This window comes from Callospermophilus lateralis, chromosome 14, assembly GCF_048772815.1.
Source record: "Callospermophilus lateralis isolate mCalLat2 chromosome 14, mCalLat2.hap1, whole genome shotgun sequence".
Taxonomy (NCBI): Eukaryota; Metazoa; Chordata; class Mammalia; order Rodentia; family Sciuridae; genus Callospermophilus; species Callospermophilus lateralis.
Genome location: NC_135318.1, coordinates 29,792,469 through 29,853,608, shown reverse-complemented (window position 1 = coordinate 29,853,608; position 61,140 = coordinate 29,792,469). Strand labels below are relative to the sequence as shown.

The 61,140-nt window shown below is 36.0% G+C and overlaps 1 protein-coding gene across 1 annotated transcript; it reads right to left on the bottom strand.

Annotated features, from left to right (window-relative positions):
- Positions 1-19,984: 19,984 nt before the first annotated feature.
- Hnrnpll (heterogeneous nuclear ribonucleoprotein L like) lies at positions 19,985-55,598 on the bottom strand. The gene is made up of 13 exons (XM_076833126.1): positions 55,070-55,598; positions 45,427-45,545; positions 41,216-41,453; positions 39,097-39,177; positions 37,700-37,801; positions 37,541-37,613; positions 33,342-33,413; positions 28,975-29,192; positions 26,249-26,370; positions 25,368-25,569; positions 24,539-24,596; positions 24,352-24,450; positions 19,985-21,042 (listed from the first exon to the last, which is right to left on the bottom strand). The coding sequence occupies exons 1-13, from the start codon at positions 55,262-55,264 to the stop codon at positions 20,987-20,989; spliced, it is 1,635 nt and encodes a 544-aa protein (XP_076689241.1). The 5' UTR covers positions 55,265-55,598; the 3' UTR covers positions 19,985-20,986.
- Between the last annotated feature and the right edge of the window lie 5,542 nt (positions 55,599-61,140).

Sequence of the window (61,140 nt, the reverse complement as noted above, 5' to 3'; positions counted from 1 at the left end):
TAACTATCAAATGCCCACAGGGTGAAGGTTTTATTAGCTGCCTGGAGATTCTGAGTAATGAGTCTCTGCTCCTTGCCCTCAAGGACTTACAGCCTCTAAAGCAACAGCCAACTCTTCACACATAGGACTAGCATAGGACATTCAATCACACCAGAGTATATCCTTGCAAAGGTGATAGCTCATCTCCAGAATAATAACAGCTCACTTCCAAGCAAATTCATTCTCATTTCATACTGTACCATGGTCAAACCAAACTAGCAGAGAAAAGTGAGCACTAAGGAGATGTGTTAAGGGGAAGGACTAAGGGAGGCAGACAGAGCTAAACAGATCTAACTCATCACAGAAAGCCCCATTTGAGCCAGGATTCTCAAAAGTCTCAGATAATGTCCAGAGAGGTCAGATCTTGGTTCTACTGCTCATTCTGCTACCACTTCAATGGATAATCTAAAATAAGTACTTAATCTCGTCTGATACATGTGCAGTCTTTGGAGCTGGCTGCATGAGCCACAAATCAGGACACTATTAGACAAACATTTTAATGCTATTTGTACAAAACAAGAGGCCTTCTAGGAGGTGTGGAATGAACATAAGCCTCCTGGAGTTTCTGGGACATATAATTGTTCATAGACTCAGTCACTGACAAAATATTGAGAACAGAACTATCCCAGATAGCCTGGGGCAAGGGATTGTAGAAATGTGAAGGCTTCTACCTAGAATAAGCCTTCCCAGTGCACTGCCACATGTTCAGCAACACCTTCTTAAATATCTCCAGTGAGCTAGTTTTAAAATGAACATATTTATTTCTTTACAAACCCTTGTGTTGAGGGCTGATTTTCAATAGATCACAGCAAGGGAGCAGCTCTCTCTGAACAAAACCTCAACCCAGGAGCAGGGTTAGGACCAGGTTCCTCACAGAGGTGCATTTCGTGGTGGGTGAGAGGACAGCCCTTTTCCGGCCACACCCCATTTCCCGGGACCAAGGGCTCTGGGCACTGGTGGACATGAGGCAACCCACCCACCGGGGAGCTTCTTTTAATATTGAGGCAAACACCTGCTTCCTATCAACTTATTTGTCCATCTCAATTTCACTCTTTACTCCCATATAGGGTAAACAGTGTCTCTTCCACAAACATTGTAAATATTTAAAGGGAGTTTGGTCCTTGAAAATCTTCATTATTCTAAACCAAATGGTTCCTTCCATTGCTTCTTGGTTTCCAGGCCTGTGATCCAGGATGCCCTTTAACCATATTCTAGCAGATCATGCATCTATCTGTCATGGCACAGTGTAGCCACTAAGGGAACCTAAAGGCTCCCTTAATCCACCCTAGCTGAGAAGGCAGCAAATGCCTAGCCAAGGGTACAGAATTGGACATTCTCTGGCCTCTTCCACTCTTCTTCTTATCTATGCCTTGCAAGCATACACCTCTGGTCTTGTCAAAATATAACAGAAGCTGCCTCCTGAGTGCAGAAGGCACCTGAACTTTTAAGTAGGACCAAGATGAGGCCAAGCAAAAGAGATACTTTGGGAGGCGGGGGAATGGGAAGGTCAAAGGAGGCCAGCATGGCTTTTTGCCTGCCTTTGGCCTGGACTGACATTTAAGGAGAAAAGAAAACTGGAAGCTCTTCCAGCAAGGAAGACTGGTAACATTTAGCCACCTCCATCTCCTTCCAACAAACTAATAGCAACATCTAACAAAGAGTAAGCATAGTACAATGAGAATATTATAGCTCTTGGCCTGAGTGCTGTGCTTCTACTAAACCAAGCAAAACATTACATTTTCCTTTTGAGCCAGTGTTTCTATTGGCTCCTGGTGAAACTACGGATTACAAGAAAAAAAAATATTTCCTAAATTAAACGATACCTAGATTCTGCAAGGTTTAATATCAGGAGATGTCAAAAAAGGAAGGTCTGATGATTCAAAGAGCTCTGACTTAATCCCTAGCCTTTAGGTTCTCTCACTTCAGTTAGCAAATCCATACCACACCAATACCCAATGTTTTGAGTCAACTGTTCTGCTCTGAGACTAAAAGACCCAACCAAGCAACTGTAGAGGAGGAAACATTTGAGGGCTCACAGTTCCAGAGGTCTTAGTCCATAAAGACCAGCTCCATTCCTTGGGACTCAAGGTGAGGCTGAACATCATGGAGGAAGAGTGTGGTGGAGGGAAGCAGCTCACATGGTGATAAGGAATTAGAAAGAGAGAGACTACAGAATGGGGAAAAAAATCTTTACCACCCATACCTCAGATAGAGCACTAATCTCCAGATATATAAAGAACTCAAAAAATTTAACACCAGCCAAGTGCAGTGGTACACGCCTGTAATCCCAGTGGCTGGGGAGGCTGAGGCAGGAAGATCGCGAGTGCAAAGCCATCCTCAGTAAAAGTGAGGCACTAAACAAATATCAGTGAGACCCTGTCTCTAAATAAAATACAAATTAAGGCTGGGGATGTGGTTCAGTGGGTAAGCACCCCTGAGTTCAATCCCTAGGGCTCACCCCCCCCCCCCGCAAAAAAAAAAAAAAAAAACAACCCACAAATAACCCAATCAATATATGGGCTACGGAACTGAACAGACACTTCACAGAAGAAGAAATAAAATCACTCAACAAACATATGAAAAGATGTTCATCATCTCTAGCACTTAGAGAAATGAAAATCAAAACTACTCCAGTCAGAATGGCAATTATCAAGAATATAAGCAATATTAAGTGTTGGTGAGGATGTGGGGGAAAAGGTACACCCATACACTGCTGGTGGGACTGCAAACTGGTGCAACTACTATGCAAAGCAGTATGGGGATACCTCAGAAAACTTGGAATGGAACCACCTTTGACCCAGCTATCTTACTCCTCAGTTATACTCAAAGGTCTTAAAATAAGCATACTACAATGATGCAGCCATATCAATGTTTATAACAGTTCAATTCACATTAACTAAACTATGGAACCAACCTAGATGCCCTTCAAGAGATGAATGAATAAAGAAAATGTGGTATATTTATAAAATAGAATATTGTTCAGCCTTAAAGAAGAATGAAATTACAGGATTTGCAGGTAAATGGATGGAACTCGAGAATATCGTGCTAAGTGAAATAAGCAGATGCCTAAAACCCAAAAAACCAAATGTTTTCTCTGATAAGTAGATGCTGACCCATAGTGGGAGAGAGTGGGGAGGGAAGAATGAAGGAAATTTGTGCAGAGGGGAATGAGGGGAGGGGTGGGGGCTTTGGGGATAGGAAGGACAGTAGAATGAGACAGACATTATTACCGTACATATATGTATGATTACACTACGGGAGTGACTCTGCACCATATACAGCCAGAGGAATGAGAAATTGTGCTTCATTTGTATACAATGTGTCAAATGTATTCTACTGTCATGTATAACTAATTAGAACAAATTTAAATAAATAACTAATAAGAACAAATTTAAATAAATATACTTATTTTAAAATAAATTTAAATAAGTATATTTAAATATATATATATATATATATATATATATATATATATATATATATATATATATTTCCTATAGCTCTGGCCCCAATGAACCACTTCCTTCAGCCACACCCCACCTTCCTCCAGCTTCCACTCAGTTAATCCCATCAGGGAATCAATTCATGATTAGATTAAGGCTATAATCAAAATGTTTTTCCTTGCATTCTCTCACATGTGAGTGTTTGGGAGACACCACATCTAAACCACAATACACTATGATGTTAAAGTTGTAGTCATAGTCCATTCAGGTTGCCATAAAAAATCATAGAGAGCATGGCTTATAAACAGCATAAATTTATAATTTTCTCACATTTCTAGAGGATGAGAAGTCCAAGGTCAAGTACTGGAAATTTTCCTCATAGGCAGACATCTTCTCATGTAGCCTCACGTGCTGGAAGGAGACAAGCTAGCTCTCTGGAGTCTTTTTATAAGGGCATTGATCCCATTCATGAGGGCTCTATCCTCATGACCAATCACTTCTCAAAGGACCCCTCTCCATCTGATACCATACTACCATGGACTTGCCAGATCTTATCAAAAGCCACCGCCCCCCTTGTAATGCTATCACCTTAGGGGTTAGAATTTCAACATAGAATTGGGGGAGGGGACACAAACAGACCATGGGATAGTCTGGGTGTAACATTACTCCTTCTTTCACTCATTAGGTTTCTCTAGGCTCTGCTAAGTCTCAGTGGCTTTCCCAGCATGAAGCTTGGCTCCAAAATAACTAATTTGCCCCCACAGTTCACAGATCCTAACCCAACTCACTGACTACCTGAGAGAGCTACTCCCTTGCCCAAAAGATGTGGCATGAGTTTTTAGTACCCTCCTTGGCTTCCTCATTTCTACCTGGAGCGAAATATCTTCCATCCCAACCACCAACAATTCCCTCATTGGCAATCTTGGCATCCTCAACTTCCAGTCCTATGAGACCACTCATTCTCTGACTGTCCAAGTTTTCTTGCTCAGATCAAAGACATGAATTTGAGAAATGTACTTCCTCCTTGGTGGAGTAACAAAACAAATGACTTTACCCCTCAGATAGAACCTGGCTTCCTCGTGGAGAGATGTGCCCTTAAACACAATAACACAGTTTTTACAAAGTAAACCAGTTGGCCAGTGCAGTCCTTGGTCCTGGAATCCTCCTTGGACTTGGGTCCTTATTGCAGTATCATAAGACTGGTCTTTCCCTTGGAGGGGTGCCTTCTGTCCGTGACATCCAGGACCTGCCCCATATGACCGGGGGTGCTGGAACAGCACGTGACTTGTCGCCTGCATGCTGAAGAGGGCTCAGAGAAGAGCTTCCTTCAGGATGTGCTTAGTGGGATGGCAATGTAACCCACAGGAAAGGAAGGGAGCATTGCCATAGAGAGCTGCCTCGACCTCAGGTAGCCAATGAAATCCTGCAGGCTCACCTTGCACAAGTGGAAAGTTCCGCAGGCCTTACCCATCTTCTTGGCACTATGGGAGAAGGAAAGTTGGTACCTAGCCCCCTGCTCTGATGGGGGCTGCGCCTTCTGCACCATGAACACTGTGCCCCCTGGCAAAGCCCAGAGATTCTCTTCCACGTCTACATTTGTGTAGTCCTCCTCCAGCAGCAAGAGCAAGGCTTGTCTGCCAGCCTCGGGGTGTCCAGGCTTTGCGGAGGAGGCCTCAGACCCCGCCCGGGCTCGACCCCCTCTGGCTGGCCTTGCTCACTGACGACTTCTTAGCGCTGAGGCTCATCACACTTGCGTTCTTCACAGGCCCAGGATGGCTCATTGCAAGGGGGGCGTGACATTAAATAAAGTAATTACAGCTTTAATATGGTTTCCGGCAAAAAGGAAGGCTACAAAAAAAAAATACACATAGGCTTATGTACATAAATACACTGATTTTAAGTACTTGGAGATGTAGAAGCGCCCATTTTTGAAGTCCGTAGGAAAACGCCTCTTGTCAACCGAGTCCCCGCCTCATCGCAGATGGAGTTCTGGCTCCGCTACCAAGAAGGCAGGGGCGGAGGGAGTCTCATCGCGCTCCTGGCAATGCGCCCCCGGAGGCCTGCGACACGCGGAGAAGATGAAGGACGCGTCTGCCTCGGGCTTGTGACTGCCAGGCCTCGGGACAGCCCTGCTTCGTCCCCGGGGAAGACCAGGCCAGTGGGCTCAGCGACGCAGGAAGGCGCAAGAGTCACCTGGGTACCGCGGGGCCGCAACGCCGCCCGCCCGCGATCCTCACAGCCAGGGCGGCGACCCAGCCGCGGAGGTCTCCGAGCTCCTTGCGCGATCCGCCGACCACTAGGTGGCGGCAGAGGCCGCCAGCGCGCGACTTGTAGGGGGTCAGGGTTCTGAGGTTCAGAGGACCCAGGACCGAGAACTGCAGGAGGCTGGGTCACACCAGCTCGGTGCCCAAAATGCCCTGACCCGGGGCCAACGTGCACAGGCGCCTTCAGTAGTATTGTCAGGGAAAGTTGTTGGCCACAATAACACAGAACAGCACGGACACAGGTAGTAACAGAGGGGGTTGTTTAAGGAGGAGCATGAGTTCTGGAGTCTAAAGGGCTGAGTTGGAATCCTGCTTGATGATCTTGTGCACATTGTTTAACTTCCAATTAATACCACAGCCTCATCTGCAAATGCTGATAATTTATTTAAAACTTACGTCATGGGCTGATTGACAGATTCTAAATGAGTTGATATACTACTTTTGTGTGTGTATTGATATGTATATATAAATTATGTGTATAAATAATAGTTACATGTACATATAATTATATAAATATAAAGTATAGCTAACATTGATGTGCTAGGCATATACATAATTATATATATAATCATAACTTTCCCTGGCACTCAAAAAATAGAATGGCTGTGGGATGGTAATGTTTTTTGCTGAATTGCTAATTTAAAAAAAACATTTCATTCACAAAAGAAATTCGGTCACACTGTTGGGTTTTTTGAGATTAACATTTTATATGGAAATTTTTAATTGTTTATGAAAGTTGAGGGAACAGCATTATGAACTCCCCTAGGCCCATCACCCAGATTCAATCATTATCAACAGCTAGCCAATTCTATTTTGACTATACCTCAAACCCACCTCCACCAGCCCACTGGATTAATTTAAAGCAAATCCCAGATCTTGAATGATTTCATTTGTGAATATTTGACCATTTTGCAGTATTTTTTAAGCTCAGTGTTTATCTCAAATTGTCTCTATGTACAATCTATTTTATTCATCAGCCCATAAATTTCCTATGACACTGAAAACCTTGTCCACACCAGCTTTTGATACAGAAATTGAAACTGAACATTGAATCAGTTATGAAAATTTAGAACTGCAGTTTCTTTGCTGGAAAAGTATTTCCATTTCTTGTGGGATCAAGGAAAGGAATTTTGTAATTCATCTCTAGTTCACCCACAGTGAGATTATAGAGGGGGGTTTTGTATCCATGTTGACATGCGAGACTGAATTATTGCATGCAGGGAAGGAGATTTCTGCTAATTTGGTCAGATTTCTGAGCCCAGAGCAGGAATGATCTGTTTTAAGAATGAAACCACTTCTCCCGACTCTTGGAAGTTTTAGGATATACATCCAACACTTCAGGGATAATCCATTGTCTTCCTAACATGCTCCTTACATGGTGCCAATGTCACTTTCACACTGAAAATTCAACCAAATGTTTTTCCTTAAGTAATTTTGGAACCACATTAACATTTTAAATTATTGCACACACACAATCTGCCTCATATTCCTTACATTAAAGAGCCCTTTGGGACACGAAAAAGATTGAAAACAAATAATAAGATTCTCATTCAACTGCATGTTTTTGAAATCCAACACGGCCACTGTGTCCTTACACAATGACTGGTGGACGGCCAATGTGATTGGAGGCAGGACTAAGCTGGGGATATTTTTGAGCTTCTTTCCCAGTAAGATAACAGCAGTGTCAGATAATATTGATATTGCTGTAAATAGCACACTTTCACAAAAAAAGATGTACAGTATTTAATCCTCACAACCGTGAAGTTGATAGCATACTCATTTTACAAAGTACATGAGAACTAAAATGCAAAGCAGTCTAGAAATACACAAATGCATATACATTATATTCTAATTTGTAGTTTTTTTAAATTTGTTATATATGACAGCAGAATGCATTACAATTTATATTACACATATAGGGCACGTTTTTCATATCTCTGGTGGCACACAAAGTATCTAATTTGTAGTTTTTAATAGACTGTATTCTCTCACTGGTAGATGAACCTTGTTGCTGTTTTCTTATATTTATAACTAGGCATCTGTCTTCCTCTTATTCTCAAAGCAGGGAAAAAACCTGGCAATGTGATATCAAGCAAGAGACAGTCTAGGTCTATTACTTGATTCCCCATTTCTTCCATTCTCTCTTAGCAGCTTAAGAGTTATCAAGCACAATTATGCTTGTGACACTAGTGACCCCCTGATCAAACCCAGGGACTTGCACTTGTTAGGCAAGTGCTCTGCCACTCAACTATAACCCCAGCCCACTTTTAAAAATTTTTACTTTGAGTCAGGGTCTCGCTAAATTTCCCAGGCTGGCCTCAAACATGCTGTTCTAACAACCTGCCTCAGCCTCCTAATTAGACAGGATTAAGGGTGACCCCACCATGCCTGACTGGGTTAAGATTCTGATATTATTGCCACGGTCTTGATCTCTTCTACAACATCTGCAGTTAACCAACATGTTTGTTTTTTTGCCTTATTTACAAACTACCTGGGGTTTCATTTGCCTGTTGTTTTTTTTTTTCCATATAAATGCTCCAGGTACAAAGGCTTTTTTCAAAGTGAGACTCTGAAGACACAATGGGTACTATTAAATATAGAATTTAGGAACTATCTTAGGTAGAACTGGTGAAAAAGAGTGGTTGTAAAACAGCTCTTGACAACAATGTCACCATCGTCTCCTCCTTGGAGTCATTTGCCCACCAACTGACGAGGACTGCCCTGTGCTGCCTAGTAGCCTACAAGTAACATGGAGAAGAGAGCTCAGCATCATCCTTCCCATTTGAAGCCAGCCTCCTCTTGTGACTGCAAAGCACTGGCAACAATCCACAAGTGGAGATGTTAGGACGCCTGGATTCATGGGTTAGAAATGGGTATCCCTTTGCTGACTGCTGCACTCTAAGGAAGGTCTGTTTCTCTTTTGTCCAAACGAGCCCAAACTGCATATCTAGAAATGTCCAGAATTTTAGTATTTCTTTTTTATACCTTGTTGCATTAAGATTCATTGCATAGGACATGCTGCAGTAGCAAACCTGTAGCATTTACTCTTTGCCTGTGTCCAGCCAGAACAATTGTGTTGCTTATGAAGGTGTAGAATAATTTCTGTGTCAGTCAGCAAGAACCACAGGAGCTGTGGAGTCCCAGCACCTCCCAGGTCTGCCTAATTTCTTAGGTTCTCTTGCACTGCCATAGGGCTATCTTCCTAAAATGCCCATTCTCCTTGGGCCATTTCTCTCTCAGGAATCTACTATAGTTTTCTATTGCTTACTGGAAAAGAAAATATCAACTGTCCTATGTACCCGGGGGTGCTGGGTGATTTTACACTGTAGTCAAGCCTGTGAGCTAAGTGATATTATCTCCATTTCTCAAATGCAGATTCTGTAGTTCAGAGAGGTTAAGAAACTTGTTTCAAGTCATACTCCTAAGCAGAAGTGAAGATAGATCCTGAAGTCCATATTTTTCCTCACACCGACTGTGAATAGGATGGAATACAGATTGGTGAATCATCCTGGAATTCAAGCATTTCCTTATTTATCATCACCTCCTCAACATTCTCTGGCCCTCAAACACTTTCCAAAGAAATGCTCTACCACAGTCAGATCATTCCTGTAAGGTCCTTGTATACCTTGCTCCCTTGGGCAAAGAAGAAATCCATATTTACCATCAAGTTCAAAAGGTGCAAATATGTAAATGACTTTTTCACAAGTGGGAAGTAAACAGCAGGTGAAGTCTCTTGCCTTCAACCCCACTCCACCCATCCACCTCAGTTCCTGCCTCTTGTCAGTACCCTTCAGCCAGAATCCACCAGGAACACACCTGTAGTCTGACAAAGTTTGGATTATTAATGACCTTTTGCAATGACAGAGATGCAGGCACTCAGTAAAAGTGTGTTGAAAAGGGCTCTCCACACTTGTTAGCTTGTGTTAGCTGACTCTGGGGAAGGTTTAAGGAAGTAGGACTTTGCTCTGGATTGGATATTGTCAAGAAGCAGGTATGATTCTGATGGGTACCTTAATTCGTATCTAGAAGGCAGGAGGAAGGAAGGAAGCTCACTGCTTTTCCAATTATATGGAAAAGTAGTAGTCACTTCTGTTACCCAGGATAGGGAATTTGGGGGTCATTTTTGTGGTTAGGATAAAGTCTTTGTTTTGATTATGGTCCTACATGATCGTAGAGTGGCCTTGTTTCTGTCTTAATTCATGATGTCATGGAGTGGTTCTGTCTGGTGTTGATGTTGTGAAATTATATTTACCAAGAGTATATGACAAAAACATAACGATACTCTTGATATTATGGCTTATTTTCATTTGACAATATATCTTCAATACCTTTCCAAGTTAATACATATAATGTGTTCTATTTTATGGCTGAAAAAATATTCCATAGAATAGATGTACTTTATGAAATCAATCCAACATTAATCATGAGTTATGGTTTTATCTTATGGGCTTTGTTTTGCTAATTGTTTAATCTGGGCCACTCTTGTTTTTGGTATAATCTCCTAATAACAAAGACCATGTCTTAAATACTAATTTTCCCCTAAAACCTAACACATAACTGCCTATTCATGTCATGCATTTGACATGACATAAAAATTCTTTTAATTTTGGAAATGCTCATCATGTTTTCTGATTTGCTAAAAGGAAGACAGTTCGTAGGATGAGAGACTCATATTTGACACATTTATTGAACAGAAGGAGATAATCTTTTAAAATTTCCTAATCCCATATAGTCCAATTTTTCTCCTTGTACTCAATCTCCCTCCCAATCCATGCATCATATTATCCCACAACAATACCCTTATTGTATTACCACAATTGTATTACTACAACAATCATTTAAATTCTATCTCTGCAACTTAAAATAATTTTCAAATTAGTTTCAGAGCAAGGCTGCCTAATCCACACCGCCAGTTTAAAGATGACAAAGTGAGGTCTGGAGGGATTAATAACTTGGCCAAAGTCACATGGCTACTGAACAGGAGAGCAGGAGGTAGGACGAGAGCTACTACCTGGCACAGTTCCTCCAGGGAGTGGGAATGACTGGGGCACAGCACATTAGCAATGGTAATGTTTGTTTTTTAGGGTTTTTTTTTTTTTTTGGTACCAGGGATTGAACTCGGGGGCACTCAACCACTGAGCCACATCACCAGCCCTATTTTGTATTTTATTTTTTTAGAGACAGGGTCTCACTGAGTTGCTTAGCACCTTGCTTTTGCTGAGGCTGGCTTCAAACTTTTGATCCTCCTACCCCAGCCTTCCAAGTCACAGGAATGTGCCACCACGCCCAACTTGGAAATGATATTTTTATTTTAGAAGAGTTTAATTTCTTTTCAGTCTTTGTTGGATAACTGATTAGTGTCACTTGCTACTCACCAGTCTAATGACCTCCCAGACCACCTAATAGCACCACAGACTAGGGACTAAGCCTTCAATGTCCTTCAATCCTTTGAAGGACAATCAAGATCCAAACTAGGGCTGGGGATATAACTCAGTGGCACAGTGCTTGCCTAGCATGTGTAAGGCCCTGGGTTCAATCCTCAGCACCCTGACCCCAACACACACAATGCAAACTATAGCATCATCCAACTATCATAATTATATAACAAGCACATTTAGCAGGATATCTAACATGTAATTAAACTTAAATGAGGAAACCTTTTTTAAAATATTTACTTTTTTGTAGTTGTACACAATAACTTTTATTTATTATTTATTTTTTTATGGTACTGAGGATCAAACCCAGGACCTTGCATGTGCGAGGCAAGCGCTCTACTGCTGAGCCATAACCCCAGCATACCTCCCCCCCACAACTTTTCTTATCTCAGATTTCGTATTGCTATTTGCAATCCAGGGCTGCAGTCTGTTAAGATAGTGTTTAATCTTGATTCTGTGATCTTCAGTATTATAACTTCCTTTAGATTTGTGGTATCTTCCTCCTGATAAGCATGCTTGCTCTTTCATCTCAGTCATAAAGTTAGGCAAAGTTAAGCTGTGATTTCAATATCACTGGAAACAGCTCCCATCTGTGAAACCAACTTCATGGAAGAGACCCTGACTTATATGGGTGAGGTGCTGAGAATAAAGAGAAAAGAAATATGAAATTTCCTGCTCCTGTTGAGCTTTTAGGCTAATACCTATTTCACACATGAGAAAAAAAATAGGGTCACTGTGATGATCCCCAAGCCTACTCTAGGCCACTCATTTTGGGTTTAAATGGATAAACTAGATTAATAAGGGAGATATTAACATCCCCATTTTATGAACAAACAACTGATGTTCAGACCATTTTAAAGGACTTGCTCAGGTTCATATTTCTAACAAGAACAGAGTAAGGACACAAATGTAGGATTTCTGAGTCCAAGTCATATGCTCCTTCCTCCTCGGTAGTCTTTCTTCTAAGGATATGAAAACCAATATGGAAAACAACTTCCTATGCATATTCTAAAACTGGAGTGGGGTCTGCACTGACAGTTCTGCTCACCACATCTCAGACCCTAAAAAGCACCAGAGGGTAGGTGATTAAATGATGGAAGACATTCTGGGGCTTTGATGAAAGAGGATCAACTTAATTATAATAAACAAGGAAGAAGAAGAGGAGGAGTAAGAGAAAGAGGAGGAGAAGGGGGTAGAGGTGAGAATGAAGTGGGTAGTGGGAAGGAGGAGGAAGAGATGGAGGGGAGGAGAGGAAAGGAAATTGGGACTCTTCAGCCCAGAAATATTATAGTTGAGGAAAAAAAAAATCTAACAAACCCAGACTGACAGACAAAACTAAGATTAACAGGGATTATAACTTTTTAAACTTCTATTAAAGGACTTCTTCATAGAATAGAAAACACATTGATCAAATTCTACTTCCACAAAGTAGTGCTGGCCAAAAATATCCATGTAGGTAGTGAGTTCCTAGGAGAAAAAAATAATAAATTGATTCATTAGGAATTAAATTGTTTTACCATATGTAGTCTGCGAAAGGGTTATGACCAAGGGGTTATCATGTCAAATAAGCCATAGATGTGGCCTACATAATATTAAAATCCAACATTGTGACTGAAAAACTCTATATTCATTAAAAAAATCTCTCTATATTATATCCTGGTTTTATAAGGGATCTCCATTTACTACTGCCAAGACCTTCATGGCAGTTAATTCAGGAAACTGGAAGAAGGGTGATGGGGCATTAGAAAAGACAGACACACAAGGAGAGAAAAAGCTAGGGCTTTTGCACTTTGGTGGAGTGTAATGAACATGAGCCAGCTCAGACATTTATTATAAGTTTTATCATTAAAAATGTTATCGTGAGAAAGTTTCTTCAAAGCCAAGCGAACCAAGGTCATAAGTGAGCAATGCGATTATGATGATCAATCAGCTTGTGCCCATAACTTTCTACAGGCATCCCCAGCAGTTGGTGTCCAAACCTCAAGGTCAAGAACTAAATAGCTCTGTGCCTAGCACAGAACCTCCTGTTGGGTGTCACCATAGCAACTGGGTGGTCTCCACCTGTGCCTTTGCACCAAGAGTTCCCAGGAGAGGCATCACTTGTTACAGGACAGTTCAAGAACCATAAGTCAGTCACAGCTCCTGACATGCTACAAACTATGTATACAATTTTAATAAAAGTTCTATAATAAATTTCCCTTAAACCTACTAGTTAAAATGAGTATTAACTTTGCCTGCCTTTAAAATTTAAGAGAAAAAAGAAAAGAAAAAGAATTTAGGAGGACTTTTAGTGATTATATGAATGAGGCTGAAAGGCTTAAAAGAAACAAAAAATGGTCCAGGTAGGTTGTTAACAATTTGAATCTTCAACTTGTTTTTAGTCCCTAAGCTCTACTAGTTTTTAATCTATAAAATCCATGTGTATTGCTGAAAAAAATCTCATTTGACCATGGGTTTTCAATGGCAATGAATGGGTTCTGGCACCTGACATTTTCTTTCGAAATGTCAACCCCAAGGTAATATGGAGGGTCTCTGGAATGGAAGCTCCCTTAACCCTTCTGGAAATTTGTATTGAGCATCACCAAAAGTACTTTTCTATATAGTTTCACTATGAGATACATTAAGTATTATTATAGTTCTCATTTCATCAAAAGGAATCTAAGGCTTCAAACTTACCTTAACTTTTAAGTTAAGGTAGATGGGGGTAGGATGTAGATTGGGTTGCTTGCAAAGGGGAAGGCAATCATAGTGCTGGCACACTGGGCTAGCACAGTTCATTCATAGCAGAGCAAGCCAAGTCTTACAAGTCCTAATTACACAATGTTCTACTATCCAAGTTACTGGGAATTAATTTTTACTCATTCCAAATAAACTGAATATAATTCTGTCCTTTCTGCACATTATCTTGGGATACATATAACTGTGTGCTCTAACCCATTAAGTCCCAAGTTTTCAATTCTGTATTTGAATGAAATGGCACAGGTGCATTAAAATAGGCTAGAATTATAATAGTTTATATTAGTATATCAATTAATATCATTATACTAGGACATTGGGACAAGAGTGTGTCAACTGAAAAAGACCATTTTGTGATATATCTAGTCACCTGCGGGTGAGAATCTTCGGAAGCTGGCAAGATATGCACATGATCAAAATAGGAATTTGGGTTGCTATAGTATTATTTCATTATAGATAGTAGATAGTAAGCTATCTACTATTTAATGGAGTCATTTTTTTAAATGCCTATCTCATTTCTTATCATCACCTAATGGCCAATGTCAATGAAATTTTCTTGTGACCACTAATGCTCAATTGAGCTTTATCTCAAAGTCACATGACTGGGGGTCGAAGAGAGAATCAAAGTTCTAACTATTGTGGTTCTTTTTCCCCCCAAGTCTTGAGTTAGAATATAGAATACCTCTGACATTTCTTCAAGCTCTGAATGGCTAGTCCTTAAAGAGCACAGTTTTTAGGAAATCCAAACTCAACACCCCAGTGTGCCAGCACTATGGATGTTTCCCCCCTTGTAGCAATCCAACCTATAATCCTGTCCCCATCCACCTTACCCACAACTTGAATAAGAAGGTTGGTGTCATTTAGGAATTCTATGGGGAAAACCATTGCTGCTTAACAAACCTCAGCATGCTTCCCATATACTGGGTCGAAGTTCCCCTGTAGATTTACACTAGCTTTAAGGATCCTCACATGAGCACTTTACATGATGCAAGGTACTGGCAGGCAGTCTGATTCTTTATTTACTGTTACTACAAAAAGAAATTGACTAAATAATTATTAAATTGATCCATTTAAGAAACCTATCTAATTCATTAAGAATAAAAAGTTTACTCTGGAGTTTTTACCTATTTTATCTAAATAATTTCAATAGCCCCTTTCCATATAATAACTGCTGAACCAGATAAATAATATCGTCAAACAGAATTGAATTCTAGAACCAATCATTCCATCTAAGCTAAACCCTACATCATACAGATGGGGAACTAGACCTAGGAACTGAGCTGCCCATGACCAAATGGAATTGATGACAGAGATGACACAATCCAAGTACTGTCCCTCACAGTCTCTGCCCTTTCCCCTACATAGTCACATCTTCAGTGGGGAAGCATTGTGACCCATCACACACCTCTGGGTTACAGCTCCATCCAATGTGTCAAAACTGGTGACAAGTTTGAAGATGGAACTCCAAGATGTTTTCCCTATGCATTTTCAGTGTCTTGCTCTACAATTTATAAACCACATGGTATTCATTCACATATAATGGTAGTAATTCTTCCTCAGAAACATAAAAATAACCCGTTTTATTGATTCTGAGACTAGTGTTTGGAGCAGAAACTGTAGAGGACCAAAAGTAGTTATTACACAGGAGGTACAACAGGTATGGAATTACTTTAGTTTTTTTGGTCAATTGGTAGAAATTTTGGCCCAAATCAATGATCACATTAGGCCTTTGTAAAACAAGCTTGGATGTTTTGATAAAAGTTCTGTAAATGTTATTTTTATAATAGTCTAGCAAGAAAAGTTCTGCTAAGTTTGAGACCATAGATATTGGTTATCAATTCTCTCAAATATCTTCTAGTAGGCAGAAACCACCTCAGGCTTTATTGTATATATTATAGAGGCACATAAAAACAAAAATGCACTAGCCATCTCATTTTAGATTTTAAAAAGGCTTCTGAAGAATTTGTAATGTATTAACACACACTTTTTTTATGCACTGTTATCCATATAAACCAGTCTCTTATTGAATTCTTAAGATTTTTAATGCATGTATATTGGAATATGGCTCAAAGTCTACATGAACTGGGTAGTCTGGATAAAACAGTCCCTGTATTTTTCAAGAAATATCTTGTTCATGAATATGGTCTCCTACAGGCTGAGGCCCCATGCCTGACAGTAGCTCTGAAGTAGTCAGGAGTCCCAGCAGAACCTAAACTGCGCAGTCAGAGATTTTTTGTGGTTTAGGAATACATAGAAACTCTAGTTTCTACTTACAAATCATTCCCTCACCCTCTAATTTCTTTCCTAACTGTTCATTGTGCATAGACCCTGGTTGGCCCTCTTCCCTGGCTACAATTCTTTGGTTTCAGAGTCTGGGGTGACAGAAAGTAGTAATAGTCAGTCACCACAGCAATACAATCATAAACCAGACTTAGAATCACATCTGTAGGTATGGAAGTGAACTAATACAGATTCACCCTACACACCTTCCTCAATGTTACTCATCAACTACATTAAAGCTCTGAAGCACTGCATGGGTCCATTTAAATTAATGGATTCTTGGTTTAGGTTGTTATTTAAAAACTATTATTGTAGAAAAATTAACATAAAATTACCATTTTAAAGCATATAATTCAACAGCATTTAGTATACTCAGTGTGTACTAAACAAGTACAAAAACAAGGTGAGATTTAGGCAACTAGAATTAAAATATACTGATGATCAAACTAGTTTATGCTTAAGGTGGTTTCTACATGCTAAATCCTAATTCAGGGTCTCTTTAGTTCTACCCCGTGTATGTTCTTCACTGCAAGAGCAGTTCCTCAAGTTAGCAAAATGGCTATAGCAATCTCAGGTCTCACCTTACAGATCTCTACCTTAGGGAGAGCATCTTCTCATCCTGGGCTTATCATTTGTTTGTGTGGTGTGGAGGAAGGAACCCAGGGCAACCTGCATTCATCATGGACACACCCCTAGACCCACCCCAACCACTCTTCAACAAATGTCCTAGGCATCACTATTTGATCAACCTAGGTTACCAGTTCAACACACAGATTATCCTGTTTAAGGCAATGGTTCCCAGCCCAATCTGATATTTTTATGCTCAAATAATATTCCTAGAGAATTTAACTACAAACATAAATTTGAAGAAAAAACAAATACCTTAGTTGATAATATCAGGGAGAAATAAACTTGCATGGCTACAATAGAAGACAAAGAGATGTGAGAATTTTCATTTTCAAGTGAAAATTGACCCTGTTTATTGTAATAGCAACTCCAATACCACTTCAATGAAAGTTTTCCAAAATGGTGAACCTTGAAACATGTTCCAAACTAAACAATCCCTTTTTCCTTGATTTAAACAGTAGCTGTATTGCTAGAAAATTCGATGTACTACATGTTAAAATCATACAAAAGGACTGTGAGTACAGCTGTGGTACAGCACGTCTAGCATGCATGAGGTCTTGGGTTCAATCTTTCAAGCAACAAAAAATCCAGAAATATTTTGTTTATATATACAAAATAGGTTCTAGGATCAGATCATTAGGTTCTTACATGAGTATCTGATGGGATACTGGAAAGTCATGAAAGACAAGGGAAAATTTTTCTTCCTGGTCTTTGCCCATCAATGTTGAGTGTCTTCCTAACACTATAAAAGAAAGAAAATTCTTACAAACTATCAAAAAGCTTCCTCCACCTCCAGAGGCAGCACATCCATTAAGAGGTACTTGGCCAGAAGCAAGAGTCAATCAGGCTCCCTCAAATCTTGATTTCTTCTACAAAATGGAAGAATAGAATAGCTGCAATAGTTGAAGAGCTAACAATATCCACCACAATTAACTTCATTTGTAAATTAAAACAGAATTTCAAGTGTTCTTTCATACCTTTATGTTGAAGCCTATTTTGCTAGTTACGTACATTATATTTGTTCAAAACAATGTAATTTACACCTTTTTAAGAAGGTCACTTACAAAACATACTGGTTTGGTTTTTGTACTGGTTTAACACAGGGGTGCCTTACTAATGAACTACATCCCCATAAACACCCTCCCCCCACTTTCTGGAGACAGGTTCTTGTGAAATTGCTGAGGCTGGCCTCAAATTTGCAATCCTCCAGCTTTATCCTCCCTGATTGCTGGGATTATAGGTGTGCGCCACCATTCCTGGCAAAATTCATTATTCTAATCAATATTTGAATCTATTTGGTTTAAGGTTCCAGGAAGAAACAAGGATACTATGGATTCAATATCTACTAGACTTAAAATCCCAAATAACTTCTTTGGCTTAAACAGGAATCATGTTTGTACAATTCACTTACATTTTGGCTGACACAGGAAATGAGAGTAGAAACAAAAGCCCATGAATGTAATTTTTTTTCACCTAACAACTTGATTTATAAGGCTTCACTCTATGAATAGATCTGGAGTACTACGAATAATAATAAAAAACTACTTGTCATGTGGACCCTCAATAGACTAAAAGTCTCCTGAGCCAAACAGCCAAATAACAAAAACTAAGTGTCATCCCCCACCCCGCTTCTTAGTTCTGTTCTGGAAAACAGAACAGGAACAGATGACTAAATCATACTAGGATGCTGGAAAAATTCATGTCAGCTGGAGTTGCAAATGCATTTTATTTTGTGAGGTACCATCCTCATTAGCAGAGGCTTTTAAAGTGCAGCTCATATTCTAACTCATTATGGCAGATTTATTATCAGATATGTAATAATATTTGGATATGGAGATGGGATTTTAATATTAAAAAAATAAATTCCAAGCTAGCACTTTTTTTAAACAGCTCTAAAATCTGCTCTTTCACTTTCTTCTAAAAGCAGAAAGATAGCACAATGTTATCAACGCCAAAGACAAAGGGTGTGTTCACAAAACAAATTCCATTCACAGCAGAGATGAGCAAGTAAACTATCAAAGACATTAGGGGCAGCAGCAGTACAGGGCTTACACACCAGCACACATATCAGAGCAAGGTCCAACCTACCAACTATTAATTTGTAAGGAATTCACTTGTCATTTTGCTGGGAAGATCATATCTAAAAGTCAATGCCACTGAAAGCAAATCTAAATTAAATAAGCCCTGCCAATATCCACAGGTTTATTTCCTAGACTCCTAGGCACAAAAAAATCTCTTTTTAAAAAAAACTTATAACCTGTATTATATTTCAGAAGCAGGGAAGATAAGTCAGCTATTACACAGATCTCTACAATTTTAACCTTTTAAAATTAAGATATTTCAATTTTGCAACAAAGGCCAAAAAAAAAACAAAAACAAAAACAAAGCATTAGAAAAAACACTTGGTTTACTGTAAACTTAGGTATTACTGGCAATGAATGAGAAACACACATTATCTGGTATCATACATGTACAGTTCACACACAAGTACCTTTGGTCTAACTTACTGGTTCCATGATAAAGGCCAAAAATATTTCTAGATTGAATTTAAATTTTTTCTAGATCTTTAAAGGGTTAATTAAAAGGACACTGATCTATCAATTGTCACCAAAATCCAAGTGAGAAACAAATGATAATGTGTATTTAGTTTCCTAAACTTTCTATTTATTAGCTCTTAAAAAAAAAAATTCAGTTGTAGATGGACACATAATCTTTATTTTATTTATTTTTATGTGATGCTGAGGATTGAACCCAATGCCTAATGCATGAGAGGCAAGCACCCTACCACTGAGCTACAACCCCAGGCCTGGCTCTTAAATTTTTAAAAACTCTTGCCTCATTTTAAAAAAGACTTTAAGATTTTTTTATGTTAAAGTTAGAAACAAAAATTTTATATGAAGACCTAAATGGAACTTTTGTTTTCAAACTTGTCTCAAGATGATGACAAAACTGCTATTTCCAACTCTGGACTTCATAGTTGTTATAAATAACTGACATATTCTCCCTTCTTTAAAGATGAAAACAAAACGACTACATCGGTTTTCTATTATTAAAAAGTCATGAACTCAATAACAAGTGTGATATGGTCTTTTAATACCAAGTTTAGTCCTTAAATCTTACTTGCCTACATATGAGATTTGAAAAAAGAGAAAGAAACAGATTCAGTGGGAGAATGTTTAATAAATGGTGTTGAGACAAATAGCTATCTGTTTCAATTAAAAATAAAATTAGATCCTTAAATCTTGCACCATATATAAAAATACATATATTATGATGGATCAAAGAGTAAAAAATAAAAATGCAAATACCCCAAATTCTACACACAATTTTAGGGGGCTATAGTCTCTCTAAAGCCCACCCGTGGATCCTAGACTATTATATAGAAGAGGAATTGTTAACTAATTAACTTCTATTAAAATCTCAAACCAAACATTAGATGCATCTTCAAGATTAAATCACATGCAACAAATGAAGATTACACATTAACTCATTGTTATAACTTTATAAAATCTCCAAACTGGAACTAGAAACAGAAGCATGTCAATACAAATGAACAATGACTGAAAAAAAAAAAAAAATACACCAATTTAAATAAGTTTGAGTGCAGACTGTACAAGTGTATCCATGTCTATTATCTGTTAGCCTTTTAGAAATATAAAATCAGCTAAATCTGTAGTACTTAAAGGTCAACATGTGCAATGGTATTCTCAAACTTGATTAAAATAATAAATACAAGTCATGTTTAATATGAGTAACTGCAACATACTTAAACATCTAAACATATCATAGGAATTCTATATTAAAATGCAATACTTTCACCTGCATTAGTCTCATACACAATGGAAAAATACTTGCAGATAATTAGCATTAAGAATGCAAATATATTTTTACTGTGGAAGAAAAATTATAGTAATAAGGTTAGAAATCATATATTTGCATAATCTACAATGATGCTGTAGACAGTCTACATTATGATATTCTATCCTGAAATGAAAAACAATATTTCAGTTTACAACAAATTTACTCAAGGCAAAATATTTTATTACAGAACAAGATTTTAAAGTAAGCAAGGCAACATTAGATCAACCAGTTTTTTTTTAATGAAGTGTAGTTTTAAAACTGTAATAAAGATGAACATAAATTCTAACATGCTCTTCTCTTCTTATAAATGGGATGATGTAGAAAAACAAAGCTTCAAAGTATATGGATTGGATCCATCTGTAAAAATTTAAAAACCAAAGTTAATTCAATATCACATCTTGAATTAGCAGAGAAAATAAAGAAGGAAAATTTGTACTTGCTCATATTTACTAAAGCTCCATGAGGGACTGTACTTTGTTTATTGCTACATTCTTACTGTTCCAAGCATTAAGAAGGCACTGAATTCTTTTTTAGTAAATTAAAAGCTAAATATTCACAAGACACTTCAGAGGATAAAAAGATTAATAATTGTTACTGTTTCCAAGGAGTTAACAATCCATACAATATCTTGAATATCGCATGTAACTTTAAAACATTGTTAAAACTTTCTATCAAAAATTAAGCCTATTTAAAATTTTGTCACTAAATAAAAAATGATAGGAGGTATTTCTCTTATTTTTAACTTATTAAGGAAATTTTCAAATATACATGAAAATATATATTAGTTCCACAAATTTACCACGTAGCTTCAATAACTGTCAACATTTGGCAGTATTATTTCATCTACCTACCCCTCACTTGCACTTTTGGGGGCAGGCTATTTTTAAATACTACAAATATATATTTATTATTTATGTTTATAAAATATAAATATATATTTATATTTCAGTTTTTTACAGATCTTTATATAATTTATTTATATGCAGTGCTGTGAATCAAACCCAGTGCTTCACACATGCTAGGCAAGTGCTCTACTGCTAAGCCATAACCCCAGCCCCTTAAAAATATCTTAACATACATTATTCTACCCATAAACCCTTCAGTGTGTATTGTTTTTCATGTGTCTGTTGTTTTGTTTTGTGGTAGGGTCTCACTATACATATATATAGCCTAGGCTGGTCTCTTAACCCGTAAGTTCAAGTGATGCTCCCACTTCAAGCCTCACGATGGAATTACAGGTGTGTGCCACCATGCCCAGAAGCATGTAATGTTTTTCCTTAACTACCATTCATTACTATACCTAGTAATTTAATTTTCCCTGTTACTTTATTTTTTGATTTTATTATTTTTTTAAATACACAACTTTTATTTTTAAGAAGTGAAATTTTAATACCCTATTTAGACCCAGGATCAAAGTAAATTATACAGTACACAGTTTCAAAGTTAAATTTTTTTTTTTTTTTTTGTGATGCTAGGGATTGAACCCATGACCTTGTGCATGTGAGGCAAGCACTCTGCCAACTGAGCTACATTCCCAGCCCTTTAAATGTTCTTTACATAGCACCATTATGTTGACAATAAACAAAGAGAACAACAGTTTCACATGAAACAAATTAACACAATGGAATACCATTTTTTTCATCTATCATACTGATAAAATCCAATGGGTATTTTCACAGGCCACAGGTGTTAATGTACACAGGTACAGCCTTTCTAAAGAGCAACCTAGCAACATTTTATCAAAAATATAAACTTAAGGGGCTGGGGATGTAGCTTAGTGGTAGAGTGCTTGCCTAACATGTGCAAGGTCCTAGGCTCCATCCCAGTACTGCCAAAAAGTAATAATATTCCAAACTATCATTCATGGTTTATGTTTCACTATCATTCATATGTTTATGCTCTTATGAGGATTATAAAAATATAAATTTTAATGTCCCACATTAAAAAATTGTTCTATAAATACAAATTTAAAAGTGTCACTATAGCCAGGAGTGGTGGTGCACACCTGTAATCCTAGGGCTTGGGAAACTGAGGCAGGAGAATCACGAGTTCAAAGCCAGCCTCAGCAAAAGTGAGGTGCTAAGCAACTCAGTGAGACCCTGTCTCTGAACAAAAATACAAAATAGAGCTGGGGGGTGTGGCTCAGTGGTCAAGTGCGCCCCCACTGAGTTCAATCCCCACTGCAAAAAAAAAAAAAAAAAAAAAAAAAAAGTCACTGTAAGCATTCTTATTACCAACAGAAATAACTCTGCTTGTTTCACCAGAGTTTTTGTCAGTGGAGAGATGGGCAAAATAAAATGTGGTACATTGTCTATGAATAGCTATGCTGAAAATGTTTTTAAAAATTTAAAAAGCAGCATTGTATGTGCCAATAAAGAAGTAGCTCTAAGACATATTAAATGAAAACAGCAAAGCATAGAAAAGTTATATATAGAAGAACTATGTAAATTTTTTAAAAGTAAGATGTTATATGCTTAAGATGTTATATGCTGAAGAGGTAGAAGAAGGAGATCAATAAAACACTTTTATTTTGCACCTTTATGTACTGACTTTTCTAACATTACATTACTTTCCTTCAAAACAATCAACATGGATATGGAAGGCAGTCTCCCTGATGGCCCCAATGATCCCTACCTCATGGTATTCATACCCTTATATAGTCTCCTCCTAAATTGCACCATGGTCTGTGTGACCCAAAAGAATGCAAAATCAAATGATGGCAGGTCACTTTCAGCATGTAATTATTAAAAACAAAACCAAAAAACATCCAGAAAAACAAAACAAAAAACCCATACGTTTCCTCTTATCTCTCTTTCATCACTCACTCTGAGGGAGTTACCAAAAATGAGCTACCAAAAATAGGCCAATTATGGCTTCAATGGACCTGCAAACATGAATGAGCATAGAAGTGAATTTTTCAGCCCTTGTCAAGCCTTGAAATGACTGAAGACACTGACCTCCATTGTTGTCAATGTCATCTCCATTGACAACAATGGAGGTCAAGAGGATAGGAGCTATTCCCATATTTAACCATGAGACAAGTATCCAGGTGAAATAAAGCCAGATTATTAACCCTCAGAAAATTAAGATAATATGTCTGCTGTTTTAAGCTACTAAATTTTATGGTCATTTGTTGTACAGCAAGAAATAAATAAAACAGGGTTTAGTTGTGGGATTCTATGCCCCCGCCCCCTTTTACCTTATTTGTAGTTTCTCTGTTTTTAAGGGGGGAAAAAAACAAGCAAACAACATGGGATGGGGTAGTATGCATACATAATACCATATACAAGGTCTACTCCTTAGCACTGGGGAGCCAAAGGGCGCAGCAGATCAAACAACCCATTAAAAACATCTACTAAGTGTTACTTTAAAACTACTGGAGGGCTGGGGTTGTAGCTCAGTGGTAGAGCACTTGCCTCGCATGCGGGAGGCCCTGGGGTTTGGTCCCCAGTACTCCATAAAAATAAAGATTAAACAAACAAACAAACAAAAAAAACCTGGAGATATACCTCAGTTGGTAGAGTGCTTGTCTTGCAAACACAAGGCCCTGGGTTCAATCCCCAGCACCACAAAAAAATAAACAACAAAAAAAATACTGTCAATGTTTCTGAAGGTAATTCCCAATAAATAATTAGGATACACACACACATAAAGGAACGTACTTACTTGGGACTCTTATCTGGTAGTGATTAAGTGCAGTAAGGGCTTCCACTGCATCAGTTTTGCATTCCCATTCCAACAGCCCAGAAAGTGTTTTGGCAGAAGCTTAAATAAAAAAGGAACACAAATCCAGTTGTTATTTTCTTGTCATCAATTTATCCAGAAAACTTTAAAAGAAGGAATGTTCACTTACGTTTTGCATCAAACACTTTATATTTGATGAATGTAAGAACTTCATGGTCATTACACAACTGCCAAAGAAAGATAAAATTTCATTAAAAATACGGCCAGAATAATATCCCCCCCTTTTTTTGTGAGTTACTTAATTGCTCTGTAATTATTCTTTTCTTTCTTTTTTGTCTCTGAAGTCTTTATTCATTAATTCATCAGACTTTTATGACAACAATGGAGGTCAAGAGAATAGGAGCTACTCCAAGTTTGGGTAGGGAGCCCCTCCCCCCCTTTTAAAAAAATAATGAAATTCTATAAACTATGTAAATAACTTTTTTTGGTGGGGTATTGAGGGTTGAATTCAGGGGCACTCAACTACTGAGCCACATCCCCAGCCTTATTTTATATTTTATTCATGCTATACACTAAAACCACAGATTTGTTAATTGGAATATATATTATCCGAGTTGACTAGGATTTATCTAGTACCTAAGGTAGGGAAAAGAGTTACAGAAAATGTTTCCAAAGTATTTCTACAATAGGGAAGAAGTTAAGAATGTATAAAATGTTATGGGTGAGATTTAAGGTCATGATAAAATAACTTTCTGAATGCAGGAGTAAGAGTATCCCCTTTTAATTCTAACTTGCAAAAAGACTGAATCACAAATTAATAAAAGACTTAATCACAAATTCCTAATGGATCCCAGAAGAGTATAAAGGCCAAAGAATAAACTATATGTCAAATACCTCCCCAAAAAAGAAAAGAGACTTTAAAGTGAGGCTAAAATATGATATAAATTTAATGCCAGGAAATGGCAACATTCTACACACATTTGCATTTCAGTGCCTACCTTTGTGAAGGTCTCTTCTGTGACACACAATGGAACATTATAATAATGCAGCACACATGAGGGTGGTTGGATAATATTCTTAGAAGCTTGGCCAGCACTTGTAAAGCGGTTATTTTTGCTCATTGCAAAATCTTTGTAGCTACTTGTACCATCCTCCAGCTCAAATATCTGACTTGGAACAACTGAATGTTGTTTAGATACACTGAAGATTGGAAAGGAAAAAGATACATAATATACCTCGTTAGATAAAAAGCAACAGGTAGTATCAAAATGCTTGTATGTACAGCTATTTAAATATAGTACAGTCTTTGCTTGGTAGCCAGAAAATTGGTTCCAGAACCCCTCAAGGATAACAAAACCTGAGCATGCTCAAGTCCCCTATAAAAGATAGTGTAGTGTTTGCATATAACCTATGAACATTCTCCCATGTACTTTAAATCATCTCTAGATTACTAATACAGCATAAATAGTTGTTAGACTATATTTAGAGAAAACAATCTATATACATTCAGTGTAGACATAATTTTTTTCCCAGATATTTTCAATCTGTGATTGGCCAAATTAGTGGATACAAAATTGTATTAAAATCTCTCTTATAGTTTAGGCACCAATTTGGAAAGAAAATCTATTGATATACTTTCATATTAGGTAACTAACAAAAAAACTTGCCTATTTTAACATGTTCTTTCATGATCACAAAACTAAAAATTAGGATTGTAAACAGAATATGAATTATATAACCCTAAACTTGTCTAAAAGGATAATGTTACCACTGCTGCTAGTTTCATATGTGCTCTCTAAAATATTCTAAAGTTGAAATAAATGTCTCTAATAAAAGACAAGAATTTAAAAAAAATTTATCACTTAAGATAAATAATTACCAAACATTAAGTCTTTTCCCAAATAATTTGACATTATTAAGGTGTGTGACAGCTCTTTCTACAGCATACTCATCACCCATTTCTACCAGTGCTGTGCCAGGAATAGTCTTCATAAATTTTACCTGTAAATACAAAAATCCAAAAAGTGACCATTTAATTCCCTTTTACATAAGAGAATTTTAAAAAGATAGTATGATTTAATTGGTTAACCATTCAGCCATGAGACACCCTTAACTTTTATCAAAACCCAATAAAGTTGAAAACTGTAATTCTACTGTATAGCACAGTGAAGAGCACAGACTTATTTATTAATTCTGTGATTTGGGAACAATTCACTTAACTTGTCTGAACCACAAACTGTCCTATAAAATTAACATAATGGTAATATCTAGGACTCATTCTACACTCATCAATATTTATTCATTCAACAAATATCAACGTGTTCTTATAAGTACAGTGCTAGGTACTGGCAATTTAATGGTGAACACAATCTTCTTGAACCTAACAGTCTAGTAGGTAGATCAGAAATTTCAAAGCAAATAATAACTACGAACTATACGGAGTTCTGTTAAGGTAATAAACAAGATGCTATAAAATATAAAACGGCCTGAGATAGCATGGTCAATAGGATTTGCAACTTAAGAGCAGTTTAAAAAACAAACAGTATACTTGAGTTTTCATAACATCTTGGGCAGAGATCATACGTATGTCTCGGTATTCCAATTTTAGTATTTAATGTTGTAAAAACTGGGTGAAAGAAAATGTGATAAATATTTCAGCATAATGCCTAGTCCCTAAGAAGTCCCTAAATAATTAAGTACCACTAACATACATGATACCTTGAAAATACTTCTTTCTTACATGTCTACCTCAAGGGAATACCGAGAACCTATTTATAAGACATATTCAATTATCAGATTTATTTCCATTAGTTTATTAATGTTAATGTGACACAGTGTCTTTACACTACATCTGTACTTAGAAAAAATTTAGTAGCAATATTTTTCAGCTTATTTGAAATCATTCTTCTTGTGGACAAAATCCTCCCTTGATTTAATCCAATTATATATAAAAAAATCTAATAGTGACTAAGTGTATATACTTCTTACACTGGTAAATCTCCCCAAAAGAGTCAGGAAAAATTAACTATATCTAGGTCTTTAAAGGATTATGATACCTTGAGTATAATGTGTAATAATGTATCATTTTAATTTTAAAAATGTTTGAGGAGATGTGGAGTAAAAGATATTAGAATTGTCCAATAACTTGAGAAAAACTTAAATTTTATTCAAAAAAGCAATTTGGGTTTCTCAATCACAAAATTACTTCCCAACATAAAGACAAAGATCAATTAAAGATGTAGATTAAACTGCCTGAGTATGGTTGTCTACATAGCTGAAAAGCACAAACAGAAAAATAGTACTGTAATAAAATATAAAATACACATTAAGCCCATGGAAACATGCAGTTCCTAAACTTTAAAACAACCTGGTCTAAGAAAAATGTCTGTGAAAAAAAAAATCTAATCTATTCTTCCCAATGTTATTAAATCTACCCCATTATATAAGCAGTTATATAAGCAGAAATATCCAAAGTGCTGTCCCTCAGACCAAATGTGGAATTTTCTTTCTCTTCTATTTTTTAATATAATTAAATAATGAAGGAATCTGTTGTTTCAGAATTCAGAAGAGTTCCTTCCAGATCAAGGAGACTTGAGAATTAGTGAACTAAAAATAAAAACTAAGAGTACCAACTTTTCAAGTCATGCTCTCCTCCCACACACTTGTGACTCACACGCTTGTATTCTCTTTTCATTGTGAAAAGAACATTTAAAAAAAGAACAGACAGAAAACAGCATTACTACAGTATTAAAACATTCTATCAGAGTAGGTCAGTTTCCAATACTGATGGAGCACAATGTTCCCTGGAAGATACTCATACCATTGTTTAGGAAGTACATAAACCTTAGAATTCTCCCAAAATGCAAGACTTCTGCACAAGCTCTTTAGACATGTTTATATATACCTAGCTCTGTGAAAGTTAACTGCCCTTTTAAATTCTATAGTTCAACATGGTAAGTGCTAAAATTTCTTTGACGAGATCAAATATACAGATATAACTTGACTAATAACAGACCCATTGTTAAAATTGTTACTTATATCATTTAAATTGTTACTTATATCGTTTAAGCAAGCTTAGAAGTCTTATCAACACAGCAGACTAGAGAAAATCAGTTGTCTACCCTCATCATGTAATTGACTTGGAGCTGTAGCTTGCTACCACTTCACAGCATTATAAAAACAATATTATACTACATATCACTATCATGGGAAGAGATCAGAAATCAAAATTTGATGTACTATTTCTATTGAATGCATATCACTTTCACACCATCGTAAAGTTGAAAAGTCCTAAGTCAAGCACTATTAGTTGAGAACTATCCATAAAGGGTTTATGGCCAGAATATTCTAGTAGCTGATTAAATTACTGCTTTGAACTTCTATATTAGTTATTTAAAAAAATTTTTTTAGTACCAACAACTTATACTTATCATTTAGCAACAAAAAATAATTTCTGAAATTCATACATAATGGGCTTTTAGCTTGTGTGAGTCACTCCTGAAAAAGACTTGGATGCTTCTGATATAAGGAAAAGACATATTGAATGCCTCTTCAGAATGACTACTAAATACTCTAGCAAAGAAACTAACATAAAATGAAACTCACCTTTTCAATATTTCCATATAAGCAGAATAGGTTGAAGACTCTTGAACAATTCATTTTTAGTTGATGTAATCCACTAACCATTACAACTGAACCAGAGGGATTTCCTCCATGCATATAAGAAGAAGAAGCCTGTGGTAATGGATATGCAACAAGCTCAGGTGTATCTCGAGAGCCCATTCTGTAACGACTTGGTAAAGGCAACAGTGGACCATGGGATCCTAAAAAAATGACCAAAACAAAAACAAATAAAACACATACACATAGTTCCATTTGTAAATACTTCAATAGATGAACGTCAGATAAAACAAAAGGATGTTTTTTTTCCCGTTTTAGTGCTATAGATTGAACCCAGGGCCTCAGACATGCTAGGCAAGTGCTCTACCACTGAGCTATATTCCCCATCTCCCCAAAATAAACTCTAAATATTACCTAGTTTTACATACATCCAAAACCATAAAGTGTATGAGTAGGAATAAATAAACTGTGGGAAATTAATAAAATCTTCATTTGTATTGGATCCAATATATACTGATCTGTACCTATATACACAGGCTACCATTTTTAAAAATATAAATTTATACCCTAACAAATAATTATATAGGATTAGGCTCTGGGGTTGGGGGGAGCCAATGTAAAACTCTGGGCCACTGTAAGTAAATTATGCCTCAAATTTTAAAAATTGCCAATGTACTATAAAAAAAGTATATAGTAAAACCTAGAAAATAATCTCTATACAGATATAACAAAAAGAGCATCTTTAGTTCCATAAAAAGTTGTCTCCTTGAATACAATGCACAATAATGTACTTTCAGGTTAGTATTTTATTCTAATTTTGTTTTAGGAAACTAAAACCTGTTTGGCATCTAATATCGGTGTCTTATCATTCTACAACCTCCATTTTTTAAAAAACATCATCAAGAACCCAGCAGGAATTAATGTCTGAATATCTAAAACTGATGTCACAGAAACAGAAACATACAAACCTACATCCCAAACTAAGAATCCCTCAATAAGACTGAACTTGCTAACTTTGGTTTAAAACAATTATATCTTACTTTGCCATCTACAATTTTTTTTTTTTTAAATTTTCTTGTTACTTGAAGTAACAACAACAAAAACAAAAAACTAGAGTGTAAAATAGAATGAGTGTGTGTGGCGAAACAGTGATACTAAAAATTGGCATAGAGCACACTTACAGTAACAAGAGGCAGAATAACTCATAAGTACCAAGTAAGATAAAGACATGTAGCTTAGAAACATAAGCCTACATATCTTAGGTACTCCCGAGAAGTGATTATAGAAGCACAGTCTGGATATACGAAAAGATCCTCCTGATGTATTAAAAAAAAAAAAAAAAAAAAAAAAAAACTAATACAAAAACTCAAGTCCTTCCCTTGTTTCTCAAGAAAAGAATGTAATGCCACTGACTTTCATTCTTACTTAGAACTATTTATTGTCTACTAATTGAGTACTAAGATCTACAAAATTTGATATTCATAAAATGCTATTAGAGATTATGGTGAAGTTCAATTTTCAGTTATCCTAAATACAACTGCTATTTATAGCAACACAGCAACACTACTGAGCATACATATACAAATACAATGTGAATTTCTGCAACTTTGGAGAATACTTATCAATGCATCATCATCAGTGTTACCTTAAATTGTTCACTTTTTAAAACTGTTCTTACAAGTGATAGCTTATCAAAACAATTTAATATAGCTTGTGGTATATAAACTACTAGCTATTATACATATTTTGGCTTCTAACTCAAGATGGTTATACCATGGTTCAAATATCAATCATTCTTCTTCCTTTTGCAAAAGTATATATTCCTATTATATTGCCTCCCCTTCACTGCCATTTGTTTTACTCCTCACTATAATCAATAAATTTTCTTTTTCATGAAGTAGAAAAGACCTTCAATTGAAAACTTTACTCTGCTTAAGTTGGCTAAAATCTAAATACTTTGAGATCTACTGTTCTAGGTAACAACCAAAGTGAGTACAAGAGAATAAATCATGATTGTAATTATGACCTTGAGCCATCAGAATTAAAATTATGTTTGTTATCTACACTGTTTAAATTGTTACTTATATCGTTTAAACAAACTTAGAAGTCTTTAAAAAGCTTGCTATACTAAATATATATCAGGTATTTAAAAAATCCACTTACGTGAGGAAATGCTATATAAACAGCATTACTAACATTTTGAAGGCATTTCTCATTTTTCAAAACTTTAAAAAAATCTTCAGTCCAGGAACCACATCAAAAGATGCTAGCAATTAATATACAAACTTTTCTTGGGCTCATAGTAAATATATCGATATTCACTTTTTCTAATGTTTAAGTATAAACTTCTAATCTATTCATCTCATAGGGCTAGACTTCCCAAATTGAAAAGATTTAAAGAATTGTGACAACATAGATTTTATATTGCTATAATAAACCAATGAATATGCTTAATCTAATGAAACCTATGAGTCTTGACTCAATTTTTTCTACTTTCTCCTTCTTTTTGACTATTACAGGAAAAGCCACTCATGATGTGACCCCAAAATGCAAACAAAGCTCTTCTGCTCTTCTCTTGGCTAAAGGGATGCAGTTAAGATCCACAAAATTTGTAAAAATTTTTATCGGTACCACTCATCCATTTCTTCCTACTTCCTCATCTTACTTCTTCTCTACCACTTTTTATTCAGACTCTGTTTCCTCTTTTATACTCCTAGGAGATTAGAACAAATTAACTTCAGAGTTCAATGCCTTAATAGACACAGCTCAGAATGGATGCCCTGACACAACCATTCCCCCTCAGGACTCTCCAGAACCTCAATGATCTCTATTTAACAACTTGTCATTCCAAAAAATTTTGCCCTTCTCTTTATATAAGCCTACATTTTAAAATTTACTCCCACATACAATAAATCAGGACATGAAATTATCAAAGAATTTCACAGTAGGCTGTTTTTTAAAATAAAAGGCTCTTGTAGGGCATGTAATATGTTGTTTATATAATTTTTCAGTAAAACATTTTGTAAAGAAACAAACTTGAAAACCTATACTATGAAAATAATCAGTTTTAACACTCCACAGTAAAGTTCCTTTTCCTTCATTTATTCTTTCAGTTTTTCTAGTCCCCTTTGGCAAAACATTCAGCCAATTTTTAGCTTTCAGCTGACTGCCATTGACATATTTAACTTTACAACTATTCTACAAACTAGTAATTAGCAATTTTTGTAACCTTCCATTACGCAAAGAACAACAGGCTCTCAGCCAAGTTTTTCTTTACTGCAGGACCAGAACCACTCAGACAACCATATTTAATATTAATTCTGTTAGACAACAACTAATAAAAATGATTAAGGAACACACTCACTAAAACTTGTACTAAGACTTCCATTCTGTGACATACTATTTTGACATATAGCAGATCATTTCAACTTTCTGTGCCATATAGACTACTAGGGAACCTTGAACATAAATATATCACACATGATAAGGAATAATAAAGCTCACACCTTCACACCTAAGAATTGTCATTAAATCAAATACATAAGCAATTTGAAAACATTCAGTACAACAGACATCAGGAGTTTCTCAATGAAAAATCCCAAGAGTACTATTCAGCAATTTATATTTCCTCTCACTTTGTCTTGTATTTCAGCTGTAATGCACAGAATAGGCAGGGGCAAAATAACTACCACTAAAAACTAAAAAAATACATGAAAACAATTTATATCAAGTTAAGTCTTATCAATAGCAATCTGCAACATCTACATGGAAGAACAACAGTTTGAAGCCTAATTTAAAAAAAAAAAAGATTATTATTCTAGGTTTCATAATCTTAATTATCAACACAGCAAACAAGAGCTGAGAAGTTTTAAAAGGGGAATTAAAACTTAAGCAAACCCAAATACCAACAACAGAACTAAGAATCTAAACAGAAGCAAGCTTTGTCTTTGACAAATACCCCATTCTTTCGCCTCTATTACTCAAAATTCCTCTTTGCTCATAACTATCTAAGAAAATAAACCTACTGATCAATATTCCTTTTTGGTCCTCTTTCAGATCAAAGCCCATTACAAATCAAAATCAAACCAAACAAAATATAATGGCAAACAGTTTTCAATCCCCAACCAATAGCTCTCAATTTATCTCAATGACTATTTGGTATATTAATATCCTAAGAAAACAAGGGATTTGGGACAACTTCTTGGGAGTACATTTTAAGGAACTGATCCCATATAAATCAAATCAGATGAGCAGGAAAAATTCAGAGACAAGAAATGTGCCATTCTTCATCAGAAATGCAAAAATTCTAATAGTTCATCTGTACTACCCTCCTTCTGCCTTGACAAACTTACCATAGCCATCATGTCTAAACGAAGAAGGGTGTTCTCCCAAAATGGCTTGTCTCTGGCGACCCTTTCCTCTATCTGACACAAAAGTAGAAACATGGTTTTAACAATTTTGATCCAAGTACTTCACAGAGTTCTCACATGGGAAACACCCACTCAAAACATCCATTATACTTCATAAAAGAAAATGTGACTCCTGGTTAACTTTAAACATCCATTCATATCCAATTTAAATACAAACACCAAAAGTTTAAGAAAATAATTCTATCTAACAAATTCCACTTAACTTGAAAATATCTTTTTGGCAAATGCCAAATACAATCACACTTCAAATTTAAGGGAAGAATAGATACTTTGCAGAAAATGAATGTACACAATGCTAGAGGTTGACACTGTACAGAAGGTTTTACCAATACATGTCTTTAAAACAAGCTTTAAGTGCAGTACTTTTGAAAGACAGTACCTGAATCATACTATTAGCTTCAACAGCAACACATTTTCAAAGTGGGCTTCTTTCAAGAAGTTTCAGCATAAGCCAACAACAACCTGTATTACATGGTTTCACAATCAGTAAACACAGAGTATTTTATATGTATATACACATATTTACAAACACCTACTGACTTGAGAGCTGAAAATTTTCACGTCACTGACTCATATTATCTCATAGATAGGTCATTGTCTATAGACCTTAACACCAGGCAGAACTATGAGCAACCCCCAAACTTTTAAGTATGCCAAGATAAAACTAACCAAGGGGGCTACATTATTGGATGAGAATACTACAATACTCTAAAGGATAATTTTTATTCTAGCTACATTTTCAGGAAAGGCATGCCAATTTCCCCAAATCTCGAGGCATCAATAAAAAAATTAGTTGTTGAGGTTTCTAAAACAGCACTTCCTATCTTAAATAGAGAAATTAAAAAAAAAATCATTGTACAATACTTGTTAGAAAAGTCTGCTGATCATTCTAATCTTTGAAAATTCAGAGGGAGGCTTTTCATATATCCTTAGTCACCTAAACAAATCAGGTTTATGGGAGATGAGAAATACTTTAATATTCACTTCAGTCTAGTGAAGTATAGTTTTAATTACCTATTCTAAGTTATCACAACACTGAAAGGGACTAAGGAGATCATCCAGTTCAATATAAAAACATTCCTATTATTTGGGACCATTTAGCCTCTGTTTACCCAGTATCAGTAAACAAGACAACTTACTACCTTCCCTTATTTTTTCAAATACCCGATATTGTAGGAAAATAAATTTTTATATTGAGTAGAAATTGACACTTTACCCACATTCTAATGTTTGTAACCTCATAGTCCTTGAAAACTCTTCTAAATACTTGAAAAGCTATTGTGACCCTTCCCTCATTTTCCCAAAGTCATTGTTTCTCCGGTCTAAATATTCAGTTCTTTTTTTTTTTTTTTTAAATCAAATGGCATCCACCATCTCTCATCATTTAAGTCTGAATCATCTTGAATCAATTCAGTCTGCCAATTCCTTCTGATACTGTTCTTTTACTTAAGCATAGCCATCAAACACTAAATACAATTCCTTATATACTCTAGGAATATTAAAACCAAAACCACCATAATGTCTTTATGGCTCAATTTTATTGATATAGTTAACAGTGCTATAAAGGAAAGAAAACTAGGTTGGGAACCAGAAGATTCCAACTTAATCACTAATTTGATGTGTTGTCACAGAAACAATCTTCATAAAATGAAGGAATTAAGAGTAGATGATTTCTAAGGTATCTTTCAGTCATACATTCTTTTTAATAATTCATTACTTGAAGTATATTCTACCTAAAACAAAGTGACATAAAACAGAAGCAGAAGAATCCAACACTGAATATATCAGTCTATAATAATTAAGGCTGAATAGGATATTTTTAAATGAAAAAAAATGTAAAGAGTTCTTTTTTTATAGAAAAAGATATATAATAAAGGTCTTTATTTGGACAGAACAGATAAACAGGTTCAATGATCTACCCATTTGAGTGCAAGCTAAGATCACTACAGAAAAAAAAAAATATGAAAACTGCCATAGGCTTGCCAGAAAATCACCTGTCTGTAAGAAATTAGAAGACAAGAGCTTTTCCCTTGAAAGCATCAAGAAAATTGTTTTCATCCTTTAATTAATTGTATTTCACTATTTGTATTATCTGCCTTACACATTTCTAAACAGATTATCTGACTAAAAATGTGTGAAAAACTATGCTGGTTTTATGTAAACTCTAGACCTTTTAAAGAATACATATAAATGTTGTTAAAATCTAAAAATGTTTTGAGACAATAAGAAAAATGCAGCCAAAAAAGCACTACACTTCAAATAAGTATACAAAAATGAAAACTCAGTGTTCAGTAACTGACTATAAGCTGACAGAAGTGAGAGATTTCTCATCAACCACTTGCCTTGTTGTTTGAGTACTAAGGCTTTGTTTTCTAATATTGGATTGAACTGAACTAAGCCTAGGCCAAGCAGATTTCCATTAAGTAGTGAAAATCTGGGGGTCTAGCCAAAGCTTCATTAAAAAACAAACCTATTTACAACCCCATGCAGAAGGCAAGATGATTTTCCAGAAATTATAAGTTAAAGAAGCCAATCATCCCAAAGACCTAAATATTTGAACATGCAAAGGATCATCACATTGTCTTTTTTTTGCTAAACAGTACTTGCACTAAAGCGTACCCACTGCCCAAGATATTTTGGATGCCATCATTTTTTTTTTCTAGTTGACTTTTATACATACTCATCTTGAGTTTTTCCAACATATGGTTTAAACACTGATATTGTAGTTGAGATGTAGCCAATACTGCAGCCCCCTTGTTTTTACAAGATCCACATTTTAATTTGTATATTCCAGAATTGCCACACAGTTAGTTGAACAATTTTATGAAATTTATGCTCATGAAATTTAGCATTTATAGGCTATAGATGAATATGCATCTCAAATGAAATGCTCTCATTTTTTCAGATTTATCAAGTTTAAATATATTCTACCTTGAACAGACATGTTACTTTCACCTATATTTGAAATGTCAAAATTTCTAGTTACACAAATTAACATAAGTGATAACCTTAAATTGTTACAAAACTGACAACTTATGAACAGTCACTTTACAAAAATCAAACCACACAGAAAAACATCTTTTACATATAATGCACCTCTTCATTATGTTAGAATTCTGTTCAATGACCACAATTGAGGGGGGGAAAAAGTATACTTAAGTGCAGCACGTATGCACCTCTCTTTCTTTTTGGTATTTTTTGGGTGCTGGGATCAAACACAGGGCCTCGCACATGCTAAGCATGTGCTCTACCATTGAGCTCTACCCCCGGCCAAGTGTGCACCTTTCTAATCCACGTATCTTTGGTATCTGTGTGGATTGGTTGAGCATCATCAATTTCCAAGATCTGTTGATAAATTGGCCCTGCTTATTTGCCAATTAACAACTTGAATCTAAGCTGCAAACAGTTACAGTAATGGGCATCAAGATTTACAACATTGTAGATAAAAGTCTAGTTTCCGTTGGTGAAAAGTCTAAAATTCTACAACTGAAACCTTAAGGGAAATCAGACCAATATATACATACAACTTGAATAAATGGGCACAGTCTATCATGGTGTTCATCCCATGCAAGTCTGAAGTACTGTTAAGTGTCCTTCTTTAAAAACTTGGGGTGATGGTGCATGCAGTATGCAGTCAAGGTGAATTGCAAGTCTGAGTTTTTTTCAGAGGGCTTTTTGCTGATGCCGATGTTGTGCATGATGAAGTGTAGAGTCAGCCTGTTGGAGTCCTCTATCCTTCTTAATGCCTCGTCCAGCTTGGGGGAAAAGTCCTTTCCATAGAGAAGCAGTGTGCAAGTTTGCAGTTTGTAAGGAATATTCTGAATCAGTTTCCTCTCCTCCAAAGAGAGAGAGCTGCTTGGAGAAATGCAAGTCCTTGAACTGCGGGCGTGCCTGTATGTGTGGGCTTCTTGTTGAACTAAATATAAATAGCTCAGTACATACCAGTAGGGGGCACTAATGTTCAAGGTTATTTTCCAGCATTACATGGTCTTTTGCAACAAAAGCATTCACCAACCAAATTTTCATTTGAATTAACTAGCTCATCTCAGGAACAGGAATCTAACTGCATGTAAAATTTGTCAGCAGATGTAAGTATATTCTAAAATGCATAGAATACCTACCTCGTCTTCCCAAATATGGTTTAGTGTAGTCCCAACTGTCATTGTCATTCCTAATAACATTTAGACGAGTTGGCTGTCAAGATTGAAAATAAAGTAAGTTCAAACTGTATTTCCCAAAGCATAAATATTTCTTTGGTAAAGTATTGGAAAAATATTTACCCTTGCATATTCAATTTTTAGTGTGCAACATCCAGCATATATATCTGCTCCATTGAGTGCTGCCTTAGCTTTCTGTGCACAAAGGACTGATTCAAACATAAGCTCTATTAAGGAAATTTGGTTCAAAGTATCTGATATTTAATCATTCTTCACTATCAAAGAAAAGGTAATAAAAATAATCAGAAATAACTCTTTAATTCTAGAAATATTTTGTCAAATAAAATTTCTAGACAAATTTTGATAGAATTTATTTTTAATATCAAGAGTACCAAACAAAACAAACTATCCATAGTAATCCTGCTAAGTAGACTTTGTAAATTGGGGAATGAGCAGAAAAACATTACAAAGAACCAAAGTAATACAAAAATGAATAACAAAAATATATGTATATATGTGTGTATGTATACATACATACACATACACACACACACACACATATTTTGGAACTGGAGATTTAACTCAGCACTTGACCACTGAGCCACATCCCCAGTCTATTTTGTATTTTACTTAGAGACAGGGTTTCACTGAGTTGCTTAGCGCCTCACTTTTGCTGAGGCTGGCTTGAACTCTTGATCCTCCTGCCTCAGCCTCCCGAGCCACTGGGATTACAGGCATGCACCATCGCACCCAGCACAATTTTATATATTTTTGAGAAGGCAAAGTTTTATAATCACTTGACTAGTTTTATTGGTTTCTAAAAATTATTGAAGTTCACAATTTAAAAAAATCAAATCAATAAAGTATATGAAAAAGACCAAAAGCAAAAACATTTTGCCAGAAGCATATACTGCTAAAGATTTCACTGTATAGCCCTACCATTTCTATGCATGCCCATACACAGATAGGTGGAGTTTTTTTTTTTTTTTTAATGAGCTTGTATTATATATACCATTTTGCAACTTGCTTTTTTCATTCGAAGTATAAAAAATTCAACAAAGTAGATTTTCCACAAAACCATGACTACTTAAAAGGTTCAAAAGAAAGGTAAAAAAGACTCTAGTGACTCTAAAGTTTCGCTACTTCCAAACTATTTTAAGGGGAGAGTCAGTGAAGTTCATTAGGGATAAACTTCAAAAGGTTGAAGTGTACCAACTGCAAAAAATAAAAATATATTAAAAAAAAAAAAAAGGCTGAAGTGTACATATATAACAGTGATACTGCACAATGTGAGATGAAGTATGTAATGTTTTATGGCACCAAGTTATTCTTATCAAAATGGTAAAATTCTCTATGGGCATGCAGTTTCATTTTTAAAATCTAAGCCAAGTAGACTTTTTAGGAAGAAAAAGTAAACACCTTTTGTCTAGAAACACTTAAGTAGAAAACAGTAAGATCTATATGAATTACACAGTAATCATATATATTAATATCAAATTAACAAATAAAGGATATTCAACCATTGCTTGTATTCCATTTCTCTTGAATATAACAATGCGTTGTACTTTCCCAACAGGGTTGCATACTGTATACAAAACATCCTATGGGGAAAAAAAAAAAGATTTCTTCACATTTTATCCTCAGCTCCTAAACTAATTTTTCAAAATTAGTTTAAAATTTTTAAATAAATTTCAAGTCATTTCCTCACCTACACAATACACCAACATTAGAGGAGTTCCAATGAAACATTTGAGAAGCAGTATGCTTATTTTATCTCATAAAAAATAAATAATGAGAATTCATTTTAAAAGTTGACTAAAATAACCTCTGGCCAAAACATAACTAATAAACCAAAACTGTAACTAATTGTTATTTTTCCAAATGCAACTCTGAAGTATTTAATATTATCATCAGTTGAATTATAATAAAAAATACTTATCAAGGGAGGATTAGAACTCTGATATTCGTTTTAAGGGACAATAGCTCTAAAGACAAAAGGAAAATCATTCATATAGTGTTGTATGTTACCAAACAAGATGCCCAAGTCATCTAAGAGAAATCTCAATACACATACTGAGGAATAATTATTCAATTTTCAAGAAATTTCTGAGCAGTTGTAATTACATGGCTGTACTGTTAGGCACTAGGGATTTAAAAAAAAAAAAAAAAAATCAAAGTACCTAATACCAAATTAGTTTTATTCTTTTTCCTTAAACACCAAATGCTATAAACGTATGTATACTATTATTATATTAATATTTTTTAAATACACAAATACACAATGTCTAATTAAGTGTAAAGAGTTATCTTATGCTTAGCTTTAAGTTCATGTCCCCACATCATATGCCCATGCTAGAAATCACACCAATTAAATGTTCCCTCACTGTGATATTCTAGTTATTATAAAAATCAAGGGTCACTTTCACTAGTTTACTATGAAACAAACATGATTATTAAGAATTCAACTGGTTCAGCCACCATTTGACCCAGCTATTCCTCTTCTTGGACTATACTCAAAGGACCTAAAAACAGCATACTACAGGGACACAGCCACATCAATGTTTATAGCGGCACAACTCAAAATAGCTAAACTGTGGGGCCAACCTAGATGTCCTTCAGTGGGTGAATGGATAAAAAAAATGTGGCATTTATACACAATGGAATATTACTCAGCACTAAAAAAGAACAAAATCAGGCATTTGCAGGTAAATGGACGGTGTCAGAGAAGATTATGCTAAGTAAAGTTAGCCAATCCCCAAAGCAAATGCCAAATGTTTTCTCTGATATAAGGGGGAAGACTCAAAGTGGGATAGGGAGGGAGAGCATGAGAGGAAGATTATTTCTATATAGGGAAGAGGGGTGGGAGGGAAAGGGAGGGGGAAGTGGAATAGCAAGGATGGGGGAATGTGATGGTCATCATTATACAAAATGCATGTATGAAGATTTGAATTTGGTGTCAACATATACAACATATACAAGCAGAGATATGAAAAATTGTGGTGTATTAAGAATTGTAATGCAAAAAAAAGTACATGTATGATGGCATAATTCAGCGTGAACATATATAAACAGAGTTACAAAAAATTGTGCTGTACATGGGTAATAATGAGTGTAATGCATTCAACTGGTTCAGGACATGAATCCTTTTTAAAAATTCTACTAATAATTATACCTTTTAATTATACCAGCACCATATTAAAAAAAATGTAATAATAATAAAAGGATCACAGAGAGTTTTGAGTAAGTCAAAGTAAGTCAAAGATAGGTTTTTAACAAGCTATCTCAAAATAACTTACAATTATGTACATCTTACTGTATTATTGTCATTACCTGGTAGGTGCTTTTATACATATTCTAGCATATGAGTAAAAGGGATTTCCTGGACCATTTCCAGCAAGTCTATTTATAATCCCGTATTACTGGAAACAAAACTGATACATGATAAGTAATAAAAAATTTTATTTAATTATGACAACTGTGCTTCTGATCTTTTTGGCTTCAGTGCTATTTTTTCTCTGTTCACTAAACTTGATAGTTAAAAAATTAATATTAATAATTTTAAAAACTATTTTAAAATATCTAGCTGGCTGATAAGAAAAATACAGGTTAATCACTGTAGAGGCAATTTGTCATACATACCACTGTAATTGGATAAAGAGGATTCTGAATTGACAGTAAGAGAACTTTGTTGCCTCCTGATGGATCATCAGTATTTCCTGGCCGAGTGATCCTTTTACTTGTAGAATAGTTGAAAAAAGCCTGTTGGCCAGCAATGTACACAGGTTCATCTGCGGCAAATGTCACACATTCTTTGGCACTATCTATGTTTTCAAATTCCACAAGAGCCTGACGTTTAAATGGCATCATCATCACATAGCTGAAAAGAAAAGTGAGAAGGAAAAGAAGGGAAAAAATCCAAATATAACAAGTTCAATTAATATTACTTACTCAGTTAAGAACAGACTTTAACAAAAAATGTGGCAAATCATACCGATTAGCATTCTTTACTGTCTATATCCAATATAAGTCGACCCTTAATCATCCAAATTGTGGTATGCTAGGGAGATGGAATACATTTGAAGCTTGTCTCTCCAGGATAGAAAGCTTATCCATCTCTTGCCTTACTCAAGCACAATTCCCTGTTACCAGTTACTAATGACACCATACAGTTTATTCTTCAGGCTACTACTCCCTAGCAAATATCAAGATAGAAAATATCAGGTTGACAGGCAGAACCCCTACTTAAATAGCAGAATTTACTACCACCACTCTTGGATTTTCCAAATAAGTGTGCACAATGGTAACAAAGAATTGACTACACTTTTCTTATTAAAAACAGAGCCAAAAAAAGCAACCTTAGACTGACAAAGGTTCATATAAATAATCTCCAGAATACTTTTAAACATCAAAAATCCATGAAAAAATATTCACTAGAATATAATAATCATGGCTGCCTAAGGGCAGGAGCATACGGTATTTACTTTCATAATACATTCTTTGGAGGGGAATATATTTTAACACATGAAATGAATAATAAAGTGAAGAAAGAAAAATGAGAAATCACAGCACAACAGCACAAACATGTTCTCTATTCACAGGAACAAGAACCTTAAAAATGTTTAAAAAAATAACTAAAAATCAACCATGCTTTTTAAAACAGCAGAGGCCAGAGAAATCACATCAGGTCATTGACCTCACTGCTTTTAAATCACATATCTGGGACCTACGACTTCATTTTAAAAACTGACAAATAATAAGATATTAGTAAGAAACAGACCATCTACATTCCAGGAAATTATTCTCATAAATCAGTTTCCTCATTTACAAAATTTGGAGAACTGTTGTTAAGAGTAGAGTTACTACACAAAAACTGCTTAACTGAGTACCTGTTACACAGTAGGCCCTTAAAAGATAATTACTTTTTTTTGGTATCAGGGATTGACCTAGGGAGCTTAACCACTGATCCACATCCCCAGCCCAATTACCATATTTTACACAGACCTTGCCTCATTCATCTTTACATATTCAGAGGCTAAAAATAGAGCCCAGCACACAACAGGTATTTAATCAATATTTGTTGGTCTAGCAGGCTTGTTAGTTATACCCACCCACATTATTCAAAATTAAAGAAGTATATACTGAAATAGTAACGCCAAGGACTTGGAAGATTTATCAACCATAAATGTGAAATATAAATCCCAAGAGAGAAAACATTACTTTTAGAAAGACTCCTCAGTGAAATTCTAAAGTCTTGCACAAGAAAAACAGAAAACCCTGGAATTAGATCTATGCTAAAGAAATTGTCTCAAGGAGAATGTATGTTCTTTTCCCCCAAAAAAAAGATCAGTTTAATATATAAGTTATATTACCAAGAAAAAATGTTAATAACGGCCCTGAACACATTCATTCTTTATCTCATATTGCTTTTCTAAGATTTGTTAAAATTTTGCACCAGCAAATTTAAGCACATGCTAAAATGTCTGTATTATTTAAATTTTCCCCTTTTCTATCTTCATATAATGCCACTTTTTTGGGTAACCTTTTTCACTTTTTGTGCTTAGTTTACTTCTTTTAGTTATAGAGAGCAGTTTTATTATGATGAAGTCTATATTAAGCCAATAATTTTTTTGATGAAACAAAAAGGTTAAGGGCATAAAAGGTCAATGCTTTCAAATCCATACCTTGAAAACTGTTACTAACTTTTAAACAAAAATACAGAAAGCAACAAACTAGGTCCCCAAAATTTTGTCTTAACTAGCATAGGTCATCACTATACAACATCATTGCCTTTTTGACAGAGGAGAAGGGAGGAAAAAAAAGACAAAAATTTTTAAATATCCTTTTGGCTATAACAAACCTGCTATAATAGAAAAAAGACAAAAAGGTAAAAACACAGCAATTTTATTATCCTGACATAAAAAGTCTTAATATATTGTTATTCTGATGTTGCCATTTCTTATTTCCTATGCATCTAGTTTTTAGGTATAAACTTTATATTGAACTTGATAATTTACCTGACATGAGCAGTTTCTACAATCTTTATAATTTCACATTACAACTAAATAAACACACTAACGAATAGAGAAGTATGCCTATAATCCCAGCTGATCCAGAAGCTGAGACAGGAGGATCTCAAGTTTGAGGCCAGCCTCAGCATTTAAAGAGACTCCGTCTCAAAAAAAAAAAAAAAAAAAATTCCCAGTACAGCCCCCTCCACACACACAAAAGGCTTTATAAATATAGTATTTTTAAAGCAAAACTCCTACTCCTGATTGGAGCTGTTCACAGTTCTTTTCAGCTTTAACAGTCAGCTTTTATTCAAGATTATTTCATTCAACTGAAACTCCTCTTATACTTATTTATGTCAATTAAGCTCATAATTATACACTAATTTGTTCTAACTATTTCATAACTTTTCTATCCACATAATACCAATCCTGAGGGCAGAATGATGTACTATACAAATTAAATGAGTGACATGCATATACATTAGACAGTACTAAGGATTCAGTATCAAATAGTCTAGAATCTAAAATGGGCCAGCCACCCAAGAAATGATTCAAGTTACTCAACTAATTAAACAGTTCTAATTCCTTAATCCCCTAAACTCACATCATCGTTCCAACTGACATCAAAATATGTAAATAGTTATTTCCCTACAGTTACCAACAAGTCATCAACCTGCTTTCTGATATCTGCCTGAATTTTTCCTGGCTTTAAGAAAGCTCCCTGTGTTTCTGGTTAGTTTTCTCTTTCTTTCTTTTTTTTATTTTTTGGTACTGGGAACTGAACCCAGGGGCCCTTACTGAGGTACATCCCCAGCCCTCCCTTTTTATTTTGAGCCATGGTTTCCCTAAGTCACTGAGATTGAACTTGTGATCTTCCTGCCTCGGTCTCCTGAGTATTGAGATTACAGGCATGCACTACTAGGCCTACCTAAGAAAGCCCTAACTTAAAAAAAGCTCCAAATATATAAGGAGAGAGGGAAAACAAACCAGAGAGATCTGCATCTTTATAACTCCACAGGATAATATCCCACTTATACAATGATTAGAAGATGCTTAGAAAAGGATCAGTGTAGTGCCAATATATGAAATTGAAGGTCTGAGGAATTGACTTCAATGGAAGAATGCCCGCCTAGCATTAACAAGGTACTGCATTCAATCCCCAGAACCAGAAAAAAATAAAATTGTTAATAAAATTGAAGCAATCAAGCTGTCTCAGCAAATACAATGAAATTTCTCTATTTACATATTTCAACTTGGTCTGTGCCTTCAATGCCAATAACAAAAACCCCAAACACATTCATCAAGAAAAAAAATAATAAGGCTGAGATGTAGCTCAGTGGTCAAGTGCTTACCTGGAGTACATAAGGACCTAGGTTTGATCCCCAGCACAAGAAAAATTTAAAAATAAATCAATTCTAGATTATCTATACTAAGAAGAGAATAACAACCAGACATATTCCAAAAATAATTTAGAATTTGAGTGTCTACTTTTGGCAGCAGATTCACTTTTCTAATTATGTTTTCACTTAAAATTTTACATGCAACCTTGTTGAGAGATTGAGAAGTGATCATAGATCCACAATAATATACTTAGCATCACACCAGGAAGATTTAAAATAACAAGTCTAAGATTGAAGGATGTAGCTAAGTTGTCAAGCTTTTTCCTAGCATACAGAACGCCCTGGATTCATCCCCCAGCACTGAGAGGGGTGGGGAGAATTGATAACAAGCTTAAAAGGCTCCAAAGAAATACAGTCATAGGCAAATAATACATACAATAAGCAAGCAAAGCTTATTCTACCATACTGTTTCCAACTTAAATGAAGTTCTTATTGTCCTTACCATATTGTCCCAAATTTTTCCAGAGCCTCCACCAGGTCTGCTTCCACCACGGATTCACAGAGCCCTCGAACATGGACAACAGGTGAAACAGAAACTTTATGATGACTTCCACCTGTCTCCTAAACAGAAAAAACAGTATCTAGTTAATAGTTAATAACTTTTCAGTCTAAATTGCATCTTTTATAGTAAACTCAACTCTGTATTAAAAAGTAACATTAAAAATAAAATTCCAAAACCAAACTAAAATTCACAAGTTAGCAAAAGAACTTGAGGATAAATCATTACCTGAATATTTGGCTTAAAATTTTAATTCCTAAAAAAGAGCATTTTATCTCAATAAAAAGTACAAAAAATATTTAATAACTTATTTCAAGGAAATCGCAAAAAAAATTTCAGCATACACACAAGGCAAGCTATGAATAGAAATTAATAGTCATAATTTTCTAAGTTTTACCTCCATAAAATCAAAATTTCACAGTCTGTATTAAAAAGTAACATTAAAAATAAAATTCCAAAACCAAACTAAAATTCACAAGTTAGCAAAAGAACTTGAGGATAAATCATTACCTGAATATTTGGCTTAAAATTTTAATTCCTAAAAAAGAGCATTTTATCTCAATAAAAAGTACAAAAAATATTTAATAACTTATTTCAAGGAAATCGCAAAAAAAATTTCAGCATACACACAAGGCAAGCTATGAATAGAAATTAATAGTCATAATTTTCTAAGTTTTACCTCCATAAAATCAAAATTTCACAGTCCAAATGAAAAGTTATAATTAAAATTTTGTCCTTAATAGTAAATTTGTATAATCTTTTGCTCTTGTTTAATCGGTTACCTAGTTCCACTATATATTAACTTGAAGCTATTCACTTAGCACACATGACAATTTAAATATATAAGGTACCATAGGTGCTGATGAACAGGGACTAATCAAAACTGCAGCCCTCCTGGGCTTTTAATGGAGTATTTTGTATATTTGAGTGTGTCTAGTAGGAATTCCCAATATATATATATATATACAATTTTAAAATTTATAATAAAATACAGTATCTACAAGCATTACTTTGAAAATGCAAATAGCTCTCATTCACTGAATCCGAGCTCTATTAAGACAAAGATCTATATTACAAATGACACCAGGCACTTTTTTTCATCACCACTTCATATACAACTTCTGGATTCATACAACATAATCTATTAACTTTCGTTTCTCCTATGAATAGACCAATCTAAAAGCACTGTTTTAAGAAAATTAACTCCTTTTAAAGCTACTTTAAAATACTTGACAATTTTACTTGTTTTGTACCAGAGACACTTAACCACTGAGCCACATCCATAGCATTTTTAATTTTTTTAATTTGAGACAGGGTCTCACAGTTGCTGAGGCTGGCTTTGAACTTGCAATCCTTCTGCCTTGTGTACCACCACACCCAGCTCCAATTCTACTTTCTACAAAGACTGTTAGGAAATATATAAAAATGGCAAGTGCTGCTCTTGTCAGAGGATAAAGAAATTGATTTAAATACATAAAATATCACAGGACTACTCTTATGCTATTGTCAAATTCAACAAATAAATTCAGTCTTTTGCAAACACTAATTCAATCCTTGAAATTTCACTTAATTTCTATGTTGGGTCTTTTCTACGGTTAAACAAATAGTCATTAAATGTCACTAAATTAGAAATTACTCATTCTGACTGTACCCTAGGTATACCAACACCCTCAAGTAATATTAATAAACAAGTCTCTACTAGGTGAAACTCAACATCAGATATACTTTATCATCATTAAATTCTTAAATATATCCAGGAAGAGAGCACTAATAATATTTTCTTAATTTAGAGCATATCTTGTTATTTAAACAAGTTTAACTCTCAAAATAGATAGTAACTACAAATTATAGCTAAGACAGTCATTTCTTGCAATTCTTAGAAATCAGCTGGCAAAGATAAAAGGACAATAAAAAACTATTGGCCTGGACTCTTCAAAAAGCTAGTATCAAAATATAGTGAAAAGAAGATTCTAGATTGAGACTAAGGAGACCAACCACCAAATGCAATAGTAAGACTTCATTTTATACTAAGTAAAAACTGCTATAGAAGATGAACAATGAAGAATTCTGAATACAGGTAGGACATTAGATTTATCTAATATAATATGTATGAAAATAGTTATGTAAAAGAATATCCTTATTCTTAGGAATGTTGAAGTATTTAGGGATGAAGTAGCATGATGTCTGGAACCAATTTCAAATAGTTTGGGGTAGGAAGTATAAACACAGCTATGCAGATACAGATAGGTAAAAACCCTAAATGGCAAAATGTTCTTAAAAACTGCTGAATAAAGCTGGGGTTGTAGCTCAGTGGTAGAATGCTTGCCTAGCACATGTGAGGTACTGGGTTCAATCCTCAGCACCATATAAAAATAAATAAATAAAGGTATTTTGTCCACCTACAACAAAGTATTCTTTTAAAAAACTGCGGAATAACTGGGCACAGTAGTACATTCCTGTAATCCCAGTGACTGAGGCAGGAGGATCCCCGAGTTCAAAGCCAGCCTCAGCAAAAGTGAGGTGCTGGGCCAGGGTTGTGGTTCAGTGGTAAAACACTTGTCTAGCATGCATGAAGCACTGGGTTTGATTCCCAGCACATTAAAAAAATAAATAAACAAACAAAAAGTGAGGTGCTAAGCAACTCGGTGTGACCCAGTCTCTAAATAAAATACAAAAAATAGGACTAGGGATGTGGCTCATGGTCAAGTGCCCCTGAGTTCAACCCCAGTACCCCAAACAAAAACAAAACTGAATAAAAAGTTTAGGGGTATATGTAATAGAAGATTTTACATAATAAAAAAGTTACCAAATTATGTAATACTTAAGACCTACAAAGAAGGCATTAAGAATATTAAAAAACCCCATGAGCCTACCACCTACTTTAATAAAACATTAATAATCAACTGATCACATCTCCTCCTCTTCCCTTCACATTATGGAGTAATCTCTATCCTGAATAGTGCTAAAAAAAAGTAACTACTTTTCAAAGTAGTCTTTCTCACAAAAAAAAAAGGGGGGGGGGTTATAGAACCAATTTAAAAATCCCTCAAAAGAATTCATTTTAACATTACCAAAGTCATTTCCTAAAAGCTGGACGACATGGCAATGCTAATTACTCTGATATGATACACTGCATACATGTACCAAATTATCACATTGTGCCCCATAAATATGTACAATTATTACATGATAAATTTTTTTTTTAAAAAAAGAATTTACAACAGAAAAAAAACCGGAAAATATTAGATGTAATCAACATGATACTTGCGGAAAGATGTGATTTTTCTCAACCTCAAGGCAGAAGACATATCCTCACACCTTGTATTTTACTTATTTCCATTCAACAAATCTTCTATTCATGAGTTTATCTACTTTGATATTTCCCTAACTTGAAATTGTGTCCTCCTTTATTTAACAAAAAGTTTTCTAGTTCTTTCTGTATTAAAAAAAATTTAAAACTCTAGGGTTGCCTCAAATGTAAAAGATGTATTAAAGATGTCTTTTCAAACTATATTTCTACTTTCCCCTCCAGATCATTTCTTGTGTCCCTCACCCCACCCCCACCCAAAATACTAGCATTCTTTTTAAATCACTATTTTCTCTTCTTGTATTATTGGAGACAAGAAATCTAAAAAAATCACTGGGAAAGCCTATTTCATCTACCCTAAATTTACTTGTTATTTGTTTTTTCATGATGCTGGGGAACCTAGGGCTTCTCTCACATGCTATCCCCAGACCGAAAATAACCTCTTTTAAGAATCATCCTATGCCATCTGATTCCTAAACTGGTAGATAACTTGGTATTACATATATACTATATACATAATAGTATTTCAGTCATTTTTTCTCCAGCTTATGGAGTCATTTTTAAATCCTTTCTCATACAGAGCCCTTCTACTTCAAATGTTTAGATATTTGGGTCTCTCCTGGTCTATTATGATCTATTATTTACCAGACTAGAAACAATATTCCAGGTGCACACCCCAAAAATGAAAGCATGCTTGCAATGTACATTTTTTTCCCAACTGTATATCCCTTCTTTAAATAAATGAGTCAACTATAATGGAGGCATTATTTGGTTTCCACTACAGGATAGAGACAAAAACATATAGCCCCTCAAAGGTCATCTCAAAGACAAACCAATAATACCAATCATAAGATCTAATTTTAACTGCTGCAGACTGAAGACCAGTCTCTACTGCAGACAAAAGAAGCTCAATAGAGTACAAACTAAGCTTCTATCTGAAAGAAAAGACAAGAATCCATTAACACGTCTTTGTAAGCAAGAACTAAATTCCAAACTCACAAAGGCTAGGCATAATGTCTTTAAAGCTTTTTTGTTTTCCCTATACCTCTGTGCATAACACATGCTCAAGAACTACTGAACATTTTTTCTTCCTCCTGTATAGAATTTTAAAAGACCAACCTAAAATTCAGTACTTCATTCCCTGACATCAAACACCCACAAACACAATGCTAAATGATAATCTAGCCTCAAGACAATCTATCATACTTTAAGAAAATTCTTCATAATCTACAGTCCAATCTGTCTTTTGCTATTTCCCATCCAAAATGGCTTTTTTGAGTCAAAAACCAATATTCAAATCTTTGAACAATTACTGACTCAATGATCTTAGGATAATTATATTACCTTTCTGTACCTTAATTGCTTTGCTAAAAAAAAACAACAAAAACCCACAAATTCTTTATCATGCAAAACTACAATAAATAATTCAAACATAAAAAATGTCAAACAGTGCTCGATATAGCTATTGAAAACTCAATAAATGATAGTTGGCACCCGCTATCTTCACCTACATTTCCATCTTCTAATCTTCTAATTATTTGCAATTTCTTAAATCACACCCCAGTTTACCCTTAAACTAAATATCCTCCAGATTCTCCTGTTACACTTATGAGTTGATTTTAAGTGCCTTCTCCATTCTAGTTATCTTTCTCTAGATACATTAGATTTTATCAATATAGAACCAAGAAATGAGTATTTCCACATGTGAGATTATTACCTCCCTCACTTCAGGCACTTATATAGATCAGGACAAAATTTGCAAGGAATGCTGTAAATATTAATTCATACTACATTTTAAGCTAATCTACATTTTTTTTCTTCCTAAATTATTTTATCTCTTTATTTGGTTGTCTTCTCTTTCTAAAAAACAATGTAACAGACCCAAAATATAGAAAACTATTCAAGCTTTTAGGTACATTTAATCACACAACAAAATTAAAAAAAAAAACATGATTAATATATATTTTAAAAAGCCTTTATTATTATTTGCTTAGATAGTAGAAATCATTTGGTTTTGCATACCTACAACTCCTTGCTCCTCCTGGTTAAAAAAAAAAAAAAAAAAAATAGGGAGGAGGGGGTGGTTGAGGATATAGCCTAATAGAAGAGATCACCTACCATGAGTCGGCCCCGAGTTCTGAGTTTGATATCCAGCAATACAATGTATACAACAAAAACCTCAAATCAAAGTTATCCCACCAACATTTTTAATCACACAATCATGCCTCTCCAACTTCAGAAGAAGCCCAGCATTAAGGGAAGGAGGGCAGTCAAAAGTGGCCTCCCCAGAGGCACTGGACCACTGATCCCAAAGAGGATAAATACGGACATTTAGAGAGAGAAAGGGTACTGTTTGCTACCTTTAAGAATCTAAGTCTAGCTTTAACACCACAGAATAAAAACAGAACTGAATCACAAAAAGAGAATCAAGTCCTTATGACATCCAACCATGCCTGAAACTAATGCCATTATTTGGCTTTTCCAGTTACGTGGGCCAAGAAATTCCCTATTCTCTCGTTTTTTGTTTTGTTTAAGCTCATCTGAGTTGTCACTGTGGTTGTATCTACAAGCCCTAAGTTGCATTTCGATTTCATAGAGGTTAAAAAGGCAATAGAGGCAGCATCATCACAGATTTCTGGATAATGGGATATTTCTGGATAATGGGATATTATGTCTCATCACTGAGAATGGCACCTGGCTCAGGGCAGGAGCTCAAGGACTACCGAGGCACTGGACCACTGAGCCACATCCCCAGGCTTATTTTGTATTTTATTTAGAGACAGGGTCTCCCTGAGTTGCTTAGCACCTCACCCATTGCTAAGGCTGGCTTTGAACTCTTGATTCAATTACTAGTTTTTAATGGATTAAAAATCATACAGACCACCGAGTCTCAGGTTAAGTTAAAAAGCTTGTTGGCAAAAGAGGGAAGATAACCCACCTTGGTTATGCTAACTGGCTCTACTAGCACTTTTTCTTTTTTTCCAATGTTGGGGATTGAACCCAAGGCTTTGAGCATGCTAATCTCACACTCTAATTCTGAGCCACACTCCCACCCTCTGCTCTTTTCACTAGACATACTAACATGAAGAGATAGTCATTTGTTAAAGCCAAAAGATAGTAAAACCTACTTTTCAACTCTTTCCCAAAACTAGCCCTAAAAACCCTCACTCTACTATAGCAACTAGAGGAAATAATGGACACTATTGCTACACACCTTCAAGTTATAGTATTTACCTTCAGGGGGTACACATTCTTAAGTATCCCAGTCCCCCAAAAGAGAACATAACTGGCCATGTTTGCTATTTTAGAAACTTCGATGGCAGTTAAACCAACTAAATGATCTTATCCTATCTTCCATTCCATATTCGTCCAATGAGAGAGCCATCATAATAGTCCTATCATTTCTGTAATATACATTATGGAAGTGTTGTAGTTTATCATGAATTCAAACTGGATTCTTTATGTAATGTATAATCCTTTATTTAGAAATCCTAGGAGCTATAATTTTATCTTGGCATTTTACTTGCAAGTCTATTTATTAAAAGTTGAGAAACTTAAATTTTTACCTCATCAGCAAACAAATCACTCAATCTCTGTTGGTTAATTAGCAGAACGCAATGACCGAAAAACAGTCTACAAAATAAATTAACACCATCCCAATTTATTCAACTGGCTTTTCCACGGGAAGCCCTAACATTTGGAGGTCAAGCATTAAGCAAATATTATTAATGCTTTAATTTTATAAAATTAAGAGGATACCAAAGAGTATTCAATAATATGATTTGAAGTTCATGTCTGCTAAATTTAAGAACACTATTTACTCCACAAGAATAAAATAACTGCAATAAATGGCATGAACCTCCATAATCAATCTTGTGAATTTAAAACCTTGGGAGTTTTTGCTGTATAAAAAATAAGTACCAAAGATTCAAATTTGAAAGGTGTTTTATTTCTTGTACTTAAAATACTTACTCTTAATACACCTTCAAATATCAATTTACAAAGATCAATTCATCTTCAAGTCTTTCTTAAATATTTACTTTCCTCTTTAAATTTTGTTTACATACTATTTAAACACTCACAGAAACTGAATTATGAACAGCCAAACAATGTAAATCTTTCAGAAGTCTTCGTATTTTACAAACTTCCAACTAGAGTTGAAAAGATTGTCGATCAACGTATCTAATCTGCATTAACTTTAACAGTTTGACCAAGGTATTTCTTCCATAGGCTGAAGGACCACCAAAGTTGGGCCAAACTCTCTTCAATTAGATGAATTACCATATTTTTGCAAGATGAAGCACTAGCTAGTGAACTTCTATCCAAGGAATGCCTACTTTATAAGTTTCCAGAGAAAGAATGGTAGAATGGTTAAAAAAAAAAAAAAAAAAAACCTCACAGGGGAAAACAATGTTTAAAAACAGGAGAAATAAGCCTCATTATATTCCACAGTACAGAATTAGTTCTAAAGTAAAACGAAAGCAACTCAACCTTTCCTAAGAAATTTAACAGCAGTGCGATTAACAAAAACTAGAATTTATAACTCAGTCTACATATGTTAGTTTCTGCCTGGGTAATTTAAAACCTGCATTAAGTTCATTACTTAACTAAGGCTTCAGGTGAGGAAGGCATGTAGTTCAACTTTCAATAGTTTCAGACTAAGAAAACCCAGAGCAGTAATTAACTTCTTCAAGGTCACATAAATTGTATGCTAAGACTCCTGACCCTCCTCAAGTCCTAGCTCAGTGCTATTTCCACTACTCCACCCAATTTAATATTATTCGCTTAACGCTTTATGTTTTCAAAAACAAATTTTTATAAACTGACTGAAGTGTATTCCAAGACTTAAAGACATTTTATGGCGCTGCACAAAAACCCAACCAAGACTTTTGGCAAAAGAGATATACTGATTAAATATACCTAAATATCCGTTACAACATTCCTATTTCCAACTTTCACACAAGTTGGAAAACTTCCTGAGAAGAATTTCCTTTTTTCACACTACAAAGTTATACTCTGAATATTTCAAATAGCTAGGTGCAAAATCAAAAAAAAAAAAAAAAAAAGAAAAAAGAAAGAGAAAAAAGCTAAGGAAACGTTCTCAGAGGAAGAAAAAGTTCCTTTTTAAAATGTGGTGCAATCATATCTGTCACATTTCCGTGTTTAAGAACACTGGAGACTGCTGACCAGAATTTTTTTACACAAGCCCCAAGGAAAAAAGCTTTAAAAGACTTCCAATTTGCCTCTTACAAAGGGTAAGGATAAAATCACTTTAATGTACTAAAATCACTTTAATGGACAACTTTGTAAGTTCCACTTAAAGTTTGGAGTTAGTCACAAATGAAATATACTAAATGTTCTAAGAACATCTAAGTCATTAACACACTGTAAGTGCACCAAAAAAGGGCAGAAACGTTTGCTTCGCTTTTCTTTCCTTAATAAAGTCTCCATCCAGCTGAAGCTGAGTACTTGATGTAGATAATAAAATGGTTTGCACACTTCCTTCTGCTTCTAGCCAACATTTCCCCCATCAAAGGCAAGACTCTAGGAAAAGTGCTTAATAGACTGGAGTTCAGTTCCTCCTTTTGCGGGGCAAATTTGGAGTAAATAACTAATGAAAGCCTCAAAATTACTTAACAAGATTGGCTTTACTTTAAAGTAAAGGTGGACTAACACCTGCCAACACATTTTTGTAACCGAGCTATACTGAGCCATCATCACAAAACTGGGTAGCCAAGTATGCACACCAGGCCTGCAAAGGTAAAAAAAAAAAAAAAAAAAAAAAAATGTTTTAATGAAACCTTCAGGGGAAGTAAGCTTTGAGCGTGAAGGCGTAATTTGTCACTTAGTAGCTCTCTCCTCAGGACCGATGTGACGAGAGCCCTCCAGTGATGGTGCCCGGCGCGGAGATGCTGCGGCCAGAGGAGCCCCAGGGAGCACAGGTCCCAAAGGCGGCCCACGCCAGAGTTTTAACCAACAAAGAGCAAGTCATGCTCCAAAGCCCCCCGCAGCGGAAGCGACGTCCCCAACCCCGCGACACTCCATGAGTTCAGAGCCGGGCTGCTGACTCCCGGCCGGGCCCGAGCTCGGGATGCGGGAAACAGGTAAAGGCAATAACACGAGTCCCAAAAGGGCCCGGCGCCGGTCCGCCGCGTCCGCGCAGCAGAAAAGGAAAACGCCGCGCGAGCGAGGCCCGGCCGGAGCCCAGCCGCCCAGCCGCCCAGCCCTGATTCCTCGGGAGCCGCCGGGCATGCAGGACGCGGCGCCGCGCTTTGTTACCGGCTGCGAGAAGCTCCGGCCGCCGCCGCCGCCGCCGCCATCGCCCCCGCCCCGGGGCGTCGCTTCGCGGCGATTCTCTCCTTCCTCGGCCGAGTAGTCGATCTCCCCCTCCTCGGTCTTGAGGCGCTTGGCCTGGCTCTCGTACTCCCGGTCCTCCTCGTACGTCTCCCTGGGGGAGGAGGAGGAGGAGGACATGGCGCCGGCCGGAGACACCAGCGGGAAAGCGGTGGGGGTGGCGCTGAGGTGCGGGCCTCAGATACTGCCGGCCAGTCCCCGCCGCTGGCAGCGTCTCTTCAGCTGCCGGGCCGTCCGCGGGGGGCGCGCGCCCTAAAGCCCGGTGGCTCAGAGCTCGGGCGGGCGGGCGGGCTGAGGGGGGAGCCCCGGGAGGAGGCTCCGGAGCGGCCGCTCCCCTTTATTACCGAGCCAACATTCAGCCTCTCCCTTCTACTCGGTCTCCGCTCCCAGCCCCGGGGAGCGAATCTAAGGCTGGGGACGCGACCGTGGCTTCCGGTCTTCCCTCCTCCCCTAATCCGCTCCCCGCCGTCCAAGCCGAGCCTCCGCCCCGCCCTCACTGCCGCCGCGCAGGATCGAATTCAGCCGCAGCCCGCGGGAAGCGCCCCCCAACCGGGTCCCGCTCCTTATTGGCAGGAGAGATAGTCAACCTGGTTTCCAATTGGCTGGAAGACCTGTTCGTCAAAAGCCATCCGCGGCCGGGCAGTGCCTAGCTCCCAGCTCCTCCAGAATTCTCCGCCAGCCTGCGAGTCCTGGCAGCGCAACGCCTGCCGCGAGCCTCCCTGCAACGGTTGCGGCCCCGCGGCCGTTGGCGTTGTTACACTCTTGCTCCAGGGTAGGCGACCAGTGAATCTCGAGTGGCGACGAGGCGTGCAGTGGGGCCAGGGCTGCGGTTGTTAACCGCCCTCCCGCTAATTTAAATGCTTTTATTCTTTTTTTTCAAAGGAGGATGAGGAAAACCTCTAAAATCCTGCACACATACCCTACACACAACCCTAAAACTTAAGGGGATGAGGAGAGAAAAGGGTTTGAAAGCAAGAGTTTAGCCTTACCCTAGGTCGTGTGCAAAAACTGATAAAGTGCGTGGACTCTCAGTGCGGCTAATAGATTATTCGAGAAGAGCTGTAGACATTTACTGAGCTTCAGTCATCAGCGAGGAAGATTGCTCCTCACAGGCGCCTGTCAGTTGGATGGGTTATTTGTGATCTGAACCCTTTAATGACAGTGTCTCAGTCCTTGCCCATTTAAATGTTTTCAACTTCCCCTACAAAGTGCCATGCTCATCCTGATTCTTTTCTGAATGTTCTATTTATGATTTTTTGAAAGATAAGGAAACCCTGTCAATTTTTTTCTGTTGGTCCACAGTTCTCTTCATCTGTGGACGGCCTCAAAATGAAGGCCTAATATATCTTTCAGGAGAGAAACTGGCAAAACTAAAGAAACGTAATTTCTCTTGTGTTCTGTTGTCCCTCATTCCTAAATGTGGCCTTCTTTTCCTATTAGTGTGGATTGTTTCCTTCTCCAGCCTAATTCTTTCAGATACTTCAAAAAAAAAAAAAAAAAAAAAGCTACTTATTGCTGAGAGTACTTTAACACACACTGTTTTGTACTTTATAATTTACATTGCTGATCATTTTAGAATGCAATTCCAAGCTTTTCCACAGCATTACACAGTTATAATCAAATTTGTGTGAGGCTACTGGTATATATTGACAAAATAGAACTAAAAAACAATTACAAATTTACTGTTTAAGATAAAGTGGGAGTAAACAAAAGTATTAAAGAGGGAGCTGCAGAGCTGGCCACAGATAAGGAAATGTTGTGGGCAAAAGTGCTGCAATGGTTTGAGAAAATACCAACAAGGGATACAGTTCGGTTTAAAATCTGTCCCAGTCGGTGGCACACATCTGTAATCCCAGCAACTCCAGAGGCTGAGGCAGGAGGATCCCAAATTCCAAGCCAGCCTCCGCAATTTAGCGAGGCCCTAAGCAATTTATTGAGACTTGTCTCTAAATAAATAAATTAGTAAATAAATAAATAAGGGTTGGAAACATGGTCTCAGCATCAAAGACCAGGAAAGAAGGATGAGTGCTTATCAAGGAAATTCCCTTGATATGGGGGTAAGGTATCTGTTCAGAAGATATTTTTATTTTGTTCAAAAAAGACTAGGGGTGTAGCTTAGTGGTAGAAGGTGTGCTTAGCATGGTTGAGACCCTGGATTCAATCCCCAACACCAAATAATAGCAGCAACCACTTAAAATGGCCTAACCACTGACAGGGTCATGTCTATAAATTCTGACACAAACCTTCTACCAGAAACATTATTGTTACTCTGTCCATTATACAATTAAAGAAAACAGCCCAGGAAAGGTTAAGAAAGCTGTTTAGAGCTGCAGTTAGTAAACTAGAGAACCAGGATTGGAACCTACAGGCTCTGATTGCAGAACCAATACTTTTCATCAAAAGAATGATGATTTAATAATTATTGTGCTTGTTGCTACCATGGGCATATTGTCCTAATTTATAGTCATTTATCCTGATACTCATTCACTAATTTCTACCGACAGTTCTAATTCTGGCAAGTGGTGACTAGATTATAGTTTTTACCATTTTTATTTGTATAAGGAAATTCAATTCACTTCTATAGGATATTAAAACTATAATATACTGGTTTAGTATTTTTAAATTTAATTTCTGTAGAAAAGACCCAGAAATTAAATGAAAGTGTGACCATTTTCTGATGGATATATTATTTGAGATGCAAATTGGAGGTTTTCATACCCAAACTCAATTTCTAATATTGCTACTATGGGGGGCGGTGCTGGGGATTGAACTCAGGGCTTTGTGCATACAAGGCAAGCACTCTACCAACTGAGCTACATTCCCAGCCCCAATATTGCTACTATTTTACTGAATGTACAACACTTTTCCTGCCTTAATTTCTGTAAAAGTCAAATAAAACCTTTACACCTTACTGTGAGCCACATTTCTAAAGGATCGGAGCCACAGAGGTGTGTTATGATTAAGACTACATGTTTAACATGAAATCCAGCTATTCAGAAACAAACCAATTATTTCTATGAATTTTTGTGAAATCCAGAGTGCATTATTTCTGATGATACCACTTTCATGGTTCAACAGAAATCACCAAGAAAGAGCACAGTGGTCCATTGCTCAAAGAGTACTGTGGCTCTGTTGCCCCTTCTATTCAACCCACCTTTGGTTAGTTATGGTGAAAAACCACAGTTCCGGGAGGATGCACCCGGCAGGAAGTGCCTTGAGCACTATTAACTCAGCAGTGTAGTCAAGTGTAACCACAACTGCATAACCTTTGAGAGCTGCATATACATCTTGTTTTGGGGCCCCAACCTTCACAACATTTGGCCTATTTTTTAAAGTTTTAAATATCTAAAAAAATAAAATGGATTGTTCTTAGCAGTGCTCATACACCAGATAGTAACAGATATATTTCTTAACAGATAAGATAAATTCTTATCTGTTACCCTTAGTCTTAGTCTTAGAAGTGATATTTAAATTTTCACTTCTCTCCCTGACTCATGTGAATTGATAGTACTTTTGATTTTAAAAAATAAATTGATTTAAAACTTATTCCTCTTTCCTAGTCTTTGATCCTGAGACTACTTAAAATAAAAGACAAAAGATGCTAAATGTAGAATTCAGCTTTGGACCCTTTCCTATCTGAGCAATGTCTTTGCATTCTGAATGTCAGGGGACATTTAAATGACACAGATCATATTTTACAAAATTGTATAACCGTTTCCCTTGTTCCTGTTTACTTTCCCAAACCAGTGCATAACTTTCTTCATCCTCACCCCTAAAATCAAAAAATCAATAGTCCATTTTTACTTAAAAACTGGACAAAAGCACATTACTTGTGCAGCCTGTCTTTACTAGCCACAAGTCAGCTATTGGTTTGACCTTGACCTGTGCTGTACAATATAGTGGTCACCCGTCATATGTGATTATATAAAGCAATGAAATTTAAATAAAATTTCCAGTTCCGTGTCTGGATCACACTAATGATCAAGAGCCACATATATAAGTGGTGGCCACATTGGACAGGGTTAAACTGGACACAGGGAATGGTGTAGCTCCTTCATCTTTGTATCTTCAGCACCTAGAAAATTGCTTGGTACACACTAGGCACTGACTAGATGTTTGTTGATCTAAATTAACTTTCTTTTTATCTGGCTCCAAAAGAAACACATGAAACAAAGGATGTAAACTTAGCAAATTATGTCTCTGCAGGTGTCTTAGTTGCAAAGAACCACCCCAGTTGGTTTAAGCAAGAATTAAAGCACTTAAAGAAGAATTGAAAATGTTGATGGAGTAACTCTCAAAACCATGCCTCAGAACTAGAACCAAAAGAGCTGAACTCTTCCTCATTGAGAAGCCAATTTGATTTACTCCTTACCTTAATTTAAATGATATTATTTTAAAAATATAATTCCATTTTTCAAATAACTAAACAGATATGTCTCCTTTGTGTGCTGGATATATCAAAATGTATATGATTTAAAATTTTAAGTCAACCTATTGTAATAAATATGATAGAAACATTTTAACAAAAGATTTCCTAGTGGATATTATCAAAATTCCTTTACAAAGCAAGTAGGTTACTTTTTGACTTATCTTTAATCACTCCATTATAAGAAACTCAGTATTTACACTGAACTGAGGAATTAGGCAAACAAAAATTGTTTTCTTGAAAGATACTACCATAAAATAACATATAAATTTAAAAATAAAGATGCCATAATAACCACTTGGTGTCAAAAACTGTGGGATAGAGTTACTATTATTACTCATTATAAATAATCAGAATTGTGTAGTCTTTTCGATGTACAAAACAGTGTCACATGTATTATCTTGCTTGATTCTCACAGATACCATATAGGGTAGACAGTAGACAGGGCAGGTTCTTATTATCTCCATTTGGCAGTTAAAGCTTTAAGGGATTAATTTTTTTTGTCTCAAATTCTCTTCTACTTTTCACTATAACTAGTAAAATCATTATATCTGTGATGATGATATTGGAATTGGAACTCAGTTTTTCTGCCCTATTTGCATGTATCTATTTATAAATAATCTATAATTTGTGTGAACTACAATTATTGTTTTATGCCTCTGGGAAAAAATGTACCTCATCACCTCTTAATAAAAGTACTTCAATCAATAAATATTTGCTAAAATATCAATGAATATATGAGTGGTTTTGAAAACAGAATAGACAATATCAGTAGAAGTTCAGTTGCAAAGAACCACCCCACTTGGTTTAAGCAAGAATTAAAGCACTTAAAGAAGAATTGAAAATGTTGATGGAGTAACTCTCAAAACCATACCTCAGAACTAGAACCAAAAGAGCTGAACTCTTCCTCATTGAGAAGCCAACAGCTGCAGCAGTATAACGCCATAGCCATAGCCTGGAAGCCACCAGGGTCCAGAAGCTGCCACTTCCAAGGCCAGCTCCAGATTAATCACATTGTACCAACTGCACCGGCAACATGGATGTACTATCCTTGCTTCCTTGTATTCACAAAGCTGGTAAGAACAAAAACACCCTTTCACATGCCTATCAGAAGAAATAGCCTTCCAGACTATACACAGACTCTTATAGTTGGAACCTAAGTATTTACATAATGGAGAGCTGCAAGAGTCTGGAGGGGGTACAATTTTGGCTTATCAGTCTCTATGGTGCAGGAAAGTAGTTGAAGAAGAATGAAATGGCTGTTGAGTGAATCCTCCTTATCCTCTGTGTTCACCTAAAGAAACTGAGTGTTTGGTTTAAGTAGATCACACATTCTATTGTAACTTGTTTTTGAGGTGTTTAAGACCAAGCTAGTCCAATTGACCTTGTTCCTATCTACTGTTAAGAGTGAGTTTAATCTCAGCTTGAAAGCAAAGCCTCTAAGATGGCTTCAGCTGTTCTGCCAATGACACCAGAACAACCAAAGGGAGGAGAAAGTTAAACTACGTGACTGTTTCCATAGTTGCAACTTTTCTGCAGGAAAGAAGGAAGTCTTACAAAATGTTTGCAA

What these genes read in the sequence shown, in the direction of transcription:
- Hnrnpll (XM_076833126.1), bottom strand. Translation starts at nt 55,264, where the DNA reads ATGTCCTCCTCCTCCTCCTCCCCCAGGGAGACGTACGAGGAGGACCGG. An exon ending in CTCTTTATCCAATTACAGTG is followed by an intron (nt 39,178 to 41,215) that starts GTATGTATGACA and finishes TTTTCCCCATAG; the next exon opens with GATGTTTTGTATACAGTATG. An exon ending in TAAAGTGTTTGATGCAAAAC is followed by an intron (nt 24,451 to 24,538) that starts GTAAGTGAACAT and finishes TTTTTATTTAAG; the next exon opens with CTTCTGCCAAAACACTTTCT.